Source organism: Chrysemys picta, chromosome 12 (genome assembly GCF_011386835.1).
Source record: "Chrysemys picta bellii isolate R12L10 chromosome 12, ASM1138683v2, whole genome shotgun sequence".
NCBI classification, from domain to species: domain Eukaryota; kingdom Metazoa; phylum Chordata; order Testudines; family Emydidae; genus Chrysemys; species Chrysemys picta.
The window spans coordinates 44,062,228-44,132,862 of NC_088802.1; the positions used below are offsets into that span (position 1 = coordinate 44,062,228).

The following is a 70,635-nucleotide window of genomic DNA, read 5'->3' on the forward strand; positions in this document are numbered from 1 at the left end:
CTTCGCGGGGGAGCGCGGCTCCAACAGAGGCAGTTATTATTTTCGGGAAATTAAAACAATAACTAAATACAAAAGGGCTTGCCCCCCCACACACACACAAAGAAAATTTCCTCCCCATCCAATAGAAAAAAATAATAACTAAACTAAACTAAAAAATAATAATAAACACTTTGGGGGGAAATGGCTGAAAACTGAATCCCCCCAAGAGAGTTCACCACAGAATATTTGGGTTCCAGTTTCTGATTTATTTATTTTTGGCAGCCCAGAGAAGTTTGACCCGGATGGAAGTTTTCAAAGCTTGAGTTGAAATATTTCGATGAAAAGAAAATCCCACCAGTCCTAGTGGAGGCTGGGATGGCCTCCTGTGAGGCTGGAGCTGTAAAAAACGGACAAGGAAGGCTTTTAGCAGTAAGGGGCTGTCTATAAATGACTTAGGGCATGGGAAGGGGGAGGAACCTTAATTTTGCATGTTTATTTCAGTGGTAGAAGGCCTGGGTTGGCCTTAAAAAAGACACCACAAATGTGTTGTGTCATTTATGGACAACCCCTAAGTGCTAGAGCAAAGCAGAGCCAGGCTACGGCCAGGAAGGCCAATCCAAATGGGGCCTCTCCTCAAGCCCAGAGTGGCAGGACTAAAGGTTAAGCGGAGGAGGATTATTTCCCGAGACACACACAGAGATTTTATACTAGCTTCTTGATGCCTCTCCAGGGAGCATGAATCAGTGTTCATGTCCTGCTCCCCATCAGTCCCGGCCTGGGCTAGGGAAGCCAATGATCCAACCAGCGGACCAAATTCACTGATGTATCCTGGTCACGTGTTCCTGGAGGGAGGCACATTGTGCATATGCTAAGAAGCTCAGGGAACACGGGGCAGAGGTGGCATTCCGGGGCAAGTGCCCCCTCAGATTTCTGCTTGACCTGCCAGGGGTGGTGGGAGGGAGAGGGGCTCTATCCTTCTTCCACCATGCCTGCTCCTCGGCACATAAGGCTCCCAGGCATCCAGGCCCAGGCAGGGAGTGGAAGGGGTGGGCCCAGCTGCTTCTCAAGCTGGCTGCACCAGGTAGCTGCTCTGTGCAGTGCAGTGGCTGCCTGTGAGAGCCTGGCTGGGGAAGTGGTGGCTTCCACTCCCCACCTGGGCCCAGCTGCCAAGGACAGGGGCCCACTCAAGCCAGAGGGAGGGATAGCTCAGTGGTTTGAGCATTGGCCTGCTAAACCCAGGGTTGTGAGTTCAATCCTTGTGGGGGCCATTTTGGGAACTGGGATAAAATTCTGTCTGGGGATTGGTCCTGCTTTGAGCAGGGGGTTGGACTAGATGACCTCCTGAGGTCCCTTCCAACCCTGATATTCTATGATTTTCTGCTTGCTCAGCCCCTGTCCCAGAAGCTGGGGAACTGAGCAGCCACCTTCAGCCCCATGAGAAGTGCTCTGTCCTGCTCCCCATCTGGCCCAGCTGTCAGGGACAGGGGCTGATTGTGCCGGGGGGAGGTGCAGCAGGAGGACAGAGCCCCCACCCTGCAGGTACCTGGTGGAGTGTGGCCATCCCCGGGCAGCTAGGCGCAGGATGGGGGTCACTGGGGAAGACACCAGGAGCAGGTTCCCTGGCCTTTGCTCAGCCCAGGCTGGGCCAGGCCCAGAGGCACATGCTCCCCATTCCTGTGGCCCTCAGGGAGGGAACTGTCGGGATGGGCTGCCCTGGCCCAGGGAGGTGGGGCTGGAAGTTCCTCCCAAAGGAGGCACGTGGGGTGTTCTCATTTACATTGCATTCCCCCTTCCCTCCCCCCAGTATCACGAGGCAGGAGTCACCTATGAATGCCTCTCCTCCCCACAGAGGGGCATCAAGCACAAGAGATCCCTTTCACAGCCTCAGAGTGAGGAGTTCAGTGAAAACTGCAAAGTACAGTGCTGCCCCCTAGTGACTAATTAGCCTGAATGTCATTCTTCATCACAACACAGTTCTAATTGAACTTTGATAAATTTTTTTTAATTTCCCAGGCAGCAGCAGTGTGCTGCGTGCGACACAAGGCAAATAAATATTGATGGACACTCTCAAACCCTAGATGCTTGCAAGCTAAGTGACACTAAGATACAGAGAGGAAGGTAGAAGGGTAGCTGTGCGTGGATGAGGTAATAGAGGTTTCATATATAGTTTTTCAGAACGTGCTGAAATGTGAACAAGCGATGCGATTGCAGTCCTGATTTCTGCTGCATTTGTTTCCATTTGAATTATTTTGCTCTAATCTATTTTTCATACATTTCTGAACTGACGCGAGGTATATTTGCATTAAATGGTATAAAAATCACAGCTCTTAGTGGAATATGACTCCTTGTTTCTGAACTCAAGGGCTTCTCTGTTCAGCTCTATCATCTCTTAGTTCACTTCTAACCCCTTTTGAGAGCTCATTTGCAGCACAGCCAGAAAGTGCCTTTTTTGTTGTTTGAATCCCCTTTCTGCATGGAGTCTAATTTAATCTCCTTCATGGCACCATCCCAGATTGAAATTAAGTACATGAAGCAACCTGGTGATCTGGCATTTTAGTGTTTGATATTAAACACATGCCAGGAGTGGAGCTGTGCATGACCTATACCTTTGGAAACTTCAGGCCCAAAGCATGGAGAGAAGACAGACAGCCTGTTTAATGTACAACCTGTGAACTAAGTTTCCTATGTCCACCCATCCATTAGAACGTAGGTTAGAAAGAAGGGAAGCCCTGTGCCCTACAAGCCCATCTAGGAGCCTGAGCAAGGTCATATATGGACAGGAGATCATGCACTTCCCTCCTCCCTCCAAACTACTCAGTCCTCTCCCTGCTGCACATCTCTCATTCCTCTAGGTAATAGAAGTCCCAACTTCCACCCATTCCAGTTTCCAAGCCATAAGACACCCTCCCACACCCTTCTATCATATAGGGCTCAGTTCTCCTCCCAGTGACAAAACCCTTTAACCCTTTCTAACTGCTAAGTCCCTTTCCTTTCCTTCTAGCCGATGAAATCATTTGGACCATCTCACTTTCCATCTCCTGAGGCCCTGCCTAACTTATTCACCCCCTAGTGAATCCCAGCGCTATCCCTGCTCTGGACCATCGCCCACGCAGAGGTGCACCAGTGATGAAAGGAGCAGTCAGCACTTTCATTTCATTGTAGGTGCATGTTGGGAATTTTGTCACATATCTCACTGTAGGCAGCGGGGGTAGCACCACCTATACAGAAGGATGCCTGACACTTCCCCATTATAAGATCTGGTTTCTAATAACTCTGCCTGTACATAGCACTCTAGATCTGTTGCTTCACAGGTGAGAGGAGACGCCAAGCTGGTCAAAATGGCTGTAGCACAGGTCTCTTCTCGGGGGTGGGGGGGAATTAAGTTAATAAAATGGAAGAGATTTGGAAAACTCATTTACCGCAAGTAGATCTTTTCAGCAAGTGTGCCCGGCTGAAAGGGGGAGATCTGAGGTACATCTAGAAAATAAGGGAATTTTAACATCAGCAGCATCTGGAACGGACCATTTAGCCTGGTCAGTTAGGTATTCGTTGCCTTTTATCTTCTATTTCTTTGTAATCAATTCTGACTTTTATGTCTCATTACTTGTGATCACTTACGCTCTTTCCTTCTGTAGTCAATAAACATGTTCTATCTAAACCAGCGTGTTTGGACTGAAGTGTTTGGGAAACTCCATTTGGGGTGACAGGATTTGTGCATAGCATTTTCTATTGATGAATGATGGACTTTATATGAGCTTGTATTGTCCAGGTGGGGGCTGGGAAGTGCAAGACACATTTCTGGGGGAGAGTCTGGGACTGGGAGTTTGCTGGTGTTGCCCTGCAGTGTAATTCATGAGTGGCTGGCATAGCACTCATATAATATAACTGGGAGAGAATTGCATGCTGGAGGCCGGGTGTGAGCAAACCAGGAGCGGTTGCTCTCACAGTGAAGCAGTTTAAAAGGCGCCCCAGGTTGGAGAATTGAGGGAACACAGCAGTTCAGGCTGTACCTGGGGAATGTCACAGTAAGGGAGAATTTTCATAAGCACAGTTGATGTGTGGGGCTGCAACCAGATTATCAGCCCAGCATTGGACAACAGCTGGAGTTCTAGTGCATGTAGGTGTACAGGCATTAGGCAGTATCCCTTTAAATAATGGGGAGACCTCACATGGGCCTCCCTGTCTTCTCTAACAGAAGTGTATACATGTAGCTAGATGTTGTATATAGCTAGTAAACACATGGTTGTTTGGGACCCAACTGTGTTCATGTGGTTTCCTCTTATTTTTAATGTGTTGAGAGCAAAGACAACAGCGAGGCACTAATACTATGGTGGTTAATGTGGTTTAAGTAGAGTCAGTTCCTCGACTGTGTCCTCTACCTTTGGTTACAGAGCAGGAGACAGAGATGTTCCTGTACGATATCATTACAATGAAGTTCTGAACACTTAAGCTACAGGGAGAGATGCACCACTAGAGAGGGCCAGGAAATTATCCCCCCTGCACAAACAATGTTGCAAAAACAGAAATTCTCATTTTTTGTTGAAATGTTTGATCTTTTCACCAAAATAAAGCCCCCCAAACACTCAGCTCCTGACCATGGAAAATTTCTATATTTTTATGAAAACCCAAACAATTGTGATGAAAACGGAAATGTATTGAAAAAATTCTATCCGCTCAAAAAGCCATTTTCCATCAACGAAGCTTTTCGATAGAAGATTTATGACCCTTCTGTCTCTGCAGTTACTCCTCCCTGCCTTGCTAGGTGGGCCCCATCTCTGCTCAGCTCTCCTGCTTCTCAGAGCAGCATCCCACAGTTGAGAAAGCTGAAGCCCCCCGGTGACCCCATGTGCGCAGCCAGGCATTCACCTCCATTCACTTCTCACATTCTAATCACTAGGCAAATGTGATGACTGGTTTGCTGGAGTAGAAGTGAAAGCCGAGTCCAGCCCATTAAGAATATAGCGAAGGCGGCTTATTTGTAGTGGCTCTGTTGACTGATAGTACATTTGCCTTCTCCCTATATTGAGTCTGAACCTAATAGGTCTAAGCAGCCTCTGCACTGGGTGCCTTCAACTCCCACAGACTAACAGGAATTGAAGGTGCTGAGCTGAGCACCCCACAGGATCAGGCCCATATTTCTAGGTTTTTGGGGGGGTTATTAGATCTAAAAGCATCCACCCGCTTTGTATCTCATTTTAGGCATTGGGTAGCCCTGGTAACTTGTGCTTTGGGGGCACGTTGAGATGTTCCATTCTGGGAGGGGTGCAGGAGTTACGAATTAGACTTTGACTGGACTGTGAAACAGAAACGTCAGACGGATCTGGTTTCCTCTAATAAAGGCGGTTGAAATGACACATTCTAAAAAAGCCACCCCCACAGAATGAGACCACTCAGCTGCCACAAGTTCAGGAGGAAGTGAAACAGTCAAGAGAAAGGAAGTCCGAAACAAAATCCATTTGTCAGTATGTTTTAGATTCGAGAAAACACAGAGCCCTGCCTTCATTGAGACCGCACCGGAAATGCAGATAGCTACCTACAGTCCACATTCTGCTGTCTGAAGAAAGAACCGGGACCATGAGGAGTTTCCTTGTCTGGGCTTGGATTCTTTTCCCAGGTGAGATGAGATTCTTTATGTCAATAGAAATAGACCCGGGAGGCAGACCTGCTCCCACTGGGGCAATAGGAGCTGTGGCTGCTACACATTCCTGCAATCAGGTCCTCTACCCAAGTGCCTGACATTAGGCACAGGTTTGAACAGATGACAGCAGAGAATGTCCTAGTTTAAAGCCAACCTGCAGGAATCCCCATGGACCTGGAGAAAATGTCCTACCTAAAAGCCAAAACATTTCAATGCTGCAGTGGGTTGAAGTGGTCTGGAAGATCTCACAAACCAGGGCCCTTTTAGTACCACAGTTTCTCCATTAAGATAGGGGGAGGAATTACCCCCTAATAATTGTACCCTACCCTGCCACCGATGGCTCCGGAGGATTGTCCTCTAACTTCTCTTAACACATTTTCCTCTCCTCCCTCAAACCCCATGCGGCAAGTTGTTTTGAGAAGGAATTTCACTGCAGTCAAGTGCTCTGCAGATGGTAGTAACATCCCCAGTGCAGTCACTTCCAAGTGGGATGCAGACTGGTTATGCACCTATTTTTTGTTTGCTTGCTTTTTAAATACCATTCTAAGGTTGGCTTTTCAATGTCACACACGTGACGCAGGAGAACAAGTGGCACTGAAAGGCACTGGGACTTGGGCTCCTAAGTCACGTAGACACCTGACAAACCTGACCAATGCACTGAGTATTTCTATCTGAAAGGGAACAAAAGGAGAATAATACCATGATTTTTGAGGAGGGGGAGGACAGGGGGGAAGATTAGAAAAGAGCCAAGACACATTCACTATGTGTAAACCCACTGCAGCCATCATTCAGATGGACCAGGGCACTCTCACGAGCAAACACTTTAGTCTCCATGGAAATCTCTGTTAGAGGTTGGCTTTGGGTACCATAGTGGGGAGTGGTGACCTGCAGGTTGGTGGTGGTAACTGAACACCATTGCATACTAATGTGTAAAGGAGTCATATGATCACAGAGATGACTGATAAGTGTGATGTCCATTGCCAAACATCAGGTGCCTGGCAGAGTTTGTTTCATACTCAGTTTAGTTTTCTACTTCCTATGTAACATAGGTCCTTGTGAGCTTGCCTGCTCCCTCCACCCGTCCCAAAAGTTAACTAGAGCAGCAGTGGGTTCCCCTCCATGATGAGAAGTGATGCTAATGTCATAGTTTAGCTGATCTCAGCAATGTCAAGGAGGCTCTCCAATACCCTGCCCAGCACTGGAGTGTCTGAGCATATGATAGGAGATTAAGCATTTAGAAGATTTTCAGACTCTCCTAAACTGGTTTGTCATATCCCCCTCCCCCAATATAATAAAGTTGTGGGAAAGCTAAGTCAGGGAATCCTCTGTGGCATTCTCAGGTTCACTGTCCCAGACGAGAAAGCGCAGTGTTTTAGAAGGACACTAACACAGAAAGCAGAACGGGGATTTTTAATGTTTCTCTTTGGCTTTGTGTGGGGGTGGGGAGAGGAGATGAAGTCGCAAATGATTCCATCTCCCCACTACCCCACACTGGGAACAAATCGCCTTACATCTATTGGCTATTCATCCTAGTCTTAAGCCCCACCTCCTGCATTACCAGAGCATGAGTTTCTCAAATGCAACCACCATGACTGCATGTGGCCGCCAGGGGCTTTTCGTGCAGCCACAGCCTCCTCGGTGGTGGCCGGGTGGGAGGGAGGGGGACGAAAGCAATGTTAATCATACAGATATCACTTTCCACGGAAACAGACTTACTAGTTGGCAAGTCTTAAAAAAAGCAACCAACCAAACGACAAAAGACAAGAACATGCAAAGCACCTGTTTTGTTTCTATTCTATTTAAGTCCAGTAAAGAATAGAGACAACTGTACATTATTTTTATTATTGAGTCTGCAATAAAAATCTACCCAAATGAATTACAATGATTTGGACATAAATATGTGAATATTTATTTCTTTTTCCTAAAGTTTATTAAGTACTTTAGGAAAAAGTGTCAGGACGGCCACCAGTGAATTGGTGGCTGCACTCAGAGGCCACCAAAACATTTCTTGTGAGACCTATCCTCCCAACACCCCTGTGAGACAGGAAAGCACCATTATCCCCAAGGGAACTGAAGCAGAGAGAGGTGAAGAAACTTGCCCAGGTCACACAAAGAGTCTGTGGTGGACTGGGAACTTGGACCCAGATCTCCTAAGGCCCAGGCTATCAGCTCTCACCACCTTACATCCACCACAAAGCAGCCTTCTCCTTCCACACAGGAATATCCATGCACAAAAGCTTGGTATGGCTAACTAGTTCTGAACTTTGTTTCTTTGTCACTGGTTTTTGCTCAGCAGGAAAGCAATGAAAGCAATTTTGTCTTTTGCAGGCTGTTGGGCTCTGTCCGGCCCTAGGGAGGTGAGCGGCCCTTTGGGAGGGTCGGTGTCTGTGCAGTGTCAGTACGATGGGGGGTACCAGAACTATAAGAAATACTGGTGCAAAGGAAAAGACTGGTTATCCTGCTCCATAGCTGTTCAGACCATCAGTTCAGAGGCCGAGGTGGTAGGGGACAGAGTCTCCATCCAAGACAATCACACGCAGTTCACGTTCACTGTGACCATGCGGAGCCTGGCAGTGGGCGACCAGGATATTTACTGGTGTGGGATAGAGAAGAGCGGCTATGACAAGATGTTTGCTGTCAACGTGTCTGTTTTCCCAGGTAAGTCCTTTAAGTGTGGGACGTGTTGTGCCAGTCACCCAGCACCGTGAGCAGTATGGCTGCTGCTAAGCTAGGAGTCAGCACCCTGCAACACCAGCTTGTCTACCCACCCAGCACACTCCTGAGGACTCTGCCAGTCCAAACCTTGCCTGGCAGGTAGCAATCAGTGAACCGCAATTCCCGAGTTCCCAGAGATGGTTCTTTGCAGCCGCCAGGTCCTCTCACTGGACACTCACAGAAAAGTTATTGCGTTTGCTGGCTCCAAAGAGACAGAACACACACCAGCCTGTTAGTTTAGCTGAGGACTTCACCTCTCAGTTTAATACACAGCCCTGTGCTGGTTTTGTAATAAAACCAGAGTAGCTTTGTTAACAAAGAACAGATATGTAGGTGATATAAGGAAGAACAGAAGATGCAGAGATGGTTACAAGTAAAACAAAAACAAAACAAAACACTTTCTAGTGACAAACTTAATTCAGCAAGTTACAATCTTTGTCTAAGCAGGTTTCTCACCTATAGTCAGTTCCCAGAGACATCAACCCCCTTGGGTGAAGGATTCACCTTTGTCCGATTACCAGAGCTCTGGTCTCTTGTGTCCCATGAGTGATGGATGCCAAAATGCCTTTCTGCTTATATTTCCCAAAGTCTATAGTCTCTGTTTCAAGTGGTAGGAAGGTGTCCCAGGGGTGCAGGCTCCATCCACACTCATGATTGTTAAGATGTCTCCACCCTCTGACCCTCCAGTCCCTCATTAAGCTTGATGGTGCATTGTTTACCTTATTTGTAGATGTACCCTCCATTGTCCTCTGAGGTGTCACCTACCTTAGTTCAGATTGGAGACACAAACAATATTCCTTTGTCTGGGACAGGCTGGGCTTATGCACAGCATAGCACGCTAGATCTGTTGCTTCACAGGTGAGAGGAGACGCCAAGCTGGTCAAAATGGCTGTAGCAGACACTCACCACTAGCCACAGGTCTCTTCTCGGGGGTGGGGGGGGGGGTGGGATGGGTGTAGTGTTTAAGTTAATAAAATGGAAGCTCATTTACTTCGAGTAGATCTTTTCAGCAAGTGTGCCCGGCTGAAAGGGGGAGATCTGAGGTACATCTAGAAAATAAGGGAATTTTAGCATCAGCAACATCTGGAACGGAGGATTTGTTCATCTGCTTTTCATTCTTCTACCTGAAGGTATGCAATTAAAAAGCTCCGTCACAGGCCCTAGACCTCTGAGAGCGCCAACATTCGGTGCAGTATAGAAGAGCAGAAACACTGACATTATGCCACCATTAGGTTTCAGAATTAACAGCTGATTCCAATCAATGTGGCAGCTCACCTGTGAGCTTTTCTTTCAGGCTGCCGTCTCACACTGCTGCGTCAGTTTATACTTTGGCTCATGTTTTCAAAGGTTCTCTACAACCATAAAGGCTGGAAATAGGAAGGGTTTTCTATTTTAAATGAAAGTTTAGATTCTAGAATATGGGTTGGTGAGAAGGAACAGCAGGTGCAGAATAATAGTGGGCCCTGCTTATAGGAATGAAATGTGATATAGGTAGGCTAGACTGGCCTACCTAGGTGGCATGTTCAGCGCTTCTCCAATTAGAAGGGAAAACTCCTTTGTGTTTGGTTTTGTTTTGGGGTTGTTGTTCTGGTTTTGAAAAAGGAATTTTGTGGCTAATGCATCTAATTCAGAAAGTACTGACCTTGCATTTCACACAACCACACTACTTCCCACTAACAAATACAGCCCTAGATTTCTAGAACTCGACACTTTTCTGGTGGAATTTGAGTTCCTTCTTTGGTGCACCAGAATGAACTCAACATGTAATTTCTGCACTATACTAACCTAAAGTCTCCAGTGGAGTAGGTAAGTGTGACAGTCTGTACCCTTATGTTCACCATTTTTTGCAAGACAATGATCATTTTTGTACAAAGTATGCTTTGCAAGGTATCGTTTGCAAGCTCATAATCTGCTGATCATCAAATAAAATATGGGTGGCAACATTGTATGTAAAGTTACAAGATTCTACTGCATAACATTCCTGAGACATGTTCCAAGTTGAGAAAAGCAGGCACAAGCCAGTTCCTCACAGACAAAAGACAAATTGATGCCTCGGCCAGTTGTCAACAAAATCATATGACCTCTTCTTCTTTGGCAGGAAGAAGGATGTGAGTGAGAAATCTACATTTTGATAAACAAACAGCCGGGGTTTCCTGTCTCCTCGGACCTTATTTCCTGAATCTCAGCTGAAGATGAATTCTTGCAAAAGAGAAATGGCTATAAGAGGAGAAGGCAAATGCCCCAAAGGTTTTCTTCCTCCTGTTCTCTCTGCTATACCTGAAGGACAAGGGAAGGAGCACTGGGCGGGAGGAGAAGTCCTGGCTGAAAGGTATCCAGCCAGTAAGACTTAAAAAGCATGTGATGAGAGAAAGCTTTGCTTTGAATTCATTTAGCCTAGTCAGTTAGGTATTAGTTGTGTTTTGCCTTTTATTTCTTTGTAACCAATTCTGACATTTATGTCTCATTACTTGTGATCACTTACGCTCTTTCCTTCTGCAGTCAATAAACGTGTTCTATCTAAACCAGCGTGTTTGGACTGAAGTGTTTGGGAAACTCCATTTGGGGTGACAGGATTTGTGCATAGCATTTTCTATTGATGAATGATGGACTTTATATGAGCTTGTATTGTCCAGGAGGTGCGCTGGGAAGTGCAAGACACATTTCTGGGGGAGATTCTGGGACTGGGAGTTTGCTGGTGTTGCCCTGCAGTGTAAATCATGAGTGGCTGGCATAGCACTCATATAATATAACTGGGAGTGAGTTGCATGCTGGAGGCCGGGTGTGAGCAAACCAGGAGCGGTTGCTCTCACAGTGAAGCAGTTTAAAAGGCGCCCCAGGTTGGAGAATTGAGGGAACACAGCAGTTCAGGCTGTACCTGGGGAATGTCACAGTAAGGGAGAATTTTCATAAGCACAGTTGATGTGTGGGGCTGCAACCAGATTATCAGCCCAGCATTGGGCAACAGCTGGAGTTCTAGTGCATGTAGGTGTACAGGCATTAGGCAGTATCCCTTTAAATAATGGGGAGACCTCACATGGGCCTCCCTGTCTTCTCTAACAGAAGTGTATACATGTAGCTAGATGTTGTATATAGCTAGTAAACACATGGTTGTTTGGGACCCAACTGTGTTCATGTGGTTTCCTCTTATTTTTAATGTGTTGAGAGCAAAGACAACAGTGAGGCACTAATACTATGGTGGTTAATGTGGTTTAAGTAGAGTCAGTTCCTCGACTGTGTCCTCTACCTTTGGTTACAGAGCAGGAGACAGAGATGTTCCTGTACGATATCGTTACAATGAAGTTCTGAACACTTAAGCTACAGGGAGAGATACACCACTAGAGAGGGCCAGGAAATTATCCCCCCTGCACAAACAATGTTGCAAAAACAGAAATTCTCATTTTTTGTTGAAATGTTTGATCTTTTCACCAAAATAAAGCCCCCCAAACACTCAGCTCCTGACCATGGAAAATTTCTATATTTTTATGAAAACCCAAACAATTGTGATGAAAACGGAAATGTATTGAAAAAATTCTATCCGCTCAAAAAGCCATTTTCCATCAACGAAGCTTTTCGATAGAAGATTTATGACCCTTCTGTCTCTGCAGATATTCCTCCCTGCCTTGCTAGGTGGGCCCCATCTCTGCTCAGCTCTCCTGCTTCTCAGAGCAGCATCCCACAGTTGAGAAAGCTGAAGCCCCCCGGTGACCCCATGTGCGCAGCCAGGCATTCACCTCCATTCACTTCTCACATTCTAATCACTAGGCAAATGTGATGACTGGTTTGCTGGAGTAGAAGTGAAAGCCGAGTCCAGGCTATTAAGAATATAGTGAAGACGGCTTATTTGTAGTGGCTCTGTTGACTGATAGTACATTTGCCTTCTCCCTATATTGAGTCTGAACCTAATAGGTCTAAGCAGCCTCTGCACTGGGTACCTTCAACTCCCACAGACTAACAGGAATTGAAGGTGCTGAGCTGAGCACCCCACAGGATCAGGCCCATATTTCTAGGTTCTTGGGGGGGTTATTAAATCTAAAAGCATCCACCCGCTTTGTATCTCGTTTTAGGCATTGGGTAGCCCCAGTAACTTGTGCTTTGGGGGCACGTTGAGATGTTCCATGCTGGGAGGGGTGCAGGAGTTACGAATTAGACTTTGACTGGACTGTGAAACAGAAACGTCAGACGGATCTGGTTCCCTCTAAATAAAGGCGGTTGAAATGACACATTCTAAAAAAGCCACCCCCACAGAATGAGACCACTCAGCTGCCACAAGTTCAGGAGGAAGTGAAACAGTCAAGAGAAAGGAAGTCCGAAACAAAATCCATTTGTCAGTATGTTTTAGATTCGAGAAAACACAGAGCCCTGCCTTCATTGAGACCGCACCGGAAATGCAGATAGCTACCTACAGTCCACATTCTGCTGTCTGAAGAAAGAACCAGGCGAGACCATGCGGAGTTTCCTTGTCTGGGCTTGGATTCTTTTCCCAGGTGAGACGGGATTCTTTATGTCAATAGAAATAGACCCGGGAGGCAGACCTGCTCCCACTGGGGCAATAGGAGCTGTGGCTGCTACGCATTTCTGCAGTCAGGTCCTCTACCCAAGTGCCTGACATTAGGCACAGGTTTGAACAGATGACAGCAGAGAATGTCCTAGTTTAAAGCCAACCTGCAGGAATCCCCATGGACCTGGAGAAAATGTCCTACCTAAAAGCCAAAACAGTTCAATGCTGCAGTGGGTTGAAGTGGTCTGGAAGATCTCACAAACCAGGGCCCTTTTAGTACCACAGTTTCTCCATTGAGATAGGGGGAGGAATTACCACCTAATAATTGTACCCTACCCTGCCACCAATGGCTCCGGAGGATTGTCCTCTAACTTCTCTTAACACATTTTCCTCTCCTCCCTCAAACCGCATTCGGCAAGTTGTTTTGAGAAGGAATTTCACTGCAGTCAAATGCTCTGCAGATGGTAGTAACATCCCCAGTGCAGTCACTTCCAAGGGGGATGCAGACTGGTTATGCACCTATTTTTTGTTTGCTTGCTTTTTAAATAGCATTCTAAGGTTGGGTTTTCAATGTCACATATGTGACACAGGAGAACAAGTGGCATTGAAAGGCTCTGGGACCTGGGCTCCTATGTCACTTAGACACCTGACAAACCTGACCAATGCAGTGAGTATTTCTATCTGAAAAGGCACAAAAGGAGAACAATACCATGATTTGGGGGGGGTGGGAGGACAGGGGAGAGATTAGAAAAGAGCCAAGACACACTCACCGTGTGTAAAACTACTGCAGCCATCATTCAGATGGACCAGGGCACTCTCACAAGCAAACACTTTAGTCTCCGTGGAAATCTCTTAGAGGTTGGCTTTGGGTACCATACTGGGGAGCGGTGACCTGCAGTTTGGTGGTGGTAACTGAAAACCATTGCATACTAATATGTAAATGATTCATTTGATCACAGAGATGACTGACAAGTGTGATGCCCATTGCCAAGCATCAGGTGCCCAACAGAGTTTGTTTCATAGTCAGTTTAGTCTTCTACTTTCTATGTAACATAGGTCCTTGTGAGCTTGCCTGCTCCCTCCACCCATCCCAAAGGTTAACTAGGGCAGCAGTGGGTTCCCCTCCATGATCAGAAGTGATGTTAAAGCCATAGTTTAGCTGATCTCAGCAATGTCAAGGAGGCTCTCCAATACCCTGCCCACAGGAGTGTCTGAGCACGTGAAAGGAGATAAAGCATGTAGAAGATTTTCAGACTCTCCTAAATTGGTTAGTCATTCCCCCCGCTCATATAATAAAGTTGTGGGAAAGCTAAGTCAGGGAATCGTCTGTGGCATTCTCAGGTTCACGGTGCTACATGAGCAGGCGCTGTATTTTAGAAGGACACTAACAGAGAAAGCAGAAGGGGGATTTTTTATGTTTCTCTTTGGCTTTGGCTTTCTGTGGGGGTGGAGAGAGGAGGTGACGTCCCAGATGATTCCATCTCCCCACTACCCCACACTGGGAACAAATCGCCTTACATCTATTGGCTATTCATCATAATCTTAAGCCCCACCTCCTGCATTACTGGAGCAGGTGGTTCTCAAATGCGGCCACCACGGCCACATGTGGCCACAAGGGGCTTTTCATGCAGCCACGGCCTCCTGGGCGGTGGCCGGGTGGGAGGGAGGGGGACGAAAGCAGTGTTAACAAACATACAGATATCACTTTCCACGGAAACAGACTTACTAGCTGGGAAGTCCTAAAAAATGCAACGAAACAAGCAAAAGAAACAACAACAAAAGACAAGAACATGCAAAGCACCTGTTTTGTTTCTATTCTATTTAGATCCAGTAAAGAATAGAGACAACTGTACATTATTTTTATTATTGAGTCTGCAATAAAAACCTCCCTAAATGAATTACAATGATTTGGACATGGATATGTGAATATTTATTTTTCCTAAAGTTGATTAAGTACTTTAGGAAAAAGTGTCAGGACGGCCACCAGCAAATTGGTGGCTGCATTCAGAGGCCACCAAAACATTTCTTGTGAGACCTATCCTCCCAACACCCCTGTGAGGCAGGAAAGCCCCATTACCTAAGGCCCAGGCTATCAGCTTTCACCACCTTACATCCACCACAAAGCAGCCGTCTCCTTCCACACAGGAATATCCATGCACAAAAGCTTGGTATGGCTAACTAGTTCTGAACTTTGTCTCTTTGTCACTGGTTTTTGCTCAGCAGGAAAGCAATGAAAGCAATTTTGTCTTTTGCAGGCTGTTGGGCTCTGACCGGCCCTAGGGAGGCGAGCGGTCCCTTGGGAGGGTCGGTGTCTGTGCAGTGTCAGTACGATGGGGGGTACCAGAACTATAAGAAATACTGGTGCAGAGGAAAAGACTGGTCATCTTGCTCCATGGCTGTTTGGACCATAAGTTCAGAGGCAGAGGTGGTAAAGGACAGAGTCTCCATCCAAGACAATCACACGCAGTTCACTTTCACTGTGACCATGCGGAGCCTGGCACTGGGCGACCAGGATATTTACTGGTGTGGGATAGAGAAGAGCGGCTTTGACAAGATGTTTGCTGTCAACGTGTCTGTTTTCCCAGGTAAGTCCTTTAAGTGTGGGACGTGTTGTGCCAGTCACCCAGCACCGTGAGCAGTGTGGCTGCTGCTAAGGTAGGAGTCAGCACCCTGCAACACCAGCTTGTCTACCCACCCAGCACACTCCTGAGGACTCTGCCAGTCCAAACCTTGCCTGGCAGGTAGCAATCAGTGAACCGCAATTCCCGAGTTCCCAGAGATGGGTCTTTGCAGCCGCCAGGCCCTCTCCGTGGACACTCACAGAAAAGTTATTGCGTTTGCTGGCTCCAAAGAGACAGAACACACACCAGCCTGTTAGTTTAGCTGAGGACTTCACCTCTCAGTTTAATACACAGCCCTGTGCTGGTTTTGTAATAAAACGAGAGTAGCTTTGTTAACAAAGAACAGATATGTAGGTGATATAAGGAAGAACAGAAGACAAGTAAAACAAAACAAAAACACGCTTTCTAGTGACTGAAACTTAATTCAGCAAGTTACAATCTTTGTCTAAGAAGGTTTCTCACCTATAGTCAGTTCCCAGAGACATCAACCCTCTTGGCTGAAGGATCCACCTTTGTCCGATTACCAAAGCTCTGGCCTCTTGTGTCCCATGAGTGATGGATGCCAAAATGCCTTTCTGCTTATATTTCCCAAAGTCTATATTCTCTGTTTCAAGTGGTAGGAAGGTGTCCCAGGGGTGCAGGCTCCATCCACACTCATGATTGTTAAGCTGTCTCCACCCCCCACCCCCCGCCAGTCCCTTGTTAAGCTTGATGGTGCATTGGTTACCTTATATGTAGATGTACTTTCCATTGTCGTCTGCGGTACCACCTAGCTTAGTTCAGATTGGAGACACAAACAACATACCTTTCTCTGGGACAGGCTGGGCTTATGCACGGGTTGCAAACCACCTTTTAAGAACATATTTTTCAGCACATGTCTATAGTTCTTTATACACTGCCTATACCTCCAGCACGCAATAATATTAACGAGCAGTGTGTTACCAGTTTGCATAGGATACCATATATGACAGAGTCCAGAGACAGATTCTGACAACAGTGTGTTGGGGCAATGAGTGTGTCGTGCCTGACATGAATTATGGCCTGAGGTTCCCTGTGCCAGATGGGACTGAGGGGCTCCCTGGGTCACAAGTGGCTCTTGTCTTGACCAAGGACACGTATTTGATGAATAGAGGGGTCTTATCCAGACATGAACTATCCAACTCTGTTAATCTTCTGTCACCCCCTTCACAACATTGGGAAACTCACACTTGTTTCCTAGGTTTTCCCAGGCAACTGATTCCCCGCACCCCACCACCACCACCACCCCATCCCTCATGCAGGAGAGGGAATTAGTGCTGGAGGATGCAGCCTCACATTACATCTGCCAGTTCTTACTCGGGCAAAACTCCCATTGAAATTCATGCAGAGTCTGCCTGAGTGAGGACTGCGGGATCAGATGAACAGTTAGACCCAGGATCAATACAGGCCCAGGGAGGTGGGACGGAGGGGAGATAAGCGAGTAGTTTTAAATGCCACTGATTTGCAAATATTTGTGCAAAGTAAGGGGACGGAAAAAGAGACTTTGCTATGAATGAATTATTCATGAATATTTGGCTGCCACCTGGATACTTATGACAAAAGTTATCAATCCTAAACAAGTTTCATGACTTTTAGCAGAGATGCTTGTTAGTCCCAAAAGTCACATTTTACAGGAATTCTTCACTATTTGTTATTAGCTAGTCTCACACTGAGAATTGTTAAAGTCATCCACTGAGAAGGTAGGGGTAGAGCTATTCCTGAGGTCTGTGTTAGGTAGGTTATAAAATAAATAAAGGCGTCCATTCAGTCCTACAGTGAACAGTGCAATCTCCACCAGCGGGTATCTGAATGGAGTGGAGAAGAACATGGACTGAGATGTAGGTGCAGAGGGAAAGGGAGGAGAAGCCAGGGCCTGTCTGCAGGAATTTCCTTTCACCATAGTATCTTTTCCTTCAATAAAAGCTTCGCTGGTTTTCCATTGCTAACCCTATTCCGTGATCAGTGACTGAGAAATGGACCATAATAAAATACTCCAGAGCTCCAAGATACAGCAAAGAGGAAAAAAGATACAGCAACATCAGCAGCAGAACAAGGAGATAGCCAGTGCATTTTAAAGGCAATAAATCTATGTCTGATAAGAGGGGAATGTAGTCTCCATAATACATAATTAACCCGTGGAACTCACTGCCACAAGATATTGAGGTCGAGAGTCTAGCAGGATTCAACCTTCTTATGAATAATTAAGCTATCCAGTCACCCTGGGTAAGGACAGAATTATGTCCAAGGGCTTCAAAGACAGAATCAGCCACGAAGTGACGAGAGTTAGGAGTAAGTGCCCATATGGTTATGCTATTTCAAAATTGTCCATAATGGGGTTTCTTGCACCTTTTTCTGAAGCATCTGGTATTGGCCACTGTCTGACAGGCTCCCTAGCTAGATGGACAGTTTATTTGACTCAGTATGCTGATTCCCATGTTCCTATCTAGATGGATGTCTCAATGGAGTGGGGAAGAATATGGACGGAGATTCATAGATTCATAGATTCTAGGACTGGAAGGGACCTCGAGAGGTCATCGAGTCCAGTCCCCTGCCTGCATGGCAGGACCAAATACTGTCTAGATGGAGGTACAGAGGGAAGGGGAGGAGAAGCCAGGGGCTATCTGCTCACTTGTGGGCCAATAATGCAGGATGAGCCATTTAAACACCATGTGCTCATGTCAGAATAGTTGTGTCTCATTTCCTACCTCTGCTGCCATCATTGATCCCTGCAGAGGAAGCCAAGTCTTGTTCATTTTCCCCAGACCCTCAATATTGTTGGAGTTCCCCCAAAACCTCTTCCATTTAGTTCCCCCAAGAACTCAGTCCGACTCCTATCTCGTCCCTCAGGTTCCTTTATTTGATATATAGCAAATCTACCTTATCTCACTGGGGGCCATCAGCAGTTGAAGTAGGATCAGGGCCGGCTCTGGTTTTTTTGCCGCCCTAAGCAAAAAAGCCACCCGCCGCCCCCCCTCCCAGCGCGGCAGGGGAGGGCGCCGAGCCCGGCTGCGGGCCCGCAATCCCCGACCGGCCGGAGTGCCGGGGGGAGGGCAGAGAGCCCCCGGCGGCCAGAGCACCAGCGGGAGGGCGGAGAGCCCGGCTGGGGCTCTCCGGTCTCCCCGGCGGCCAGTGTGCCGGGGGGAGGGCGGCGAGCCCTCTGTGGCTCCGCTCTCCCCGGCGGCCGGAGCGCCGCGGGGAGGGCGGCGAGCCCAGTCAAGGCCCTGCTCTCGGGCCGGAGCGCCCCGCCACGCCGCCCCCCTCCAGGTGCCGCCCCAAGCACATGCTTGGTGGGCTGGTGCCTGGAGCCGGCCCTGAGTAGGATACAGAATTACAGCTACTGTGTTAAAACAACACAACACCACCCCACCTTTCTCTGCTTGCAGTGGCCTAGTTAGTACACACGTCACGGAGCTTTAACAGCCCAGCCACCAGGAAGGCAGGTGCCGGCACGAACAGGAAATCAATAAACAAGGGCTCGGTAATACAGCTCTGTCTGCTTTCATTTGCAGCTGTTCCTACCTCACCACCGACGACACCAGAAAAGGACCTGACCGTTGCCACCTCCCCATGGACTGTTCCTGAAGTGGAAAAATCCACCTCCTCCTTTAACAGTAGTCATCCTCCTGCCAGGTGAGTGCCCAAACTCATGCTAGAGGCACTGTGAGGTCTCCTTTCACCAGCTCTAGGGCAGGTTTGGGGTTTCTACACTGTGCTCTGAAATCAGGGCTACAATCCCTACAGAGGCCAAGGCTTCAAGTAAGCAGCACGGAGGATTCTAGAACTCTCAGGTCTCTGCACACCAGAGGCATTGAAGAAAAGGATTTGTAGCTGAGTTTACAAGTTGAGATGGGGCATTTATCATCTAAGTCAGAGCCAGACAGTCCTGCTGTTATACAGTCCTTCCTGTCCTGCAAACTATGTTCTGCCCTGGAAGGTGAATTCCATTGCATTATACTGTATTAAACCCACACTTGCAAACAAAAAGAAAGCAAACTCCCTCCCTTCCCCCACACTCACCACTCTTCCAGCCTGACATGGTCCAGTTTTAAAGTGCTAGCACTGCATTTCCCCTCACATCTGACCTGCAGGACTCTTGCTATTCTATTGGGCTTTCCAGTCAGCAGGGCCGGTGCTACCATTTAGGCAAACTAGGCGGTTGCCTAGGTCACCAAGAAGTGGGTGCCCCCAATTTTTTTTTTTTACAGCGTTCCTACGCCCCCTCCCCGAGCGCGCGGTCGCCGCTCCACTTCTCCTGCCTCCCAGGATTGCAGCGCCAATCAGCTGTTTGGCGCCGCAAGCCTGGGAGGGGAAGACAATTAGAGCGGGTTCGGCGTGCTCGGGGAGGAGATGGAGCAGAGGTGAGCTGGGGTGGGGAGCTGCCGCACGGCTCCCCCGGGGGGGGGGGCGCCTCAGGGTGGAGGGGGTCGGGAAGCTGCCGCAGGGCTGGGGGGCGCAAGGTGGAAGTTTCACCTAGGGCGTGAAACTTCCTTGCACCGGCCCTGCCAGTCAGGCAGGGAGATATACTGTATATGTCAAACACATGACAGAATACCTGATATTGTCCATTGATTCCTTCACACTGCGGCAGAAGCAGTTTACAAACCCCAACACTGGAAGTGGTTTGTGACATTAAATTCTGTATGATTGTGTCTTTAAATTTTTTAATCAGAAAAGCCAAAACTTCATGGCAAAAGATACAGTGCAAGTCTCTAATTGAATAACATCTAACACTTTTTCTCCACAGATCTCCAAGCATTTCGCAAAGGAGGTCAGTATCATTAACACCATTTTATAGATGGGGAAACTGAGGCAGAAGAGGTGACATGACTTGCTCAGGGTCACCCTGCAGGCCAGTGGCAGAGCCAGGAATAAAACCCAGGTCTCCTGATGCTGGGGCCAGGGCTCTCACCACTAGATAACACTGCCATCCCTAAACAGAACAGGGGTTTTACCCTTGCTTAGCTGAAAATAGTCTGACAGTTTTAACCTGATCATTTAATTAAGTCAATTTAATCAATAAAAAGGGTTTGCTTTTATAATGCCAACCACAGTGGTCCTGTTAGGGTCACTACAATCGCCCCCACTGCTGTTGCACTCTGTAGGTTTTTGTTGAGATCAGACCTTTGTTAGGTATTGTGCTGAGCCCAGAAAACTCATGTCTCCAATCACCTCAGAGTATTTAGGTGCTTAACACTCATTGAGGTCAAGGGGAGTTAGACATCTAAATGTGTTTAAAGACCTAGGCCCTAGTACACGTTTAAACCCAGCTGTGCAGAGAGGAAAGCTAGGACTGCTTTAGATTGCCAAATTTTCCTTTGCTGAATGGTTTCTGTTTATTCAGTTTGATGCTGAAATCCAGCGTAGCAAGGTGTTAGCCTCAGCTCTGCAACTGACTCCATGTGCTTCTTTGACGCAAGTCACTGTACTTGTGCCTCAGTTTCCCAGTTGTAAAAAACAGATAGGGGTTGGCTAATACTTCCCCACCCTTTCCAACAACTTGAGAGGGGAGCAAGAGCTACGTCTAATCTTTATATAACAAACCGTAACCGTTAAGAGTAGAAACAAACATTCTCTTCTCCTTCGCCTAGTATACCAAACCTCGTCCTCTACATCCTGATCCCATCTGTCCTGCTGGTTCTACTTTTGATTTTGTTCATTGCTGTAAAGTTTAGAAGAGCATCACAGAGGAGGAGCAAAGGTAAAAATTCTCTGATCAATTTTGCTAGTAAGTGTCATTTCATTCTCCAGATGGTGCAGCCCAATTAGTTTGCTTCCTTCCTAAGGACCCTACTGTCCCTGTCACCAAAATAACAGCACAAGACAGACACTCTCTAAATTCACCCCACGTACTTAGTCAGTTACTCCATGCAGCAGGTCACATGGCCATACAAACTGGTAGAACCCCACAGCACGCCCAGCCCCAGTGATGGAGCAGGTACTTGGCTCAGGCTAGATACAGCAGCTGGCTAGTTAAAAAGCAAACAAGCCAGTTGTTTTTGACCAAGTAGAAATCAGTTGTTTAAATAAGATTCATTAACACTCAGCAAAAGAAACAGAGAAATAAATTCCCCTTGATTACCTGATTTCATCGGCTGCTCCTAAGAACTGCTCCTCCGGCTGTAGTGATTCCCAGCTTTTCCTGCAAAGCTATCTACCCCACAAGCAGGGCCGACTCTAGGTTTTTTGCTGTCCCCCCCCCCCCCAGCCCTGGGATCTCCCTCTCTTTCCCCTCCCCGCCCCCACAACTTCACCCTCCTGCCGCCCCAGCCCTGGGTCACTCGTAACTCGCTCCCAGGGCGGGTCATTCAGCAGGAATTTTGGATGTGCACAGAACACAGACAGGATTGGTTCCCCTATGGCTACAGAACTGCAGTAAAGTGGAACAATTTTCAGCTTGTGTGATTGGAGGATATCTGGATGCATATTATAAGACTGTCCTACATAAATGAGGAAAAGTTGAGGTGCCTTTATTATTCTTTTGTTCCATTCTTTGTTTCTATGGGGAATTTGCCAATGCAATATCACTGTCTTCCTTTTAAACAAATAAAACTAAAAAGGCAGTGGCTGTTGAAAATAGCAATTCCAGTCCTAATAACCACTGGGAAGCATTTCTTGCTCAATTTATTCTACTGAGCTTGAGCACTCCTGAATTTTGAGGGTGTTCAAATCTGGACGGCAGGTGCTGGATTCCCTCTCTGAATATTAGCTAAATCTGGAAAAGAAAAATCAATTTCTGCTTCCATGGCTCAGAAATATAAATCCTCCTATGTGCCTGGTACTGTAGCTAAAGGTGCCCAGGTCCTAGTAGAGCCTCCCCTCCCTTACTTTTGGTTTTAAATACTAGTGGGATCTCCCTTGCTAGGCTTCAGATAGAGAGGTGCACTGTCCATTTAGTCCACCCAATTCTTTCTTTGGGGGAGAGCCCAGGGTTGGAGCAGCAGGAGATGCGGGGGAAGGGGAAAGAAGAGCCCAGGGCTGGGGCGGCACGAGATGCAGGTAGGGGGAGAGGAGCCCAGGGCTGGGGCAGCAGGAGGGTGCAGGTGGGGCCAGAGCTGGGGCAGCAGGGGGTGTGGACGGGGGAGAGTCCAGGGCTGGGGCAACACAGGGGTGCCGGGGAGAGCCCAGGGCTGGGGTAGGGGGCGGCAAAAAACGTAGAGCTGACTCTGTCCCTACCATTTACAGCAAGCTACAGCATGGGGTTTCAGTTCCACACTCCTACCCCCTCCCTTTCCTGTTAATTGCGGCCGAGGGTAATGCTGGGAAATGTAGTTATTTCCCTGCTCCAGGGCGGGTTCTATAGGCAGGGAGCTAACCAAGGAACTACAGCTCCCAGGGCCCCTTGTTGGTTCTCAGCTCCCAGGCTGGATTCCTGCGCCCCTGCAAATTTGCCCCCCCAAGTACCTGCTTGCTTTGCTGGTGCCTAGAGCCGCACCTGCCCACAAGCCCCACGCTGCCTCAGGTTCTGGGAATCCTGTGACTTTCAATCAGCTGCAGCTGGGCTTGCCAGGTTCTGATGGGTTCTAATAACTGGGAAATAGCTGACAAAGTCTTTTCCTCCATCCCCTCAGCCAGAGGGCGTGCAATCGCTGCCTCAGCAAAAAGAACCCAACCAAAGCTGCACCAGCTTAACTTAAATTGGGTCAAGAAATGATTTAGCTAAACTGGAGCAAAGTCTCTGTAGACATTTATTTCATTATTTATTTATAAGGCTGCTGGTGTGTGGAGACCATGGCCCATCATGCTGGCAATGATTGTCACAGAGTTTCCTGGTTCTCCCCTGTCTATCAGAACCCATCTGTTGTCCCTTGTCTTCTACTTAGATTGTACTTTGGGTCTCCTTGTTCTGTGTTTGTACAGCACCTAGCACAGCAGGGGTCCTCATCTATGACTGGTGCTTCTAGACCCTATGATAGTACAAATAACACAATCATAGAACTGGAAGGAACCCCGAAAGGTCATTGAGTCTAGCCCCCTGCCTTCAAGGATTGAACTCACAACCCTGGCTTTAAGTAGGCTAATGCTCAACCCACTGAGCTATCCCTCCCCCACAACAGGGGTTTGTCTTAAAAATCTCCAAACTGCCCTTGCTGCAATTTAAGCCCATTGCTTCTTGTCCTATCCTCAGAGGTTAAGAACAACAATTTTTCTTCCTCCTCCTTGTAACAACCTTTTACATACTTGAAAACTGTTATCATGTCCCCTCTCAGTCTTCTCTTTTCCAGACTAAACAAACCCAATTTTTTCAATCTTCCCTCATAGGTCATGTTTTTTAGACCTTTAATCATTTTTGTTGCTCTTCTCTGGACTCTCTCCAATTTGTCCACATGCTCATCCTTCCTCAAATGTGGTATCAAGAACTGGACACAATATTCCAGTCGAGGACTAATCAGCACAGAGTAGAGCAAAAGAATGACTTTTCGTGTCTTGCTTACAACAATCCTGCTAATACATCCCAGAATGATATTTGCTTTTTTTGCAACAGCGTTATACTGTTGACTCATATTTAGCTTGTGGTCCACTATGACCCTCAGATCCCTTTCCACAGTACGCCTTCCTAGACAGTCATTTCTCATTTTGTATGTGTGCAATTGATCCCAAAATGATGTTTGCTTTTTTTGCAACAGCATTATGCTGTTGACTCATATTTAGCTTGTGGTCCTCTATGACCTTCAGATCCCTTTCCGCAGTACGCCTTTGTCAGAGAAAAACAGAGTTCTCACTATTTGTTTGGGTACAGCAAGTCAGATGCTTTATTAACTCTCACAACTGCACAGAGGGAGAGAGCTAAGCAGGTCTCTCAACAGGTAAACAATTACAGCAAGCATTTATACCTTTTGTTACAGACAATAATAAGCAACAGCTGCATTTTGTTTATACATAGGTCATTCTGATATCTTGTTTTGCTCACTAATGTAGACTATTAGTCTACATTCCATATTATCTACACAAGGTTGCAGCAACTTCTCACAGTTCTTTCCCACTTGCCTCACACATTCCTCGCTTCTACAAATCTTGCATTATTAGAGTTACAGTTAGCCTAACTCTTGCTAACGAACTGTCATGCATTGCATCCCCTTCCTGTCAGTTCTTTCTCTGCTTCCACACCTTCCTAGACAGTCATTTCTCATTTTGTATGTGTGCAACTGATTCTTCCTTCCTAAGTGGAGTACTTTGAATTTGTCCTTATTGAATTTCATCCTATTTACTTCAGACCATTTCTCCAGTTTGTCCAGATCATTTTGAATTTTAATCCTATACTCCAAAGCACGTGCAGCCCCTCCCAGCTTGGTATCATACGCAAACTTTATAAGTGTGCGCTCTATGCCATTATCTAAATCATTGATAAAGATATTGAACAGAACCAGACCCAGAACTGATCCCTGCGGGACCCCACTCGTTATGCCCTTCCAGCTTGACTGTGAACCACGGATAACTACTCTCTGGGAACAGTTTTCCAACCAGTTTTGCACCCACCTTATAGTAACTCCATCTAGGTTGTATTTCCCTAGTTTGTTTATGAGAAGGTCATGCAAGACAGTATCAAAAGCTTTACTACAGTCAAGATATACCACATCTACCGTTTCCCCCCATACACAAGGCTTGTTTCCCTGTCAAAGAAAGCTATCAGGTTGGTTTGACATGATTTGTTCTTGACAAATCCATGCTGACTGTTACTTTTCACCTCGTTATCTTCTAGATGTTTGCAAATTGATTGCTTAATTATTTGCTCCATTATCTTTCTGGGTACAGAAATTAAGCTTTTTTCCTAATTCTGGGATGAGATCAGCAGGAATGTTGCAGCAGCCAGTTAGAGGCAGAGAAATGTTACTGACCTTTCACCCCCCCATCTGTAGCTCTCTGTCTCTCTCTCATTTGCACGCTGCATGAAAGAGGAATTCTCAAAGCAGAAAGGTCCGGATCCTGAAGGGGATTTAGGTTTCTAACAAATTAGGAGCCTAAATAACTTCAAGACTCTGGGCCAAACTGCTAATCCTTAAAGGGAAACAGTCCCCAGAGACTTGGAGAGCTCTAAAAAGACACTGGGGTGTCTCTCCTTGACAGACACATCCACAGAGCCCTAACCTCATGGTGTTGGTGACGAGAAGCTTCCTGAGCCAGGGGAGCAGGAGTGTAGCCCACCAAGGAGCCGACGCGACCACTCTCCCTGGGCGCTGCAAAGCACTATGGGTCAGTGCACCACTTGCAGAGCTGATGCAGAGGGCTGGGTCTGTGTTTGTCCTCAAAAGCTGACCTGCTTCATTTAGATCTACAAAGCTGGGTCCACATGACACAGGATGGTCCCCCAGTGAGTTACATACACACACAGTCCAATGACTGACAAATTCCTTTTCAAAAGCTCCCAAATGTTGACTGTAGTAATACGCGGTCCTAGGATGGTTTTGCTTCGCTGACATTGCATCTAGGGTGCAGGATACTACCGCGACAAGTGCCCTAGAAAGGCTTAGCCATAAATAAAAATAGCTTTACATCAGCTCGATACATTTCCTGTTTCTGATTCTTTCAGCCCTTGAGGACACACCAGGACAAAAGGATAAGAACGTCTATCTCTGTAACACGGTAAGATTGAGGACCAATGGGCAACTGGTGCTCGGCAGAGACGGCACATGCCATCCGTCAGTGAACTATCTTGCATACATCTGACCCAGCAGATCCTTGAAAACCCTCTGCACCCCTGGTGCCCACTGGAAGTTGACACCAGAGTTCCTTGGGTCACACTCACCTTAGAGAGACTTGTGCTTTTAGCAGGAAATTCCCAGCCCTGCTGATTAACCGGTGTGAAGGGGGAGGGATCATTATTTAGACTCAGACAGAAAGGGCGCCATTTTTAACATGGCTGCAGCTTAGGGCAGTACAGGGAAGGAGTCACTTCCTGCCAGCTCCACCCCTCTAGATCCTCAGTGTGGCATTTTGGTAAGAGGGGTCCCTTAGAGTTTCCTGTTTGCTCTGAGCACCTGCCATGTCTGTTTCAGAATCCTGGGCACAACCTTCCCTTCAGTGCATCAGATCCTGCTGCCACTGGCCAGATGGCAATCTATATGAATGAGGAGCACCTGCCCAACTCAGCTGATCCAGCGTCCGACTATGAAAACATGATTCTGCATAGGAGTCAGGTAGGAAGAAAACCCAGTGCCAGTACACTGCTGCTGGAGGGTGTACTCCCCCGTTCTGAGACTCCCGCACTTCCAGGCCTGCAGGACACGGTTCCAAAAGGGAATCTGCTCCAGTTCAGGGGCAAAACCTTCCTTCTTCCCCTTCCTCACCAATAACCAGCCCTGTTCAGTAGCAGCAATTCGTGAACCATTTAGCAAGGCACAACCTAATTAAAGCCAAGGGTCACTTGGAGGAATCAGCTGTGGTTTGCAAGGTTCTCGTCTCCTGCCTGGACCTGCTCCAAGTTACTCCATCTCCTCTTCTTGTCATTTCTTCTCTCTGATTCATGGTGTCCTTCTTTCAGGTTTCAGGACAGAGAAAAGCAGTTTCTTTTGGCCCACAGGACTGCTCAGCCACAGATCAGCAGGACACCTACATCAATATGAGCGCAATCACACCCCGTCCCCCCATGATTTGTCATCAAGCAAAGTGTGGGAGAAAAGCTGCAGGCTGAAGCCCTTCCTACTCACGGGATATTTAGCAGCTCGTCCTTATTTCCCTACTGTCCCATGAAAGCTTCCAGACTGGCATTCCCTGTGCCCTGCTTCTGCTGAGCAATCTGCCAGCAGCAAGATGTGGTGGGGAGGTCCCACTTTCAGCACGATTTTGTCTTCAGAAATGTACTGGGGGCCAACAGCTACTACAAAGTGCTTCTCCTTTCCTGGACATCAGCTTGAAACAGCACAAAGTCTTGGTGGCTCCGGTTCCTCAAGGGCTGGAGGTATTCCTCTGGTGCTCGTTGTGGCATCTCTCTGCTCCAGCGCCACATAATTGCTCATAAAACTCACTTGGTGCAAAGGAGCTTGGTTCTGGGGTCAGAACCTCAGGATGATGAGACAACTTTTTGGCTGGAGGTGATGTGGGGAACAGGGCCTCAGGGAAGCTGAGGAACAGAAGCTTGGGGAGATGAGGGTGTGGAAATAACAATGGGAAGACGAGGCAGAAGGAAACAGCTTTGTCCTTCATTCCCCCAGTCAGCGTGGAGCTAATTGTGATGGAATCTTTTTACCCCCAATCCCATGTTAGCACAATGGCTTAGAACAAGAAGGGCACATGGATTCCCCCATTTTATATAGGTTAAGTGAAAAGATTGAGAGCCCATTCCCACATATTCTTTTTAGACATCTTCGTCTTTGATCCTAAATACCGCGTGGGACACATCTAAAGAATTTGGACACAAGACCAATATCATTCTGGAGTGTAGGAACAGGAGAGTTGTATGAAAGACACGAGAGATAATGGTCCCACTCTACCTAGCACTGGTTAGCTCCGAGCCAGACGTTGTGTCCAGTTCTGGGGGCCACACTTTAGGAAAGAGGTGAACAAGCTAGAGAGAGTCCAAAGAGCTACAACAATGATAAAAGTTTTAGAAAAATCTCACCTCTGAGGAAAGGTTAAAACCACTAGGTGTGGTTAGTCGCGAGAAAAAAAAGCAGATGGGGAACCAAACTTCAAATATGTTAAGGGCTGTTATAAAAAGGACAGAAATCAATTGTTCTCCGTGTCCAAAGAAAGCCGGACAAGAAGTAAATGGGCTTAATCTGGAGCAAGGGAAATTTAAGTTAGGCCTGTCTACACTGGGGTGGGGGAGAGGGAGAGGAATCGATCTAAGTTACACAACTTCAGCTACATGAATAACGTAGCTGAAGTTGACATACTTAGATCGACTTACCGTGCTGTCTTCACTGCTCCCCCGTCGACTCTGCCTGTGCCTCTCACCGAGCTGGAGTACAGGAGTCGATGGGAGAGCTCTCGGGGATCGATTTATCACGTCTAGACTAGACATGATAAATTAATCCCCGCTGGATCGATCACTACCCACTGATCCAGCTGGTAGTGAAGACATAACCTTAGATAGTAGGAAACTGTATGGATAATTAATTAGTGGAATAGGTTACCAAGGGAGGCTGTGGAATCCCCAGCATTGGAAGTTTTTAAGAACAGGTTGGACAAAAACCTGTCACGGATGGTCTAGGTTTACTTGCTCCTGTCTCGGGGCAGGGGGCTGGGCTTGATGACTTCTCAAGGTCTCTTCCAGCATTACATTTCTATGCCTCTGTGTTACAAGAGCTATAATTTGACTTGCTGGGCATGCAGCAAAAGCCCCCTGTTTGATAAGGTCTGTGGAGCGGATTGAGGGTCTGGTTCCAGAACGATAAAGGGGTGCAAAGGAATGTTTGCAGTTGGCGAGCTGGACAGCCAGGTTGGGTTTGCTGAGCTGACTGTTTTGTTCCTGTTTGAATGTTTGCTTTTAAATGCAGCTGGAGATGTTATGTGGTAACATTTATAAGTGTCTAGAGCCTTTGCAGAGGTGTCTTTTCTTTTTTTTATTAATCTCTAAATAAACAAGAACCGCACAGCCAGTTGTCAACACACTTGAGTGGCATGGCTAATCATTTCTGTGGGTACATGTCAATGGCCAGACTTTGGGAAATGCCTGGAGCGGGGTCCATCTGAAGCTAATTTGAAATCACTAGGAATCAGTGTCATCCTGGTGTTGCACTGGCGATCTAGACATTCCTTCAGGCCATGGGAGTGCAGCGAAGGATGCTCATGGGGGTAAAGCCCAGCACTGGGAATCAAGAGATCTAGGTGCTATGCCCATGGTGACCAAGACAGCCAAAAGTGACCTTTCTGGGCTTCATTTCCCACCATGAAAAATAGAGAGAACACTTCCCTACCTCACAGGGGTGGAGGTAGGCTAAATTCCATCAGGTTTGTGAAGAGCAGTGAGTTCCTCAGAAGCTGCTTAGAGGAGAAGACAGCACAGTACTGCTCTCGCTAAGCTGCAAGGTGAAGGTTTTGAAAGATGAAATGGTGACAACTCCAGGCTCCCACACTTGGGCAGGAGCTCCCACCTGCTCCTATTTGCTCAAAGGAATGAACCTCATGCTTCTTCTGGGTGGTTGGGGGTGGAGGTCCATAGCCTCCTCTCACCTTCAGGCTCCATTCAGTGAGAAGTGAGGCTCCCATCCTGCACCCACTGCTGTCAAACGGGAGTTTTGTCGATGCCTATGATGGGAGCAGGCCCCAGGCAGATGCAGAGCTTGCACTGCTGCTGGGTCCCTACAGCAACACAACTTGTAGACTAAAGCGAAGTAAATTCAGCCCCCGGCCTGGTGCAAAGGCAGGTGCAATGAACCAAAACCACTCACCTGACCACGAAGAACAGATTAAAAGCAGGGAAGGGCGGCAGCTGAGAGATAAGGAACTGGACACCGAGTTCTCTGGATTTCACTTTGGACTCTTAGAGCAGAATGAAGAACCCAGCACCATAACAGAGAACTAGTGAGATTCTCCTGCTGGAAGCATTTCACAGCCTGCAGAGGGGATATGCTGCTGCTGTTTTAACACATTTTCCCCTTTAGCCTGCAAAACCCCATGTATCCCTGGGATGTGGGTGCTAGAGACGGTGGGGGGTGAGGAACGGGGAATCTATTCCTTTGCTTCCCCAGGAAAAAAGGCTGAGTAAGATGAGTAAAGTTAAGCATGTGCAAAAGTCTCTGCAGGATCAGGGCCTTCATTTCTTAAATTTTACTACCAGCCATCCCTGCCTTCTGGCATCATACAGCAAACACCCCGTGAGAACAGGCCAGGCTGGGCGAGTGCAGTATGGAGAAGCACATGACTCTTGTCAGGAAATAGCTAGGATGGCTACTCTACCCCACAGCCGGTCCCCAGCACACACAGCCCTGGGATACAGTGTTCAAACAGCAGCCGCCCGTCACCATTTCCTGAATGTACAATTTTGAGTTGAAGAGAAACCAGCAAAAATAGCAACATTAAAAAGTTCACTAAGTGCATCATGGGGTTATTTTGTTTCCAGTCCCATGACTTTTCTTAGCCCTGGTGTCGTCATGGCAGTGTAGTTGGTTATTACTTTATAAAAAGCAGCTGAATTTCACCGAAACTGACAACACAACCACAACAACTAAAATAGCAGCCACCTCACACCCTTCTGCACATACTGTACACGCCTTCTTGGAAGGAAACAGAGTCCTGATCTCTCAGCTATTTCTTCATTTCAGTACTGGCCAACATGACTCAGGTTACACTGCTCTACAGCCAAAATGCTTCTGAAATAAATGTAGTCAAACTTTACTAATTCTGGGTCACTCAGAATGAAAATGATGCTTAAAATTGTTGATTGGCTCTAGTTTTCAAGATATGCTATTGGGTCAGTATATACGACCCTTGACTTGGGAATGGCGGAGGATAAGTGAGTTATAAAGGGAAGGGATCTCAATTTAAACCAGAAATGACTAAAATACATCTTTGACTGGATCTATGAATAAATCTATCACTGGGTTTGGACAGTACTTGCTTTTTAGGCAAAACAATGAATGATGCAATCTGAAGCTGGTATTGTGTCATACATGATATGAATTGCATCATGTTATTCCTAGAAGTCATGGATGATGCAATCATAACGAAGCTTACATCACTCTGCTGAACAAATTGCCCTATATCAGCTCTAGAAATCATACAGTGTCATGCTCTCTTATTTGTCACTGTTTGATTTTGCAAAGGGACACATTTCTGTTTAGCAGAGATGCCTCGTACTTGTGTGAACAGTGCAGATAACTTCTGCTATGTTTGTGGTGAAGTGACTTTTGCATCACAAAAGCACAGTATAACCACTCTGGTTAAGAAAGCCTATCGCCTTTATTTTGGCTGCAAAATTGGAGATCAGGACAAGAGGTGGGCCCCACACATATGCTGCAACACTTGTGCAACAAATCTTCGCCAGTGGTTGAACAGGAAAAGGAAATCTATGCCTTTTGCAGTGCCAATGATTTGGAGAGAGCCAACAGATCATACCAGCAATTGTTACTTCTGCATGGTCCCTCCAGTTGGGAAAGGTGTGTCAAAGAAGAAAAAGTGGACTGTGCATTATCCAAACATTTCATCAGCTATACGCCCAGTACCCCACGGAAAAGGACTGCCAGTTCCTGATGCACCAGAATCATTGTCACTTGAGTCAGACGAGGAAGAGGAAGAGGATGAAACTTCTGGTCCTGAACCATCAATGTCACAGGACCCACATTTTCTCCCATCCTCCTCCTCTGAACCACACCTCATAACACAAGGTGAACTGAATGACCTTGTCAGGGATTTGGAACTACCCAAGAGTAAGGCAGAGCTGTTGGGCTCCAGACTACAGCAGTGGAATCTCCTGGCAGGTGATGTTAGGGTTTCCACGCTCCGTGACCGTCAAAAGGATCTTGTCCCATTCTTCTTCATGGAAGGTGATCTTGTAGCCTGCAACAACATCGATGGTGTGATGGCAGCCCTCAACATCGTTCACGATCCAGATGAGTGGAGACTGTTCATTGATTCATTGAAGACGAGTCTTAAAGCTGTTTTACTGCATAATGGCAATGTTTTGCCATCAATTCCAGTTGGTCATGCAGTCCATATGACAGAAACCTATGACAACATGAAACAACTTTTGAGGTGCATAAACTATGACCAACATCAGTGTCAGCTTTGTGGCCATTTGAAGGTTCTTGCTCTCTTGCTTGGTCTGCAGACTGGATACACAAAGTACTGCTGTTTTCTCTGCGAATGGGATAGTCGTGCAAGAGATTCCCATTACATCAAGAAAGATTGGCCACTCCGACAGTCATTGGAGCCTGGGAGAAAAAGTGTTCAGCATCCACCACTTGTTGAATCAAGGAAGATTTTGTTACCACCCTTACACATCAAGCTGGGTCTGATGAAGAACTTTGTCAAGGCCACTGACAAAACACAAGCAGCTTTCAAGTACCTCCGTGGAAAATTTTCAAGGTTAAGTGAAGCTAAGATAAAGGAAGGTGTCTTTGTTGGTCCTCAGATTCGTGAACTTCTTTGAGATGATGCATTTGACCATGCACTGTGTGGCAAGGAAAAGACGGCATGGAAAGCCTTCCAGTTAGTGGCAATAAATTTTCTCGGAAACAACAAGGCAGACAACTACAGGTTGTTGGTGGAAAACCTCCTCAAGGCATACAAAAGCCTTGGTTGCAACATGTCACTAAAGATACATTTTTTGCACTCTCATCTAGATTTTTTTCCACCGAACTGCGGAGCAGTGAGCGACGAGCACGGCGAGCGATTTCACCAGGACATTGCAACAATGGAGAAATGCTATCAGGGCAAATGGAGCCCATCAATGCTTGCAGACAATTGCTGGACAGTGACAAGAGATGCTCCATTTAATGAATACAAGAGACAAGCCAAGAAGCGCCGAGTAGACACTGAATAGGACTAAACTTTGTACATAATAGTTTTTTGCCTTTTGTTTCATAATAAATTTTATTTATATAACCCTTTTGCTGATTTTTAAAAGTGTTACATAAACAGGACAGGTGAAATATTATCATGTAAAGCAACCATAAACACGTGAAAAGACCTAGGTTTACAATTTATGATTAAAACTCTACTATCTACACAATATACATAGACATAAAATGTAAAAACTTAAATATCTTAGAAACAGTAGCCAATCAGTTCTTTTAATTGTCATATTTGAATTCAGCACATCAAAATACATAATAAATAGCACATTTTATCTCTGAAGCAGACGACTTCTCAAAAATTGTAGACCAGTGTTATCAGTGTAGAATGTAAGCGTGGCTGCAAGGATGTGCCGGCGCCTTCTAATGCCCAGAAGCAGGATTGTTTGGAGAGAGAGTCACTTGCAGTGTGTCCTACTGAGAACCAGAGCAATAAGGAGGATCCTGATAATGAGGAAGAAGTGAGGTTTTTACTCACGAAAGCTTATGCCCAAATAAATCTGTTAGTCTTTAAGGTGCCACCAGACTCTTTGTTGTTTTTGTAGATACAGACTAACACGGCTACCCCCTGATACCTGATAATGAGTGAGCTGCTGTTTCCAGGTGAGCCTGAAATGGACACTGGGTGTGAGTGGAAATGCAAGGGATTAAGTTTTCCCTTCAGGTTCTTCTTGCTTCTGGGATTGGTGGGTATTATTAGGAAGGAGACTTCGTGGATCCATTAAAAGATTTTAAAACTTGCTAAATGATAGATCTCAAAGCATAATTATTGACAAAGACTCATTATGATGTGTTTCCTCCCCCCTCGGGGTGCCACGTGGATCTGGGGTACCACTGAGCCCCCCAACCCACCAGCCTGGGCTCCCACTCACCTTGTAATGCTGTGACAAGCTGCAGACAGGCTCCCAGTCTCACACTTTCACCAGCATACAGGTCGCGCCACACCCGGCTGCAGCTACACACAGATGCTGAGATCAGCTGTACACGGGAAGGCTCAGCTAAGGAACTGCCCAGTTACTCAAGTTCACAGCCCCTTTGAAAGGTAAACCCAAAATTATACTGTCTTGCACTGCACAGGGAACTGTACAGCACAAGCTCATGAAATTCATCCCCTCCCTCAATGTGGAGAGGAATATACACAGCTTTCTGCCCCAAGTTATGATTTCCACATACACCGGTTTTTGATAGAGCAAAAGCAAAATTTTTAACTAGAAAAGATAGATTTTAAGTGATTATATGGGATAGCAAACAGATGAAAGCAGATTACCCAGAAAATAAAACAGAAACGCAATCTAAGATTACTATACTAAAGAAATCAGATATGAGTGGCAAATCCTCGCCCTGTTTGTTGGTTTAGGCAGTTTACAGAGATTCTTGAGGGCAAGCTGCACTTGCTTGCAGCTTAAAACCCCAGTTATACCTTTCACAGGCTAGAAATCCCTCTAGCCTGGGTTCAGCCCGTCTCCCCCAGTTTAGTCCTCGTTTCTCAGGTGTTTCCAGCAATCTTCTTGGGTGGGGAGTCAGTGAAGAAGAACCACAATGATGTCACCCCCCTGCCTTAAATAACTTTGGCATATGGCGGGAACCCTTTGTTTCCAATTTTTAGTTCCCACACCTTTCAGTGGAAAACCACTACTATTCTATGATGGAATCCAGTACCAGGTGACTTGGTCACATGTCTCTGTAGGACCACAGCAGCCATGACTCGGAGGCCATTTGTAGTGTCCTCAGGAAGGCTTCCCGGTGGGAGATTAGCATCTTCTAAGACCTATTGTTCTCCCTAATGGCCCTTCCCAACCAGCCATCTAGACCCATTGCGTTCTGTCTAGTGGGTGTTCCCCAGGTGTAAACACATTTGTAATAGATGCATAGACAATATTCCTAACTTCAGATACCAAAATGATACATGCATACAAAGAGGATATTCATATTCAGTAAATCATTACCTTTTCACATGACCTATCTTGGATAAAGTACACCACAGACTGGGGGAGTCTGGCCCCAGGCCCTCCCCTTCCGTCTGAGGTCCTGCCCCTTTTGGGGGACCAGAGCCGCCCTCCCTCACCTTGCCCAGAACCCTGGCCGCCCTACATACTGGTAAGTCTGTTAAGTTACTTTCACCCCTGCTTCCAGGCACTAGAATACACCAATAGCCAGGAGGGTCCCTAGGGAAATTGGAGATAGGAAAGAATGCTCAGCTTTGAAGAGACAAGCACTCTGGTCTGGGGAACAGGTCTCTGCCACAGAATGTGCTTAAAATCATACTAAAGGTCCAGAGAAGACACAAGGAAGAAACTTAAAGGAGCAGAACCCGGCTACTGTGGACATGATTTTCACTAGTGCAGCAGATCTACACTAGGAATTTGTATGATGCCAACTCCTGTGATTTTATCACAAGTGTCCTGATATTTAGTGCTTGTCTTTAAGCACCCAGCTCCTGGAGCCACGTGATTATCAGAGAATCTCAGCTTTGCTTGAAAAGAAAAGTATGTTTCTAGTCCTTATGGCTGTGGAGAAAAGTTTGAAACGATCACAGAAGTGCCCCATAAAGGTCCTAAGCCAGAAGACAAATACAAAGATCCCAAAAGGTGTTATTTTTTAAAAAATCATGTGATTTTTGAATGCTTGAAGTTGGCAGTCCTGGGTTTGCACCAGTTCAGCTCTAATCTCTGTAGCTATATCCGCTGCTAAACTGCAGCGTAGACAAAGTCTTAGCATGGCACTCAGAAAAACCTTTCAGAAACCTTCAAATTATGGGAACTCCATTTCTCCCTATGATATGACATTTCCTTTAATCATTCTTCTCCTTTTTAAAAAAAGAAGAAAACATCAGTCACTGGAGAATGCAGGTTGGGCAACTTCTTTCTACAGTGAAAAAGCAGCCTTTTGAAAGGGAAGTGGGGCAGCTGACACATCTAGAAACTTGACACCATAGAACTGGTCAGTGAGGTTTGGGGTTTCATTTCCAACTCTCACAAAAGGAAGAGGGTCCCTGCGATCTCCCGGAGAACCCAGATCTACCAGAAGAGAGATTCACCCACCGAGGGAACCAGGACCATGAGGATTTTCTCTGTTTTGCTTTGGATTCTTTTCCCAGGTGAGAATGACATGGTCTTTTTGTGGATCACTAGAAATACAATGCAAGTATTGGGTTTGCACAGGGTTTGCCAGTTTCACCAACAGAGCTTGAAAGTCTCAGCTCTGCTCTTGCTGTGATTCTAACTCACAGGGGAGATGGAGCTTACAAAGTGGGCAGGACAGTAAAGATTTCAGCACAGAATCTGTGTCCGTGTCTGTGGACAGGGCCGGCTCCACGCACCAGCCGACCAAGCACGTGCTTGGGGCGGCACCTTGGGCCGGGGCGGCGCTCAGGTTTTTATTAATTTATTTATTGGGTGGGGGCTGGCGCGGCGCGGCGCGGCGCTGGGGGGGCTGGTGCTCGGAACGGTGGGGGTTGGCGCGGCGCGGCCCTGGGGGGGTGGGGGCTGGCGCTCGGAGGAGGAGCGGGGGTTGGCGTGGCGTGGCGTTGGGGGGCGGGGGCTGGCGCTCGGAGGAGGGGTGGGGCTGGCGCGGTGTGGCACTCGGGGGGCGGGGGCTGGCGCTCGGAGGAGAGGCGGGGGTTGGCACGGCTCTGGGGGGTGGGGGCTGGCGCTCGGAGTAGGGGCGGGGGCTGGTGCGGTGCGGCGCTAGGGGGTGGGGGCTGGCGCTTGGAGGAGGGGCGGGGACTGGTGCGGTGCGGCGCGGCGCTGGGGGGCAGGGGCTGGCGCTCGGAGGAGGGGCGGTGCTTGGCGCGGTGCTCGGAGGGGGCGTGGCTTCGGGTGGCGTGGCGTTCTGGGGGCGGGGATTCAGGCGGCGTGGTGCTGGGGGAGTGGGGATTTCAGCGGCACTGGGGGGGGTACGGCGGGGCGGCGTGGTGCTCGCAGGGGGGGGGGCGGCACTCTTCTTTTTTGCGTGGGGTAGCAAAAAAGATAGAGCCGGCCCTGTCTGTGGAGACAGTTTTCTATGAAGACAAAGCAAGGAAAATTTCAGCTGAAAAGGAGAGTTTTTCAGAACGTTCTCAGCACAGCTGGACAAAGAACAGAAAACAATATTCATTACAATTATTTGATGAAAACATTGCCAGCATTTGGAACAATATTATTTGCAACAAATACTGAGGCTAAGAAGGTAGCCAGATTCTAAAAGGGATTGGAGATTTACAGGGATATTGAGAATATCCAGTTATCACAAAAAGACCAGGAGTACTTGTGGCACCTTAGAGACTAACAAATTTATCATACCAGTTATCATAATTAGCATCAACCAAAATTTTGGATGAGTAATTAAAGCACACACTTCTGGGCTTAAGGCGATGTCAGTTATTAGAGATCAGGAAGAGACGGGGGGGGAGATGTTGAGAGGGGGGGAAGAGAGAGATTGTCCGACATCTGCATACTGCAGGATTCTTACACGTTTCTCTAAAGCACGGGGCTCTGGCCACTGTTGGAGACAGAATACTGGATGTTGAGTCTCATCCAGTCTGGTTATTCCAATGTTCCTATAAGATGAATTCTAGCCATGAACATATGAAAACAGAAAGTTATAATAAATGTCATCTTGTAACCTTGACCGTATGGGACACTACCCATGTGATAGTTATAACTAATTCTATAGGGTGTGATTATTTCTATCTACAGAAAATTACTTTCATCACTGTACAGTCTGAGCATCTTTCAAAGAAGGTTTGCAAAAGTGCACCAAATAGTACAGTTTGGAACTTTTCAGACTTTCTATGAGACAACATCACACTCAAGATGAGTTCCGCGGTAGGTGTGACATCCCAACCTGGTGCATTTTGGGGCATCACATTATAGTAGGAACTGGCCGAATCAGTGTGTAGGTAATAGTGCCGTGTTTCCCCCTGCCTGGTTATTGGGGACATTCAGCACCAGTGGCTAAAGTTCCTGGTTTATGATCATTTATCTGTGTAGTACACACACACACACACACACACACACACACACACACACACACACACACACACACACACACACACACACAAAAGGCCTATAGTTGGAAAAGGTCCTTAAAGAGATAAGAGCTGGGAAAGATTGATCAATCACTCATGAGACAAGGCCTCTGGTTTGGGGAACAGACCTTCACCACAATATGGAGCTAAGAACAAACTGTAGCTCCAGGGTAAGGGCCACCAGGAGTGAGCTCAAGGGAGCAAACCCCTAATGTAGACACGGTTTGTACTGGTGCACACTGTCTATATTAGGTGATTGCAGTGTTACTATTTCTTGTGGTTTTATTGCAATTCTCTCAATAGTTGGTGTTTTTTCTTAACACTCCAGCTCCTAGATACCTGTGATTTGGGGAGAGTTTCAGCTTTCGTTTAAAAAATGTTTCTATCTGTCACAGTTGTGGAGTAAAAGCTTGAGAACATGATCCAAGTGCAACCTAAAGACTCAAAATCCAAAAGGCAAAGAAAAACAAACACACATTTACACTGCTACCTCGCTATAACGTGACCCGATATAACACGAATTCGGATATAATGCAGTAAAGCAGCGCTCCGGGGGGGGGGGGGGGGGGGCTGCACACTCCGGTGGATCAAAGCAAGTTCGATATAGCGCAGTTTCACCTATAATGCGGTGAGATTTTTTGGCTCCCGAGGACAGCATTATATCGAGGTAGAGGTGTATTTATTTTTTTCAAAAAATCTCGTGACTTTTAAGCTAATCTCATGATTTGGGGCGGGGGGGGGGATGTTAAATCATGACTTTTGATTACACTTGGGTATGTCTACACTTAAACTGTTACGGTGTCACAGTTAAGCCGCTGTAGCACTTCACTATAGACACTACCTACGCCTACGGGAGGGATTCTCCCATTGGTGCAGGTAAACGACCTCCCTAAGAGGTGGTATCCAGGTTGACAGAAGAATTCTTTCAGCCATCTAGCACTGTCTACACAGGGAGCTAGGTTGGCATAGCTACTTCTCTCAGGGTGTAGGTTTTTCATACTCCTGAGCGGCATAGCTACGCCAATGCATATTCCTAGCGTAGACTAGTCTTGAGGGTTGGAAATATTGAAGATATTAACCAATTGCAACAGTTAAGTATTACAGCTTTTACTCCAAAAGTCCCTACCACATGTGCATGGAATGGAAGACCTGACTCACCATATCTCACACCTTGTGTAGTCATTTACATCAATGCAAAGTGGCTGTCAAACATGGCAATCTCAGAATGGCAGCATTTTACACTCACTTTGCACTGGTGGAAATGACTACAGGAGGGGCAAGGCAATGGTGAATCGAGTCCCCATTCTTCATGGGTTAGGAGGTTCTTTTGTGTGTCTTCCTACAACGAAAGGGACTTCAGACTATAGAGAGTCAGACAGTCAGGTTTACGCCTCCTGAAAGTTTCAAATGTTCAATGTACTCTTTCTGAATTAGATACAAGCCCTCAAATAGCCCCAAAATACTTTTTTAAAAGGGGGAAAATGTATTTTCAAAATGGTTAAACTAAAAATCGCTGATGAGATTTTGCATAAAAACATCATCTCTGGTCTCAGACAAAGCCAGGATAATTTTGGCTGAAGAGGAGAATTATTCAGAACATTATCAGCAGAGACAGTTAAATAATGGAAAACCTTATTCACTAAGAACTACTTGATGAAAAGATAGCCAGAATTTGTGACAAATATTATTCACAACAAATTATCTGACCAGCTCTGGTGATGAGTATGTGAAAATAGGATGGGATAAGGTAAGTCCTACTGAAACCTGGATATAAGGGACACCATCAAGTATTTGATGCAATTCATTTTCTAGCTGTGTTTTGTCTACCTAGTTGCTAATATGGCCCTTACCGTCAAAGTATCTTTCAAGCAACTTTCAAAGGCTGCTTTTAATAAATAAATAAATAACTGTAACAAAAGAGAACCAAACAATACCAATGTAGGGCCTAATCCTAGAAACACTTCCACATGCTTAATGTTAAGAACATGATTAATCCCACTGATTTACTCTAAGCATGGGTGCCAATGAAACCAACAGGAGTTCTCCTGGACTTAAAGGAAGCACATGGGTAAATATTTGCAGGGTAGAGGGCTGGCACTTTTCTGACCCCTTGGCTGGACTAGCATTGATAGATACTATGTGAGATCAAGCTAACTCGCTCTACTTAACCAACACCTCCCAAACTGTATGTTAGAAAGTGCTAAACTAGTCAGGTTTCTATTGCTGAGATATCCCAGCATGGTGCACGTTGGAGCATCACAGTGGAGCATTGGGGGAGGGGGGGGGAGAACCCCCAGAATATGAAGCTGAAATGGAAAACCAAAACAAAATGACATGTTAGGTGAAAATGAAAAAAGAAAATTTCATTTTGAAAAGTAGGTTTGAAATTGAACTCGTCATGTCACTGTTCAATTTTCCCACACGGAAAATCCAAATACTGTTTTGAATCAGCAGATCTTCCTACTGGCAAATATATTCCTCGAAAACACAATTGAGACCTGCATTCATTCCAAGCCTCTGTGCACTGCCGGAGTGGTGCAAAGGGGCCTGCGTGTAAATAAGGATCAAGCCTAATGTTGACCCCCTTTTATAGTTATTTATTAACCTGCTGAGAGCAGCCCAGCCAACCCCCTGCCCAGGCCCGCCCCCCTGCCCCATTCACCTGCTCCCACGCAGCCCCGGGGGGAGGGGCAATTGCGCTTGGTCCCTTTGCACAGATTTAAAAAGTCCGGTTTTTGGACAGGTGAACCTGGAAACTGCAGGCTTTGACCCCCCCGTCCTCCCCCCCCCCAAAAAAATGCTGAAGCATCTCCCTCCTCCCCCCCCCCCGGAACGTGGGGGCAGTTAATTGCTGGTGGCAGGGCGAAGGGTGCCCCGGGTCTCACTGTCTCTGTCTCTCGCAGGCTGCTGGGCGGTGACGGGCCCCGGGGCAGTGCGCGGCCCCCCGGGCGGGTCGGTGGCTGTGCGGTGCCGGTACCGGACGGGCTATGAGGATTATCAGAAGTTCTGGTGCCGGGACGGAGGAGGTTGGTTCTGGTCCAACGGGCTTCACATCGTTGAGACCGATGGGTCGGAGGCGGAGGTGACGGGGGACAGAGTCTCCATCCGAGACAATCACACCCAGCGCGTGTTCACTGTGACCCTGGAGAACCTGACACGGGCAGACGCCGGCACGTACCACTGCGGGGTAGTGAGAACTGGGCCTGATCTCAGGGCCGCTGTGGAAGTCACCGTCTCCCCAGGTAAACCCCTGCGCTGCCCCCGGCCGTGTCGGGGCTGCCGGGCTCGGGGCAGGGCCGGGGGACGCTGGGCGGGGGAAGCGGGCGGGTGTCTAGACCGGCAGTTCTGCAGTAACCCGGGCGGGGCCAAACGCCGCAGCCCGCTCTGCGCAAGGCCCGGCCCGGGACTGCGAGGGGCTGGAGGGCGGGAGCTGCCCCAGGACCGGCCATCGAGCTCCTCCGCGGCTCCCCGCAGCGCCCTTTGCTCCGCGCCGCCCGGCCCCTGCCCAGCCCCGCAGCGCCCCCGCCGGCCAGCGGCTAATCACCCCGCTACTGAGACCCCCAGGGCGGGCTCTGCGCTCCCCAGTGGCTGCCAGGCCCTCTCACTGGACACTCACGGAAAAGTTATTGCGTTTGCTGGTTCCAAAGGGACAGAACACACGCCAGCCTGTTAGTTTAGCTGAGGACTTCACCTCTCAGTTTGATACACAGCCCTTCTTTGTAATAAAACCAGAGTAGCTTTGTTAACAAAGAACAGATATGTAGGTGATATAAGGAAGAACAGAAGACACAAGTCAAACAAACTAAAAACAGCTTTCTAGTGACTGAAACATAATTCAGCAAGTTACAATCTTTGTCTAACCAGGTTTCTCACCTATAGTCAGTTCCCAGAGACATCAACCCCCTTGGCTGAAGGATCCACCTTTGTCCGATTACCAGAGCTCTGGCCTCTTGTGTCCCATGGGTGATGGATGCCAAAATGCCTTTCTGCTTATATTTCCCAAAGTCTATAGTCTCTGTTTCAAGTGGTAGGAAGGCGTCCCTGGGGTGCAGGCTCCATCCACACTCATGATTGTTAAGCTGTCTCCACTCCCTGCCCCCCCAGCCCATCATTCAGCTTGATGGTGCATTGTTTACCTTATGTGTAGATGTACTTTCCCTTGCTGTCTGCAGTACCACCTAGCTTAGTTCAGATTGGAGACACAAACAACATTCCTTTGTCTGGGACAGGCTGGGCTTATGCACGGGTTGCAAACCACCTTTTAAGAACATATTTTCCAGCACATGTCTATAGTTCTTTATACACTGCCCATACCTCCAGCACCCAATAATATTAACGAGCAGCTTGTTACCAGTTTGCATAGGATACCATATATGACACCGTTCAGAGACAGATTCTGGCAACAGTGTGTTGGGGCAATGAGTGTGTCAGATCTCACATGAATTATGGCCTGGGGTTCCCTGTGCCAGATGGCATTGAGGGGCTCCCTGGGACACAAGTGTCTCTTGTCTTGTCTTGACCAAGGGCACATATTTGGCGAATAGAGGGGTCTTATCCAGACATGAACTATCCAACTCTGCTAATCTTCTGTCACCCCCTTCACAACCTTGCGAAACTCCCACTTGTTTCCTAGGTTTTCCCACGCAACTATCTGATTTCCCCACACACACACTCCGTCCCTCTTGCAGGAGAGGGAATTAGTGCTGGAGGATGCAGCCTCACATTACATCTGCCAGTTCTTACTCGGGCAAAACTCCCATTGAAATTCATGCAGTCTGCCTGAGTGAGGACTGCGGGATCAGATGAACAGTTAGACCCAGGATCAAGACCAGCCCAGAGAGGTAGGATGGAGGTGAGAGGAGTGAGTAGTTTTAAATGCCACTGATTTGCAAATATTTGTGCAAAGAAAGGGGAGGGGGGAAAGAGACTTTGCTATGAATTACAGGGTCATTATTCATGAATATTTGGCTGCCACCTGGATACTTACGACAAAAGTTATCAATCCTAAAAAAGTTTCATGACTTTTAGCAGAGATGCTTGTTAGTCCCAAAAGTCACATTTTACAGGAATTCTTCACTATTTGTTATTAGCTAGTCTCACACTGAGAATTGTTAAAGTCATCCCCTGAGAAGGTAGGGGTAGAGCTATTCCTGAGGTGTGTGTTAGGTAGGTTATAAAATAAATAAAGGCGGTCATTCAGTCCTACAGCGATCAGTGCAATCTCTGCCAGTGGGTGTCAGAATGGAGTGGAGAAGAACATGGACTGAGATGTAGGTGCAGAGGGAAAAGGAGGAGAAGCCAGGGCCTGTCTGCAGGAATTTCCTTTCACCATAGTATCTTTTCCCTCAATGAAAGCTTCTCTGGTTTTCCATTGCTATCCCTATTCCGTGAGCAGTGGCTGAGAAATGGACCATAATGAAATACTCCAGCGCTCCAAGATACAGCAAAGAGGAAAAAAGATACAGCAACATCATCAGCAGAACAAGGGGCTAGCCCAGGGGCAACCTATGGCATGTGTGCCGAAGGCGGCACATGAGCTGATTTTCAGTGGCACTCACACTGCCTGGGTCCTGGCCGACAGTCCGGGGAGCTCTGCATTTTAATTTAATTTTAATTTTAAATTTTAAACCTTATTTACTTTAGATATAACAATAGTTTAGTTATATATTATAGACTTATAGAAAGAGACCTTCTAAAAACATTACAATGTATTACTGGCACGCGAAACCTTAAATTAGAGCGAATAAATGAAGACTCGGCACATCACTTCTGAAAGGTTGCCGACTCCTGGGCTAGCCAATGCATTTTAAAGGCAACAAATCTATGTCTGATAAGAGGGGAATGTAATTAACCCGTGGAACTCACTGCCACAAGTAATGGCTCAAACATTGAATCTATTTCCCCATGTTAAGTATTCTCACACCTCTTGTCCAACTGTCTGTAATGGGCTATCTTGATTATCACTACAAAAGATTTTTCTCTTACTTAATTAGCCTCTTAGAGTTGGTAGGACAACTCCCACCTTTTCATGCTCTCTCTATGCGTATCTATGTCTCATTATCTCACTGGGGGCCATCAGCAGTTGAAGCAGGATACAGAATTACAGCTACTGTGTTAAAACAACACCACACCACCTTTCTCCGCTGCAATGGCCTAGCTAGTACACACGTCACGGAGCTTTAATAGCCCAGCCACCAGGAAGGCAGGTGCCGGCACGAACAGGAAATCAATAAACAAGGGCTTGGTAATACAGCTCTGTCTGCTTTCATTTGCAGCTGTTCTTACCTCACCACCGACGACACCAGAAAAGAACCTGACCGTTGCCATCTTCCCATGGACTGTTCCTGCCGGGTGAGTGCCCAAACTCATGCTAGAGGCACTGTGAGGTCTCCTTTCACCAACTCTGGGGCAGGTTTGGGGTTATTACACTGTGCTCCGAAGTCAGGGCTACAATCCCTACAGAGGCCAAGGCTTCAAGTCTAACTCACGCAGCCTGGAGGATTCTAGAACTCTCAGGTCTCTGCACACCAGAGGCATTGAAGAAAAGGATTTGTAGCTGAGTTTACAAGTTGAGATGGGGCATTTATCATCTAAGTCAGAGCCAGACAGTCCTGCTGTTATACAGTCCTTCCTGTCCTGCAAACTATGTTCTGCCCTGGAAGGTGAATTCCATTGCATTATACTGTATTAAACCCACACTTGCAAACAAAAAGAAAGCAAAAAACACCCCCACCACACACACTCACCACTCTTCCAGCCTGACATGGTCCAGTTTAAAGTGCTAGCACTGCATTTCCCCTCACATCTGACCTGCACGACTCTTGCTATTCTATTGGGCTTTCCAGTCAGGCAGGGAGATATACTGCACATGTCAATCACATGACAGACTAGCTGATATTTTCATCTTGAAGTTGTTGTCCATTGATTCCTTCACACTGTGGCAAAAGCAGTTTACAAACTCCAGCTCTAGAAGGGGTTTGTGACATTAAATTCTTTATGATTGTGTCTTTAATTTTTTTTTAAATCAGAAAAGCCAAAAATTCATGGCAAAAGATGCAGTGCAAGTCTCTAATTGAATAACAATATCTAGCACTTTTCCTCCACCGATCTTCAATCATTTTACTAAGAAGGTCAGTATCATTAACACCATTTTATAGATGGGGAAACTGAGGCACAAGAGGTGACATGACTTGCTCAGGGTCACCCAGCAGGCCAGTGGCAGAGCCAGGAATAGAACCCAGGTCTCCTGATGCTGGGACCAGGGCTCTCACCACTAGGTAACACTGCCATGCCTAAACACAACAGGGGTTTTACCCTTGCTCAGCTGAAAATAGTCCGACAGTTTTAACCTGATCATTTAATTAAGTCAATTTAATCAATAAAAAGAGTTTGCTTTTACACAGTGGTCCTGTTAGGGTCACTACAATCGCCCCCACTGCTGTTGCACTCTGTAGGTTTTTGTTGACATCAGACCTTTGTTAAGCATTGTGCTGAGGCCAGCAAACTCATGTCTCCGGTCACCTGGGCCTAGATCCTCAGCTGTATTTAGGTGCTTAACACTCACTGAGGTCAGGGGGAGTTAGACATCTAAATGTCTTTAAAGACCTATTTCAGAGTAGCAGCCGTGTTAGTCTGTATCCACAAAAAGAAGAACAGGAGTACTTGTGGCACCTTAGAGACTAACAGATTTATTAGAGCATAAGCTTTCGATATGCATCCGAAGAAGTGGGCTGTAGTCCACGAAAGCTTATGCTCTAATAAATCTGTTAGTCTCTAAGGTGCCACAAGTACTCCTGTTCTTCTTTTTAAAGACCTAGGCCCTAGTACACATTTAAACCCAGCTGTGCAGAGAGGAAAGCTAGGACTGCTTTAGATTGCCATATTTTCCTTTGCTGAATGGTTTCTGTTTATTCAGTTTGATGCTGAAATCCAGCGTAGCAAGGTGTTAGCCTCAGCTCTGCAACTGACTCCATGTGCTTCTTTGATGCAAGTCACTGTACTTGTGCCTCAGTTTCCCAGTTGTAAAAAACAGATAGGGGTTGGCTAATACTTCCCCACCCTTTCCAACAACTTGAGAGGGGAGCAAGAGCTACGTCTAATCTTTATATAACAAAGTGTGACCGTTAAGAGTAGAAACAAACATTCTCTTCTCCTTCGCCTAGTATACCAAACCTCGTCCTCTACATCCTGATCCCATCCATCCTGCTGGTTCTACTTTTGATTTTGTTCATTGCTGTAAAGTTTAGAAGAGCATCACAGAGGAGGAGCGAAGGTAAAAATTCTCTGATCAATTTTGTTAGTAAGTGTCATTTTATTCTCCAGATGGTGCAGCCCAATTATTTTGCTTCTTCCCAAGGACCCTACTGTCCCTGTCACCAAAATAACAGCACAAGACAGACAGTCTCTAAATTCACCACACGTACTTAGTCAGTTACTCCATGCAGCAGATCACATGGCCGTACAAACTGGTAGAACACCACGGCTCGCCCAACCCTAGCCACAGTGATGGAGCAGGTACTTGGCTCAGGCTAGATACAGCAGCTGGCTAGTTAAAAAGCAAACAAGCCAGTTGTTTTTGACCAAGTAGAAATCAGTTGTTTAAATAAGATTCATTAACACTCAGCAAAAGAAACAGAGAAATAAATTCCCCTTGATTACCTGCTCCTCCAGCCTGTAGTGATTCCCAGCTTTTCCTGCAAAGCTATCTACCCCACAAGCCCCACTCTGCCTCAGGTTCTGGGAATCCTGTGACTTTCAATCAGCTGCAGCTGGGCTTGCCAGGTTCTGATGGGTACTAATAACAGGGAAATAGCTGACAAAGTTTTTTCCTCCATCCCCTCAGCCAGAGGGCGTGCAATCGCTGCCTCAGCAAAAAGAACCGAACCAAAGCTGCACCAGCTTAACTTAAATTGGGTCAAGAAATGATTTAGCTAAACTGGAGCAAAGTCTCTGTAGACATTTATTTTATTATTTATTTATAAGGCTGCTGGTGTGTGGAGACCGTGGCCTATCATGCTGGCAACTATTGTCACAGAGTTTCCTGGTTCTCCCCTGTCTATCAGAACCCATCTGTTGTCCTTTGTCTTCTACTTAGGGTCTCCTTGTTCTGTATTTGTACAGCACCTAGCACAGCAGGGGTCCTCATCCATGACTGCTGCTTCTAGACCCTATGATAGTACAAATAACACAATCATAGAACTGGAAGGAACCCCGAAATGTCATTGAGTCCAGCCCCCTGCCTTCACTAGCAGGACTAAATACTGATTTTGCCCCAGATCCCTAAGTGGCCCCCTCAGGGATTGAGCTCACAACCCTGGGTTTAAGCAGGCCAATGCTCAAACCACTGAGTTATCCCTCCCCTGCAATAGGGGTTTGTCTAACCTGCTCTTAAAAATCTCCAATGATGGAGACTCCACAACCTCCCTAGTCAATTTATTCCAGTGCTTAACCACTCCGACAGTTAGGAAGTTTTTTCTAATGTCCAACCTAAACTGCCCTTGCTGCAATTTAAGCCCATTGCTTCTTGTCCTATCCTCAGAGATTAAGAACAACAATTTTTCTTCCTCCTCCTTGTAACAATCTTTTACATTCTTGAAAACTGTTATCATGTCCCCTCTCAGTCTTCTCTTTTCCAGACTAAACAAACCCAATTTTTTCAATCTTCCCTCATAGGTCATGTTTTCTAGACCTCTAATAATTTCTGTCGCTCTTCTCTGGACTCTCTCCAATTTGTCCACATGATCATCCTTCCTGAAATGTGGCTTCAAGAATTGGACACAATATTCCAGTTGAGGCCTAATCAGCACAGAGTAGAACTAAAGAATTACTTTTTGTGTCTTGCTTACAACAATCCTGCTAATACATCCCAGAATGATGTTTGCTTTTTTTGCAACAGCGTTACACCGTTGACTCATATTTAGCTTGTGATCCACTATGACCCTCAGATCCCTTTCCGCAGTACGCGTTCCTAGACAGTCATTTCTCCTTTTGTATGTGTGCAGCTGATTCTTCCTTCCTAAGTGGAGTACTTTGCATTTGTCCTTATTGAATTTCATCCTATTTACTTCAGACCATTTCTCCAGTTTGTCCAGATCATTTTGAATTTTAATCCTATTCTCCAAAGCACTTGCAGCCCCTCCCAGCTTGGTATCATCCGGAAACTTTATAAGTGTGCGCTCTATGCCATTATCTAAATCATTAATGAAGATATTGAACAGAACTAGACATAGAACTGATCCCTGTGGGACTCCACTCGTTATGCCCTTCCAGCTTGACTGTGAACCACTGATAACTAGTCTCTGGGAACAGTTTTCCAACCACATTTGCACCCACCTAGGTTGTATTTCCCTAGTTTGTTTATGAGAAGATCATGCAAGACAGTATCAAAAGCTTTACTACAGTCAAGATATACCACATCTACCACTTCCCCCCATACACAAGGCTTGTTTCCCTGTCAAAGAAAGCTATCAGGTTGGTTTGACATGATTTGTTTTTGACAAATCCATGCTGACTGTTACTTATCACCTCATTATCTTCTAGATGTTTGCAAATTGATTGCTTAATTATTTGCTCCATTATCTTTCCAGGTACAGAAGTTAAGCTGACTGTCTGTAATTCTCTGGATTGTCCTTATTTCCCTTTTTATAGATTGGCACGATATTTGCCCTTTTCCAGTCTTCTGGAATCTCTCCCGTCTTCCATGACTTTTCAAAGATAATCGCTAATGACTCAGATATCTCCTCAGTCAGCTCCTTGAGTATTCTCAGATGCATTTCATCATGCCCTGGTGACTTGAAGTCATCTAATTTGTTGAGTAATTTTTAACTTGTTCTTTCCCCATTTTAGTCTCTTCTGATCATACTTCATTTTCATTGACATTCACTGGTCGCCGTCCAATCAGCACCAACCTTCTTGGTGAAAACCGAAACAAAGTCATTAAGCACCTGTGCCATTTCCACATTTTCCACAATTATTTGTTTATTTCAGTTTAAGAGTGGCTTATATGGATTTAGTTTAAGCCAGTTTTGTATTCACTTAAGCTAAACTGAAGCAAGTCCTTCTCATTCTGAAATACGAGTCTACCCAGAGTTCTGCCCTGGTTTATCTAAATTGGGTTTTGAACTGATTTAATTTAAACTGGAGCAATTTTTGCATGTAAATGAAGCCTAGAAGACCAAATTTTATTGGACAATGCTAATCTTCCCTCTCAGCTTCCACTGAGTTGCAACCACTGCACTGTTAGCCCCCTATGTGGGGATACAGCTACAGGGTTCTCTTTTTTCCTAATTCTGGGACAAGATCAGCAGGAAAGCTGCAGCAGCCAGTTAGAGGCAGAGAAATGTTACTGACCATTCACCCCCCATCTGTAGCTCTCTGTTTCTCTCTCATTTGCATGCTGCATGAAAGAGGAATTCTCAAAGCAGAAAGGTCCGGATCCTCAAAGGGATCTTGGTTTCTAACAAATTAGGAGCCTAAATAACTTCAAGACTCTGGGCCAAACTGCTAATCCTTAAAGGGAAACAGTCCCCAGAGACTTGGAGATCTCTAAAAAGACACTGGGGTGTCTCTCCTTGCCAGACACATCCACAGAGCCCCAACCTCATGGTGCTGGTGACGAGAAGCTTCCTGAGCCAGGGGAGCAGGAGTATAGCCCACCAAGGAACCGAAGCTACCACTCTCCCTGGGCGCTGCAAAGCACTATGGGTCTGTGCACCACTTGCAGAGCTGATGCAGAGTGCTGAGTCTGTGTTTGTCCTCAAAAGCTGACCTGATTCATTTAGATCTTCAAAGCTGGGTCCACATGACACCGGATGGTCCCCCAGTGAGTTACATACACACGCAATCCTAGGATGGCTTCGCTTCCGTGACATTGCATCTAGGGTGCAGGATCCTACCGCGACAAGTGCCCTAGAAAGGCCTAGCCATAAATAGAAATAGCTTTACATCAGCTTGATACATTTCCTGTTTCTGATTCTTTCAGCCCTTGAGGACACAGCAGGACAAAAGGAGAAGAACGTCTCTCTCTATACTGCACACTGTGGAGAGAGTAAGATAGGCTCTCGGGTAGGTGGTGATGAGCACAGTACAATAATGTATACAGGATAGAATAGTGGCTTGTCAGTGGCTCTCTGAGTTTAGAGTATTTCACACATTAGTGACCCCCTGAAAAGGTGACACACCATCACCATTCACTTAGTGCTACTAAACCTCCGTCCTAGGAAAGGTATAATGTCATAGGCTAGAGTCAATCTACACTAGCACAGAAGGTGTCTGTCTCCCTCTAGTGGCTGGTTCACGTAAGTTAACCATGTGCTACCACTACCAGCTAAGGGAGTTACTATTGTAGCTCAGTGTGACACTTCCCGGCAGTACCCAGGATTGTGGGGGCACTTCGCTACCCCCTGCCCTTAGCATGAGAAAGCCCTGTCTGTGCCTGTCATGGGTCAGCTCCTCAATCCACCAGCCACGGACAACACAAGCCCTCCCCTCTAGGACCCAAAGGCCTCGCTATTCCGCTACAGGTTAGCAGTAGGTACACCCCAAACCTTGAACCCTCCAAGCATCTCCCTGGAGTGTCCAGCCCCTAATTCGCTGGAGACTCGCGCTCACAGATTTCCCACTTCCAAAGAACATCCCACCCCAGCTGGCCAGTTCCACCTCAGGTCACCACTCCACTGAACAAACAGTGCTTTGAGACGGTTAGTTAACAAAGCAGAGAAATTCAAGGAACAGCAAACGGAGGTATTGGAAAAAACGGTTACATATAAAACAAAATCCTAAGACATTCTAGAGCCTAGACTTAATGAACAAGCTACGCTCATGTCTTGTAGAGTGTTGCTCACCCTAAATCTATACAGCACCTTACACCCAGGTTGGCAGTGTTCCCCTTTCATGAGACAAGCACGCTGTCAGTTTGCCTCCCAGGTGAAGGATCCAACATGTCATTTTGTACTCCAAGAGACAATCTTTTGTCTTTATTCATAAACAGGACACTCCTCTCCCCCGGCTGTTTGTTTGTTCCTGTAGATTTCCTTGCTTGTAGACTTCAGTCTCTCAGTCCTCCCCAACTCTGGGTGTAAATAGGCACACAGTGTGCAGCATAGAGTATCCAAATGGACAGACAGAAAGTTAGGTGTCTATTACCTCCTGCCTGCAAGAAACATCTCCGAGGTGTGTCATCTGCTGGTGACCTGCCTTAATTCCAAGACCTTAAGAACATAATTTCTGTATAAATACATAACTCCTTAAATATTATCCACACGCACATTTTGAAATGATTGAGGACCAATGGGCAACTGGTGCTCGGCAAAGACGGCACATGCCATCCGTCAGTGAACTATCTTGCATATATCTGACCCAAGGGATCCTTGTAAACCCTCTGCACCCCCGGTGCCCGCTGGAAGTTGACACCAGTGTTCCTTGGGTCACACTCACCTCAGAGAGACTTGTGCTTTTAGCAGGAAATTCCCAGCCCTGCTGATTAACCGGTGTGAAGGGGGAGGGGTCATTATTTAGACTCAGACAGAAAGGGTGCCATTTTTAACATGGCTGCAGCTTAGGGCAGTACAGGGAAGGAGTCACTTCCTGCCAACTCCACCCCTCTAGCTCCTCAGTGTGGCATTTTGGTAAGAGGGGTCCCTTAGAGTTTCCTGTTTGCTCTGAGCACCTGCCATGTCTGTTTCAGAATCCTGGGCACAACCTTCCCTTCAGTGCATCAGATCCTGCTGTCACTGGCCAGATGGCAATCTGTATGAATGAGGAGCACCTGCCCAGCTCAGCCGATCCAGTGTCCGTCTATGAAAGGATGATCCCGCAGATGAGTCAGGTAGGAAGAAAACCCAGTGCCAGCACACTGCTGCTGGAGGGTGGACTCCCCCGTTCTGAGACTCCCTCACTTCCAGGCCTGGAAGACACTGTTCCAAAAGGGAATCTGCTCCAGTTCAGGGGCAAAACCTTCTTCCTCTTTCTTACCAATATCCAGCCCCGTTCAATAGCAGCAATTCGTGAACCGTTCAGCAAGGCACAACCTAATTAAAGCCAAGGGTCACTTGGAGGAATCAGCTGTGGTTTGCAAGGTTCTCGTCTCCTGCCTGGACCTGCTCCAAGTTACTCCATCTCCTCATCTTGTCGTTTCTTCTCTCTGATTCATGGTGTCCTTCTTTCAGGTTTCAGGACAGAGAAAAGCAGTTTCTTCTGGCCCACAGGACTTCTCAGCCACAGATCTGCAGGACACCTACGTCACTATGTGCGCAATCACACCCCATTCCCCCATGATCTGTCATCAAGCAAAGTGTGGGAGAAAAGCTGCAGGCTGAAGCCATTCCTACTCACGGGATATTTAGCAGCTCGTCCTTATTTTCCTACTGTCCCATGAAAGCTTCCATACTGGCATTCCCTCTGCTTCTGCTGAGCAATCTACCAGTGGTAAGATGTGGTGGGAAGGTCCCACTTCCAGCATGCTTGTCTTCAGAAATGTACTGGGGGCCAACAGCTACTACAAAGTGCTTCTCCTTTCCTGGACATCAGCTTGAAACTGCACAAAGTCTTGGTGGCTCCGGTTCCTCAAGGGCTGGAGGTATTCCTCTGGTGCTCGTTGTGGCATCTCTCTGCTCCAGCGCCACATAATTGCTCATAAAACTCACATGGTGCAAAGGAGCTTGGTTCTGGGGTCAGAACCGCAGGATGATGAGACAACTCTTTGGCTGGAGGTGATGTGGGGAACAGGGCCTCAGGGAGGCTGAGGAACAGAAGCTTGGGGAGATGAGGGTGTGGAAATAACAATGGGAAGACGAGGCAGAAGGAAACAGCTTTGTCCTTCATTCCCCCAGTCAGCGTGGAGCTAATTGTGCTGGAATCTTTTTACCCCCAATCCCATGTTAGCACAGTGGCTTAGAACAAGAAGGGCACATGGAATCCCCCATTTTATATAGGTTAAGTGAAAAGATTGAGAGCCCATTCCCAGACGTTCTTTTTGGACGTCTTCGTCTTTGATCCTAAATACCCTGTGGGACACATCTAAAGAATTTGGACACAAGACCAATATCATTCTGGAGTGTAGGAACAGGAGAGTTGTATGAAAGACACGAGAGATAATGGTCCCACTCTACCTGGCACTGGTTAGCCCCGAGCTGGACATTGTGTCCAGTTCTGGGGGCCACACTTTAGGAAAGAGATGGACAAGCTAGAGAGAGTCCAAAGAGCTACAAAAATGATAAAAGGTTTAGAAAAATCTCACCTCTGAGGAAAGGTTAAATCCACTAGGTGTGGTTAGTCGTGAGAAAAAAAAGCAGATGGGGAACCAAACTTCAAATATGTTAAGGGCTGTTATAAAAAGGACGGAAATCAATTGTTCTCCGTGTCCACTGAAGGCAGGACAAGAAGTAAATGGGCTTAATCTGGAGCAAGGGAGATTTAAGTTAGGCCTGTCTACACTGGGTGGGGCGGGAGAGGAATTGATCTAAGTTACACAACTTTAGCTACATGAATAACGTAGCTGAAGTCGACATACGTAGATCGACTTACCGTGCTGTCTTCACTGCGGTGAGTCGACTGCTGCCGCTCCCCCATCAACTCTGCCTGTGCCTCTCACCAAGCTGGAGTACAGGAGTCGATGGGAGAGTGCTTGGGGATCGATTTATCACGTCTAGACTAGACACGATAAATTAATCCCCACTGGACCGATCACTGCCCACTGATCCGGCTGGTAGTGAAGACATAACCTTAGATAGTAGGAAACTGTACGGATAATTAGTGGAATAGGTTACCAAGGGAGGCTGTGGAATCCCCAGCATTGGAAGTTTTTAAGAACAGGTTGGACAAAAACCTGTCAGGGATGGTCTAGGTTTACTTGCTCCTGTCTTGGGGCAGGCGGCTGGGCTTGATGATGTCTCAAGGTCTCTTCCAGCATTACATTTCTATGCCTCTATGTTACAAGAGCTATAATTTGACTTGCTGGTCATGCACCAAAGCCACCTGTTGGATAAGGTTTGTGGAGCGGATTGAGGGTCTGGTTTCAGAACAATAAAGGGGTGGAAAGGAATGTTTGCGGTTGGCGAGCTGGTCAGCCAGGTTGGGTTTGCTGAGCTGACTGTTTTGTTCCTGTTTGAATGTTTGCTTTTAAATGCAGCTGGAGATGTTATGTGGTAACATTTATAAGTGTCTAGAGCCTTTGCAGAGGTGTCTTTTTTTTATTAATCTCTAAATAAACAAGAACCGCACAGCCAGTTGTCAACACACTTGAGTGGCATGGCTAATCATTTCTGCGGGTACATGTCAATGGCCAGACTTTGGGAAATGCCTGGAGAGGGGTCCATCTTAAGCTAATTTGAAATCACTAGACATCAGTGTCATCCTGGTGTTGCATTGGCGATCTAGACATTACTTCAGGCCATGGGAGTGCAGCGAAGGATGCTCATGGGGGTAAAGCCCAGCACTGGGAGTCAAGAGATCTGGGTGCAATGCCCAAGGTGACCAAGACAGCCAAAAGTGACCTTTCTGGGCTTCATTTTCCACCATGAAAAATAGAGAGAACACTTCCCTATCTCACAGGGGTGGTGATAGGCTAAACTCCATCAGGTTTGTGAAGAGCAGCTCCAGGCTCCCACACTTGGGCAGGAGCTCCCACCTGCTCCTATTTGCTCAAAGGAATGAACCTCATGCTTCTTCTGGGTGGTTGGGGATGGAGGTCCATAGCCTCCTCTCACCTTCAGGCTCCATTCAGTGAGAAGTCAGGCCCCCATCCTGCACCCACTGCTGTCAAACGGGAGTTTTGTCGATGCCTATGATGGGAGCAGGCCCCAGGCAGATGCAGAGATTGCACTGCCGCTAGGTTCCTACAGCAACACAACTTGTAGACTAAAGCGAAGTAAATTCAGCCCCCGGCCTGATGCAAAGGCAGGTGCAATGAACCAAAACCACTCACCTGACCACGAAGAACAGATTAAAAGCAGGGAAGGGCGGCAGCTGAGAGATAAGGAACTGGACACCAAGTTCTCTGGATTTCACTTTGGACCCTTAGAGCACAATGAAGAACCCAGCACCATAACACAGAACTAGTGAGATTCTCCTGCTGGAAGCATTTCACAGCCTGCAGAGGGGATATGCTGCTGCTGTTTTAACACATTTTCCCCTTTAGCCTGCAAAACCCCGTGTATCCCTGGGATGTGGGTGCTAGAGACGGTGGGGGGTGAGGAACGGGGAATCTATTCCTTTGCTTCCCCAGGAAAAAAGGCTGAGTAAGATGAGTAAAGTTAAGCACGTGCAAAAGTCTCTGCAGGATCAGGGCCTTCATTTCTTAAATTTTACTACCAGCCGTCCCTGCCTTCTGGCATCATACAGCAAACACCCCGTGAGAACAGGCCAGGCTGGGCGAGTGCAGTATGGAGAAGCACATGACTCTTGTCAGGAAATAGCTAGGATGGCTACTCTACCCCACAGCCGGTCCCCAGCACACACAGCCCTGGGATACAGTGTTCAAACAGCAGCCGCCCGTCACCATTTCCTGAATGTACAATTTTGAGTTGAAGAGAAACCAGCAAAAATAGCAACATTCAAAAGTTCGCTAAGTGTATCATGGGGTTATTTTGTTTCCAGTCCCATGACTTTTCTTAGCCCTGGTGTTGTCATGGCAGTGTAGTTGGTTGATACTTTATAAAAAGCAGCTGAATTTTGCTGAAACTGACAACACAACCACAACAACTAAAATAGCAGCCACCTCACACCCTTCTGCACATACTGTACACGCCTTCTTGGAAGGAAACAGAGTCCAGATCTCTCAGCGATTTCTTCATTTCAGTACTGGCCAACATGACTCAGGTTACACTGCTCTACAGCCAAAATGCTTCTGAAATAAATGTAGTCAAACTTTACTAATTCTGGGTCACTGAGAACGAAAATGATGCTTAAAATTGTTGATTGGCTCTAGTTTTCAAGATATGCTATTGGGTCAGTATATACGACCCTTGACTTGGGAATGGCGGAGGATAAGTGAGTTATAAAGGGAAGGGATCTCAATTTAAACCAGAAATGACTAAAATACATCTTTGACTGGATCTATGAATAAATCTATCACTGGGTTTGGACAGTACTTGCTTTTTAGGCAAAACAATGAATGATGCAATCTGAAGCTGGTATTGTGTCATACATGATATGAATTGCATCATGTTATTCCTAGAAGTCATGGATGATGCAATCATAACGAAGCTTACATCACTCTGCTGAACAAATTGCCCTATCTCAGCTCTAGAAATCATACAGTGTCGTGCTCTCTTATTTGTCAGTGTTTGATTTTGCAAAGGGACACATTTCTGTTTAGCCAAAGTGAGCAGAGATGCCTCGTACTTGTGTGAACAGTGCAGATAACTTCTGCTATGTTTGTGGTGAAGTGACTTTTGCATCACAAAAGCGCAGTATAACCACTCTGGTTAAGAAAGCCTATCACCTTTATTTTGGCTGCAAAATTGGAGATCAGGACAAGAGGTGGGCCCCACACATATGCTGCAACACTTGTGCAACAAATCTTCGCCAGTGGTTGAACAGGAAAAGGAAATCTATGCCTTTTGCAGTGCCAATGATTTGGAGAGAGCCAACAGATCATACCAGCAATTGTTACTTCTGCATGGTGCCTCCAGTTGGGAAAGGTGTGTCAAAGAAGAAAAAGTGGACTGTGCATTATCCAAACATTCCATCAGCTATACGCCCAGTACCCCACGGAAAAGGACTGCCGGTTCCTGATGCACCAGAATCATTCTCACTTGAGTCAGACGAGGAAGAGGAAGAGGAAGAGGATGAAACTTCTGGTCCTGAACCATCAATGTCACAGGACCCACATTTTCTCCCATCCTCCTCCTCTGAACCACACCTCATAACACAAGGTGAACTGAATGACCTTGTCAGGGATTTGGAACTACCCAAGAGTAAGGCAGAGCTGTTGGGCTCCAGACTACAGCAGTGGAATCTCCTGGCAGGTGATGTTAGGGTTTCCACGTTCCGTGACCGTCAAAAGGATCTTGTCCCATTCTTCTTCATGGAAGGTGATCTTGTAGCCTGCAACAACATCGATGGTGTGATGGCAGCCCTCAACATCGTTCACGATCCAGATGAGTGGAGACTGTTCATTGATTCATTGAAGACGAGTCTTAAAGCTGTTTTACTGCATAATGGCAATGTTTTGCCATCAATTCCAGTTGGTCATGCAGTCCATATGACGGAAACCTATGACAACATGAAACAACTTTTGAGGTGCATAAACTATGACCAACATCAGTGTCAGTTTTGTGGCCATTTGAAGGTTGTTGCTCTCTTGCTTGGTCTGCAGACTGGATACACAAAGTACTGCTGTTTTCTCTGCGAATGGGATAGTTGTGCAAGAGATTCCCACTACATCAAGAAAGATTGGCCACTCCGACAGTCATTGGAGCCTGGGAGAAAAAGTGTTCAGCATCCACCACTTGTTGAATCAAGGAAGATTTTGTTACCACCCTTACACATCAAGCTGGGTCTGATGAAGAACTTTGTCAAGGCCATTGACAAAACACAAGCAGCTTTCAAGTACCTCCGTGGAAAATTTTCAAGGTTAAGTGAAGCTAAGATAAAGGAAGGTGTCTTTGTTGGTCCTCAGATTCATGAACTTCTTCGAGATGATGCATTTGACCATGCACTGCGTGGCAAGGAAAAGACGGCATGGAAAGCCTTCCAGTTAGTGGCAATAAATTTTCTCAGAAGCAACAAGGCAGACAACTACAGGTTGTTGGTGGAAAACCTCCTCAAGGCATACAAAGCCTTGGTTGCAACATGTCACTAAAGATACATTTTTTGCACTCTCATCTAGATTTTTTTCCACCGAACTGCGGAGCAGTGAGCGACGAGCACGGCGAGCGATTTCACCAGGACATTGCAACAATGGAGAAACGCTATCAGGGCAAATGGAGCCCATCAATGCTTGCAGACAATTGCTGGACAGTGACAAGAGATGCTCCATTTAATGAATACAAGAGACAAGCCAAGAAGCGCCGAGTAGACACTGAATAGGACTAAACTATGTACATAATTGTTTTTTGCCTTTTGTTTCATAATAAATTTTATTTATATAACCCTTTTGCTGATTTTTAAAGTGTTACATAAACAGGACAGGTGAAATATTATCATGTAAAGCAACCATAAACACATGAAAAGACCTAGGTTTACAATTTATGATTAAAACTCTACTATCTACACAATATACATAGACATAAAATGTAAAAACTTAAATATCTTAGAAACAGTAGCCAATCAGTTCTTTTAATTGTCATATTTGAATTCAGCACATCAAAATACATAATAAATAGCACATTTTATCTCTGAAGCAGACGACTTCTCAAAAATTGTAGACCAGTGTTATCAGTGTAGAATGTAAACGTGGCTGCAAGGATGTGCCAGCGCCTTCTAATGCCCAGAAGCAGGATTGTTTGGAGAGAGAGTCACTTGCAGTGTGTCCTACTGAGAACCAGAGCAATAAGGAGGATCCTGATAATGAGTGAGCTGCTGTTTCCAGGTGAGCCTGAAATGGACACTGGGTGTGAGTGGAAACGCAAGGAATTAAGTTCTCCCTTCAGGTTCTTCTTGCTTCTAGGATTGGTGGGTATTATTAGGAAGGAGACTTCGTGGATCCATTAAAAGATTTTAAAACTTATTAAATGATAGATCTCAAAGCATAATTATTGACAAAGACTCATGATGTGTTCCCCCCGCCTCGGGGTGCCACGTGGATCTGGGGTACCACTGAGCCCCCCAACCTGGGCTTCCACTCACCTTGTAATGCTGTGACAAGCCGCAGACAGGCTCTCAGTCTCACGCTTTCACCAGCACACACGTAGGGCCACACCCAGCTGCAGCTTCACACAGATGCTGAGATCAGCTGTACACACGAAGGCTCAGCTAAGGAACTGCCCAGTTACTCAAGTTCATACCCCGTTTGAAAGGTAAACCCAAAATTATACTGTCTTGCACTGCACAGGGAACTGTACAGCGCAAGCTCATGAAATTCATCCCCTCCCTCAATGTGGAGAGGAATATACACAGCTTTCTGCCCCAAGTTATGATTTCCACACACACCGGTTTTGATAGAGCAAAAGCAATTTTTTTAACTACAAAAGATAGATTTTAAGTGATTATATGGGATAGCAAACAGATGAAAGCAGATTACCCAGAAAATAAAACAGAAATGCAATCTAAGATTACTATACTAAAGAAATCAGATATGAGTGGCAAATCCTCGCCCTGTTTGTTGGTTTAGGCTGTTTGCAGAGATTCTTGAGGGCAAGCTGCACTTGCTTGCAGCTTAAAACCCCAGTTATACCTTTCACAGGCTAGAAATCCCTCTAGCCTGGGTTCAGCCCGTCTCCCCCAGTTCAGTCCTCGTTTCTCAGGTGTTTCCAACAATCTTCTTGGGTGGGGAGTCAGTGAAGAAGAACCACAATGATGTCACCCCCCTGCCTTAAATAACTTTGGCATATGGCGGGAACCCTTTGTTTCCAACTTTTAGTTCCCACACCTTTCAGTGGAAAACCACTACTATTCTATGATGGAATCCAGTACCAGGTGACTTGGTCACATGTCTCTGTAGGACCACAGCAGCCATGACTCGGAGGCCATTTGTAGTGTCCTCAGGAAGGCTTCCCGGTGGGAGATTAGCATCTTCTAAGACCTATTGTTCTCCCTAATGGCCCTTCCCAACCAGCCATCTAGACCCATTGCGTTCTGTCTAGTGGGTGTTCACCAGGTGTAAACACATTTGTAATAGATGCATAGACAATATTCCTAACTTCAGATACCAAAATGATACATGCATACAAAGAGGATATTCATATTCAGTAAATCATTACCTTTTCACATGACCTATCTTGGATAAAGTACACCACAGACTGGGGGAGTCTGGCCCCAGCCCTGCCCCTTCCATCTGAGGCCCTGCTCCTTTTGGGGGACCAGAACCGCCCACCCTCACCTTGCCCAGAACCCTGGCCGCCCTACATACTGGTAAGTCTGTTAAGTTACTTTCACCCCTGCTTCCAGGCACTAGAATACACCAATAGCCAGGAGGGTCCCTAGGGAAATTGGACATAGGAAAGAATGCTCAGCTTTGAAGAGACCAGCACTCTGGGGAACAGGTCTCTGCCACAGAATGTGCTTAAAATCATACTAAAGGTCCAGAGAAAAGACACAAGGAAGAAACTTAAAGGAGCAGAACCCGGCTACTGTGCACATGATTTTCACTGGTGCAGCAGATCTATACTAGGAGTTTGTATGATGCCAACTCCTGTGATTTTATCACAAGTGTCCTGATATTTAGTGCTTGTCTTTAAGCACCAGCTCCTGGAGCCACGTGATTACCAGAGAATCTCAGCTTTGCTTTCAAAGAAAAGTATGTTTCTAGTCCTTATGGCTGTGGAGAAAAGTTTGAAACCATCACAGAAGTGCCCCATAAAGGTCCTAAGCCAGAAGACAAATACAAAGATCCCAAAAGGTGTTATTTTTTAAAAAATCATGTGATTTTTGAATGCTTGAAGTTGGCAGTCCTGGGTTTGCACCAGTTCAGCTCTAATATCTGTAGCTATGTCCGCCGCTAAACTGCAGCGGAGACAAAGTCTTAGCATGGCACGCAGAAAAACCTTTCAGAAACCTTCAAATTATGGGAACTCCATTTCTCCCTATGATATGACATTTCCTTTAATCATGCTTCTCCTTTTTAAAAAAAGAAGAAAACATCAGTCACCGGAGAATGCAGGTTGTGCAACTTCTTTCTGCAGTCAAACAGCAGCCTTTTCAAAGGGAAGTGGGGCAGCTGACACATCTAGAAACTTGACACCATAGAACTGGTCAGTGAGGCTTGGGGTTTCATTTTCAACTCTCACAAAAGGAAGAGGGTCCCTGCGATCTCCAGGAGAACCCAGATCTACCAGAGGAGAGATTCACCTGCCGAGGGAACCAGGACCATGAGGATTTTCTCTGTTTTGCTTTGGATTCTTTTCCCAGGTGAGAATGACATGGTCTTTTTGTGGATCACTAGAAATACAATGCAAGTATTGGGTTTGCACAGGGTTTGCCGGCTTCACCATCAGAGCATGAAAGTCTCAACTCTGCTCTTGCTGTGGTTCTAACTCACAGGGGAGATGGAGCTTACAAAGTGGGCAGGACAGTAAAGATTTCAGCACAGAATCTGTGTCCGTGTCTGCGGAGACAGTTTTCTATGAAGACAAAGCAAGGAAAATTTTAGCTGAAAAGGAGAATTTTTCCGAATGTTCTCAGCACAGCTGGTCAAAGAACAGAAAACAATATTCATTACAATTATTTGATGAAAACATTGCCAGCATTTGGAACCAATATTATTTGCAACAAATACTGAGGCTAAGAACGTAGGCAGATTCTAAAAGGGATTGGAGATTTACATGGATATTGAGAATATCCAGTTATCAGAAAAAGAGCAGGAGTACTTGTGGCACCTTAGAGACTAACAAATTTATCATACCAGTTATCATAATTAGCATCAACCAAAATTTTGGATGAGAAATCAAAGCACACACTTCTGGGCTTAAGGCGATGTCTAGCTATTAGAGATCAGGAAGAGACCGGAGGGGAGATGGTGGGTGGGGGGCGGAGAGAGAGATTGTCCCACATCTGCATACTGCAGGATTCTTACACGTTTCTCTAAAGCACGTGGCTCTGGCCAGTGTTGGAGACAGAATACTGGATGTTGAGTCTCATCCAGTCTGGTTATTCCAATGTTCCTATAAGATGAATTCTAGCAATGAACATATGAAAACAGAAAGTTATAATAAATGTGATGTTGTAACCTTGACCGTATGGGACACTACCCATGTGATAGTTATAACTAATTCTATAGGGTGTGATTATTTCTATCTACAGAAAATTGCTTTCATCACTGTACAGTCTGAGCATCTTTCAAAGAATGTTTGCAAAAGTGCACCAAATAGTACAGTTTGGAGCTTTTCAGACTTTCTATGAGACAACATCACACTCAAGATGAGTTCTGCGGTAGGTGTGACATCCCAACCTGGTGCATTTTGGGGCATCACATTATAGTAGGAACTGGCCGAATCAGTGTGTAGGTAATAATGCACTGCTTCTCCCTGCCTGGTTATTGGGGATATTCAACACCAGTGGCTAAATATCCTGGTTTTTGATCATTTATCTGTGTAGTGCACACACACACACACACACACACACACACTTATTGAAAAGGCCTATAGCCAGAAAACGTCCCTAAAGAGATAAGAGCTGGGAAAGATTGATCAGTCACTCATGAGACAAGGCCTCTGGTTTGGGGAACAGGCCTTCACCACAATATGGAGCTAAGAACAAACTGTAGCTCCAGGGTGAGGGCCACCAGGAGTGAGCTCAAGGGAGCAAACCCCTAATGTAGACACGGTTTGTACCGCTGCACACTGTCTATATTAGGTGATTGCAGTTTTACGATTTCTTCTGGTTTTATTGCAATTCTCTCAATAGTTGGTGTTTTTTCTTAACACTCCAGCTCCTAGATACCTGTGATTTGGGGAGAGTTTCAGCTTTCGTTTAAAAAATGTTTCTATCTGTCACAGTTGTGGAGTAAAAGCCTGAGAACATGATCCAAGTGCAACATAAAGACTCAAAATCCAAAAGGCAAAGAAAAACAAACACACATTTACACTGCTACCTCGATATAATATGACTCGATATAACACAAATTCGGATATAATGCGGTAAAGCAGCGCTCCGGGGGGGTGGGGGGGGGCTGCACACTCCGGTGGATCAAAGCAAGTTCGATATAGAGCAGTTTCACCTATAATGCGGCGAGATTTTTTGGCTCCTGAGGACAGCATTATATCGAAGTAGAGGTGTATTTATTTTTTTCAAAAAATCTCATGACTTTTAAGCCAATCTCATGATTTCGGTGGGGGGATGTTGACTCATGACTTTTGATTACACTTGGGTATGTCTACACTTAAACTGTTACGGTGTCAAAGTTAAGCCGCTGTAGCACTTCACTATAAACACTACCTACGCCTACGGGAGGGATTCTCCCATTGGTGCAGGTAAACAACCTCCCTAAGAGGTGGTATCCAGGTTGACAGAAGAATTCTTCCATCCATCTAGAACTGTCTACACGGGGGCTAGGTTGGCATAGCTACTTCTCTCAGGGTGTGGTTTTTTTATACTCCTGAGCGGCGTAGCTACGCCAATGTATGTTCCCAGTGTAGACTAGTCTTGAGGGTTGGAAATATTGAAGATATTAACCAACTGCAACAGTTAAGTATTGCAGCTTTTACTCCAAAAGTTCCTACCACACGTGCATGGAATGGAAGACCTGACTCACCATATCTCACACCTTGTGTAGTCATTTACATCAATGCAAAGTGGCTGTTAAACATGGCAATCTCAGAATGGCAGCATTTTACACTCGCTTTGCACTGGTGGAAATGACTACAGGAGGGGCAGGACAATGGTGAATCGAGTCCCCATTCTTCATGGGTTAGGAGGTTCTTTTGTGTGTCTCCCTACAACGAAAGGGATTTCAGACTATAGAGAGTCAGACAGTTAGGTTTACGCCTCCTGAAAGATTCAAATGTTCAATGTACTCTTTCTGAATTAGATACAAGCCCTCAAATAGCCCCAAAATACTTTTTTAAAAGGGGGGGGAAATGTATTTTCAAAATGGCTAAACTAAAAATCGCTGATGAGATTTTGCATAAAAACATCATCTCTGGTCTCAGACAAAGCCAGGATAATTTTGGCTGAAGAGGAGAATTATTCAGAACATTATCAGCAGAGACAGTTAAATAATGGAAAACCTTATTCACTAATAACTACTTGATGAAAAGATAGCCAGAATTTGTGACAAATATTATTCACAACAAACTATTTGACCAGCTCTGGTGATGAGCATGGGAAAATAGGATGGGATAAGGTAAATCCTACTGAAACCTGGATATAAGGGACACCATCAAGTATTTCATGCAATTTGTTTTCTAGGCTGCGTTTTGTCTACCTAGTTGCTAATATGACCCTTACCGTCAAAGTATCTTTCAAGCAACTTTCAAAGGCTGCTTTTAAAAATTAAATAAATAACTAAATAAATAACAAAAGTAAACCAAACAATACAAATGTAGGGTCTAATCCTAGAAACACTTCCACCTGCTTAATGTTAAGAACATGATTAATCCCACTGATTTACTCTAAGCATGAGTGCCAATGAAACCAAAAGGAGTTCTCCTGGACTTAAAAGGAAGCACATCGGTAAATATTTGCAGGGTAGAGGGGTGGCACTTTTCTGACCCCTTGGCTGGACTAGCATTGATAGATATTATGTTAGATCAAGCTAGCTTGCTCCATTGAACCAACACCTCCCAAACTGTATGTTAGAAAGTGCTAAACTAGTCAGGTTTCCATTGCTGAGATATTCCAGCATGGTGCATGTTGGAGCATCATAGTGGAGCATGAGAGGGCGGGGGAGAGAACCCCCAAAATATGAACCTGAAATGGAAAGCCAAAACAAAATGACATGTTAGGTGAAAATGAAAAAAGAAAGTTTCATTTTGAAAAGTAGGTTTGAAATTGAACTCATCATGTCACTGTTCAATTTTCCCACACAGAAAATCCAAATACTGTTTTGAAACAGCAAATGTTCCTACTGGCAAATATATTCCTCAAAAATACAATTGACACCTGCATTCACTCCAAGCCTCTGTGCACTGCTGGAGTGGTGCAAAGGGGCCTGCGTGTAAATAAGAATCAAGCCTAATTTTGAGCCCCTTTTATAGTTATTTATTAACCTGCTGAGAGCAGCCCAGCCCCTACTCCTGCCCATGCCCGCCCCCCTGTCCCATTCACCGGCTCCCACGCAGCCCCAGGGGGGAGGGGCAATTGCTCTTGGTCCCTTTCCACAGTTTTTAAAAGTCTGATTTTAGGACAGGTGAACTTCGAAGCTGCAGACTCTGACCCCCCCCGTCCACCCTCCAAAATGCTGAAGCATCACCCACAACAACATTTCTCGCTCCCGCCCACACACACACACAAAAACCCGGGCACGTGGGGTCACGTTATTCCTGGTAGTGGCCAGAAGAGTGCCCCATGTCTCACTGTCTCTGTCTCTCGCAGGCTGCTGGGCGGTGGCACCTGTGACGGGCCCCGGGGCAGTGAGCGGCCCCCAGGGCGGGTCGGTGGCTGTGCGGTGCGGGTACAGGAACGGCTATGAGGATTATCAGAAGTTCTGGTGCCGGGCAGAACGAATGTTCTGTTCCAACGATAGCATATTTGTGAACCTGCGGTCGGAGGCGGAGGTGAAGCGGGGCAGAGTCTCCATCCGAGACAATCACACACTGAGCACGTTCACTGTGACCCTGGAGAACCTGACACTGGCAGACGCCGGCACGTACCACTGCGGGGTAGGGAGCAGTGGGCATCTCATCGACACTGTGAACATCACCGTCTTCTCTGGTAAATCCCTGCACTGCCCCCGGCAGTGTCGGGGCTGCCGGGCATGGGGCAGGGCCGGGGGACACTGGGCGGGGGAAGGGGGCGGGTGTCTAGACCGGCAGATCTGCTGTAACCCGGGAGGTGCCAAACGCCGTAGCCCGCTCTGCGCAGGGCCTGGCCCGGGGCTGTGAGGGGCCGGAGGCTGCCCCCAGGGCGGCCATCGAGCCCCTCCGCTGATCCCTGCAGCACCCGCGCTGGTCAGCGGCTAATCACCCCGCTACTGAGACCCCCAGGCTGGGCTCCGCGCTCCTCAGTGGCTGCCAGGCCCTCTCTCTGGACACTCACAGAAAAGTTATTGCGTTTGCTGGCTCCAAAGAGACAGTACACATGCAGGCCTGTTAGTTTAGCTGAGGACTTTACCTCTCAGTTTAATACACAGCCCTTATTTGTAATAAAACCAGAGTAGCTTTGTTAACAAAGAACAGATATGTAGGTGATATAAGGAAGAACAGAAGACACAAGTAAAACAAAACAAAAACAGCTTTCTAGTGACTGAAACTTAATTCAGCAAGTCACAGTCTTTGTCTAAGCAGGTTTCTCACTTATAGTCAGTTCCCAGAGACATCAACCCTCTTGGCTGAAGGATCCACCTTTGTCCGATTACCAGAGCTCTGGTCTCTTGTGTCCCATGGGTGATGGATGCCAAAATGGCTTTCTGCTTATATTTCTCAAAGTCTATAGTCTCTGTTTCAAGTGGTAGGAAGGCTTCCCAGGAGTGCAGGCTCCATCCACACTCATGATTGTTAAGCTTCCTCCACTCCCTGCCCCCACAGCCCATCGTTCAGCTTGATGGTGCATTGTTTACCTTATGTGTAGATGTACTTTCCATTGTCATCTGTGGTAGAAACTAGCTTAGTTCAGATTGGAGAGACAAACAACATTCCTTTGTCTGGGACAGGCTGGGCTTATGCACGGGTTGCAAACCACCTTTTAAGAACATATTTTCCAGCACATGTCTATAGTTCTTTATACACTGCCCATACCTCCAGCACCCAATAATATTAACGAGCAGCTTGTTACCGGTTTGCATAGGATACCATATATGACACCGCTCAGAGACAGATTCTGGCAACAGTGTGTTGGGGCAATGAGTGTGTCGTGCCTGACATGAATTATGTCCTAGGGTCCCTTGTGCCAGATGGCATTGAGGGGCTCCCTGGTTCACAAGTGGCTCTTGTCTTGTCTTGACGGAGGGCACGTATTTGGTGAATAGAAGGGGTCTTATCCAGACATGAACTATCCAACTCTGCTAATCTTCTGTCACCCCCTTCACAACCTTGCGAAACTCCCACTTGTTTCCTAGGTTTTCCCACGCAACTATCTGATTTCCTCCCCACCCCGTCCCCCATGCAGGAGAGGGAATTGGTGCTGGAAGATGCAGCATCACATTACATCTGCCAGTTCTTACTCGGGCAAAACTCCCATTGAAATTCATGCAGAGTCTGCCTGAGTGAGGACTGCGGGATCAGATGAACAGTTAGACCCAGGATCAAGAGAGGTGGGATGGAGGTGAGATGAGAGAGTAGTTTTAAATGCCACTGATTTGCAAATATTTGTGCAAAGTAAGGGGGGGAAAAAGAGACTTAGCTATGAATGACAGGGTCATTATTCATGAATACTTGGCCACCTACTGGATAATTATGACAAAAGTTATCAATCCTAAAAAAGTTTCATGACTTTTAGCAGAGATGCTTGTTAGTCCCAAAAGTCACATTTTACAGGAATTCTTCACTATTTGTTATTAGCTAGTCTCACACTGAGAATTGTTAAAGTCATCCACTGAGAAGGTAGGGATAGAGCTATTCCTGAGGTCTGTGTTAGGTAGGTTATAAAATAAATAAAGGCGTCCATTCAGCCCTACAGCAAACAGTGCAATCTCCGCCAGTGGGTGTCAGAATGGACCGGAGAAGAACATGGACTGAGATGTAGGTGCAGAGGGAAAGGGAGGAGAAGCCAGGGCCTGTCTGCAGGAATTTCCTTTCATCATAGTATCTTTTCCCTCAATGAAAGCTTCTCTGGTTTTCCATTGTTAACCCTATTCCGTGAGCAGTGACTGAGAAATGGACCATAATAAAATACTCCAGAGCTCCAAGATACAGCAAAGAGGAAAAAAGATACAGCAACATCATCAGGAGAAAAAGGGGAGAGCCAATGCATTTTAAAGGCAACAAATCTATGTCTGATAAGAGGGGAATGTAGTCTCCATAATACATAATTAACCTGTGGAACTCACTGCCACAAGATATTGAGGATTCAATCTTCTTATGGATAATTAAGTCATCCAGTCACCCTGGATAAGGACAGAATTATGTCCAGGGGCTTCAAAGCATAGAATCAGCCACGAAGTGACGAGAGTTAGGGGGAAGCTGCCCATATGGTTATGCTATTTCAAAATTGTCCATAACGGGGTTTCTTGCACCTTTTTCTGAAGCATCTGGTATTGGCCACTGTCACACAGGCTCCCTGGCTAGATGGACAGTTTATTTGACTCAGTATGATGATTCCCATGTTCCTATCTAGATGGATGTGTCAATGGAGTGGGGAAGAATATGGATGGAGATGGAGGTACAGAGGGAAGGGAAGGAGAAACCAGGGCCTATCTGCTCATTTGTTGACCAATAATGCAGGATGAGGCATTTAAACACCATGTGCTCATGTCAGAATAGTTGTGTCTCATTTCCTACCTCTGCTGCCACCATTGATCCTTGCAGAGGAAGCCAAGTCTTGCTCACTCTCCCCAGTCCCTCAATATTGTTGGAGTTCCCCCAAAACCTCTTCCACTTAGCTCCCCAAGAACTCAGTCTGACTACTGTCTTGTCCCTCAGGTTCCTTTATTTGGCATACAGCAAAGCTACATTATCTCACTGGTTTCAGAGTAGCAGCTGTGTTAGTCTGTATCTGCAAAAAGAACAGGAGTACTTGTGGCACCTTAGAGACTAGCAAATTTATTTCAGCATAAGTTTTCGTGGGCTACAGCCTACTTCATCGGATGAATAGAATGGAACATATAGTGAGGAGATATATACACACAAACAGACAGCATGAAAAGGTGGGAGTTGTCCTACCAACTCTAAGAGGCTAATTAAGTAAGAGAAAAAACTTTTGTAGTGATAATCAAGATGGACAAGAGGTGTGAAAATACTCCCCTTGTAAGTATTCTCACATTTCTTATCAAACTGTCTGTACTGGGCTATCTTGATTATCACTTCAAAAGTTTTTTCTCTTACTTAATTGGCCTCTCAGAGTTGGTAAGACAACTACCACCTCTTCATGCTCTCTGTATGTGTGTGTATATATATATATATTTCCTCAATATTTATTCCACTCTATATGCATCCGAAGAAGTGGGCTGTAGTTCACGAAAGCTTATGCTCTAATAAATTTGTTAGTCTCTAAGGTGCCACAAGTACTCCTGTTCTTTTTGCGGATACAGACTAACACGGCTGCTACTCTGAAACCTCTCTCTCCATTATCTCACTAAAACACCACCACACCACCTTTCTCCGCTTGCAGTGGCTTAGCTAGTACTCATGTCATGGAGCTTTAATAGCCCAGCCACCAGGAAGGCAGGTGCTGGCTCCAACAGGAAATCAATAAACAAGGGCTCGGTAATACAGCTCTGTCTGCTTTCATTTGCAGCTGTTCCTACCTCACCACTGAGGACACCAGAAAAGGACCTGACGGTTGCCACCTCCCCATGGACTGTTCCTGCCGGGTGAGTGCCCAAACTCATGCTAGAGGCACTGTGAGGTCTCCTTTCACCAACTCTAGAGCAGTTTTGGAGTTTCTACACTGTGCTCCGAAGTCAGGGCTACAATCCCTACAGAGGCCAAGGCTTTAAGTCAAACTCACCCAGCACGGAGTATTCCAGAACTCTCAGGTCTCTGCACACCAGAGGCATTGAAGAAAAGGATTTGTAGCTGAGTTTACAAGTTGAGATGGGGCATTTATCATCTAAGTCAGAGCCAGACAGTCCTGCTGTTATACAGTCCTTCCTGTCCTGCAAACTATTTTCTGCCCTGGAAGGTGAATTCCATTGCATTATACTGTATTAAACCAACACTTGCAAACAAAAAGAAAGCAAAAAACACCCCCACACACACACTCACCACTCTTCCAGCCTGACGTGGTCCAATTTTAAAGTGCTAGCACTGCATTTCCCTTCACATCTGATCTGCAGGACTCTTGCTATTCTATTGGGCTTTCCAGTCAGGCAGGGAGATATACTGCACATGTCAATCACATGATATTGATATTTTCATCTTAAAGTTGTTGTCCACTGATTCCTTCACACTGTGGCAGAAGCAGTTTACAAACCCCAGCTCTGGAAGGGGATTGTGACATTAAATTCTGTATGATTGTCTTTAATTTTTTAATCAGAAAAGCCAAAAATTCATGGCAAAAGATGCAGTGCAAGTCTCTAATCAAATAATAACATCTAGCACTTTTCCTCCACAGATCTTGAACCACTTTACAAAGGAGGTCAATATCATTAACACCATTTTATAGATGGGGAAACTGAGGCACAAGAGGTGACATGACTTGCTCAGGGTCACCCTGCAGGCCAGTGGCAGAGCCAGGAATAGAACCCAGGTCTCCTGATGCTGGGGCCAGGGCTCTCACCACTAGGTAACACTGCCATCCCTAAACAGAACAGAGATTTTACCCTTGCTCAACTGAAAATAATCTGACAGTTTTAACCTGATCATTTAATTAAGTCAATTTAATCAATAAAAAGAGTTTGCTTTTAAAATGCCAACCACAGTGGCCCTGTTAGGGTCACTACAATCGCACCCACTGCTGTTGCACTCTGTAGGTTTTTGTTGACATCAGACCTCTGTTAGGTGCTATGCTGAGGTCAGCTACCTCATGTCTCCAGTCACCTGGGCCTAGATCCTGAGATGTATTTAGGTGCTTAACACTCATTGAGGTCAGGGGGAGTTAGACATCTAAATGTCTTTAAAGACCTAGGCCCTAGTACACATTTAAACCCAGCTGTGCAGAGAGGAAAGCTAGGACTGCTTTAGATTGCCAAATTTTCCTTTGCAGAATGGTTTCTGTTTATTCAGTTTGATGCTGAAATCCAGCGTAGCAAGGTGTTAGCCTCAGCTCTGCAACGGACTCCATGTGCTTCTTTGACGCAAGTCACCCTACTTGTGCCTCAGTTTCCCAGTTGTAAAAAACAGATAGGGGTTGGCTAA

At 46.3% G+C, this 70,635-nt stretch overlaps 4 protein-coding genes across 5 annotated transcripts in view; all 4 read left to right on the forward strand.

Annotated features, from left to right (window-relative positions):
• Positions 1-5,428: 5,428 nt before the first annotated feature.
• On the forward strand, positions 5,429-10,854 carry LOC112058974 (CMRF35-like molecule 3). Its single transcript, XM_024101716.3, has 3 exons — positions 5,429-5,593; positions 7,946-8,275; positions 10,431-10,854. Exons 1-3 carry the CDS (start codon positions 5,554-5,556, stop codon positions 10,442-10,444), a joined length of 384 nt encoding a protein of 127 aa, XP_023957484.1. The 5' UTR covers positions 5,429-5,553; the 3' UTR covers positions 10,445-10,854.
• Positions 10,855-12,648: 1,794 nt separating this feature from the next.
• On the forward strand, positions 12,649-29,016 carry LOC101950613 (CMRF35-like molecule 3). The gene is made up of 8 exons (XM_065563463.1): positions 12,649-12,816; positions 15,086-15,415; positions 18,979-19,099; positions 20,214-20,237; positions 21,058-21,167; positions 25,995-26,047; positions 26,461-26,601; positions 26,946-29,016. The coding sequence occupies exons 1-8, from the start codon at positions 12,777-12,779 to the stop codon at positions 27,093-27,095; spliced, it is 969 nt and encodes a 322-aa protein (XP_065419535.1). The 5' UTR covers positions 12,649-12,776; the 3' UTR covers positions 27,096-29,016.
• Positions 29,017-35,788: 6,772 nt separating this feature from the next.
• On the forward strand, positions 35,789-54,162 carry LOC122172258 (CMRF35-like molecule 7). The gene is made up of 7 exons (XM_065563468.1): positions 35,789-36,016; positions 40,831-41,169; positions 44,203-44,278; positions 46,090-46,199; positions 49,908-49,990; positions 51,612-51,752; positions 52,093-54,162. Exons 1-7 carry the CDS (start codon positions 35,977-35,979, stop codon positions 52,240-52,242), a joined length of 939 nt encoding a protein of 312 aa, XP_065419540.1. The 5' UTR covers positions 35,789-35,976; the 3' UTR covers positions 52,243-54,162.
• Positions 54,163-60,676: 6,514 nt separating this feature from the next.
• LOC101950984 (CMRF35-like molecule 5) overlaps positions 60,677-70,635 on the forward strand; it is an 18,282-nt gene continuing 8,323 nt past the window's right edge. Inside the window, exons 1-3 of one of the 2 annotated variants that reach the window (XM_065563470.1) lie at positions 60,677-60,934; positions 65,057-65,395; positions 69,074-69,149. In XM_065563470.1, coding sequence (XP_065419542.1) covers positions 60,895-60,934; positions 65,057-65,395; positions 69,074-69,149 — 455 coding nt within the window. In that variant the 5' untranslated portion in view covers positions 60,677-60,894. The remainder of the gene's footprint in view (positions 60,935-65,056; positions 65,396-69,073; positions 69,150-70,635) is intronic. The other variant, XM_065563469.1, reaches the window with a different exon arrangement.

Excerpts from the sequence above, each read along its gene's own strand:
- LOC112058974 (XM_024101716.3), top strand. The coding sequence starts at position 5,554 with ATGAGGAGTTTCCTTGTCTGGGCTTGGATTCTTTTCCCAG. Across the intron at positions 5,594-7,945 it reads GGCTTGGATTCTTTTCCCAG|GCTGTTGGGCTCTGTCCGGC; the intron begins GTGAGATGAGAT and ends TGTCTTTTGCAG.
- LOC101950613 (XM_065563463.1), top strand. The coding sequence starts at position 12,777 with ATGCGGAGTTTCCTTGTCTGGGCTTGGATTCTTTTCCCAG. Across the intron at positions 12,817-15,085 it reads GGCTTGGATTCTTTTCCCAG|GCTGTTGGGCTCTGACCGGC; the intron begins GTGAGACGGGAT and ends TGTCTTTTGCAG. Across the intron at positions 26,048-26,460 it reads ACGTCTATCTCTGTAACACG|AATCCTGGGCACAACCTTCC; the intron begins GTAAGATTGAGG and ends TGTCTGTTTCAG.
- LOC122172258 (XM_065563468.1), top strand. The coding sequence starts at position 35,977 with ATGAGGATTTTCTCTGTTTTGCTTTGGATTCTTTTCCCAG. Across the intron at positions 41,170-44,202 it reads GGAAGTCACCGTCTCCCCAG|CTGTTCTTACCTCACCACCG; the intron begins GTAAACCCCTGC and ends TTTCATTTGCAG. Across the intron at positions 49,991-51,611 it reads AGAGTAAGATAGGCTCTCGG|AATCCTGGGCACAACCTTCC; the intron begins GTAGGTGGTGAT and ends TGTCTGTTTCAG.